Here is a 68543-nt window from a genome sequence, read left to right as displayed (position 1 = left end):
TGAATTGATTGGGTTAACATGTGAGACACATATAGGAATACAGATTATAAACTACCATACATATGCAATGCAATATACCATTTTTGGTAAATGGAAGAATGCTATCAGAGACCATGAGAACGTACATGTCACCATTAGACTGAAGGTGGATTTTTTTTATTTGAAACGGGATATAAACTATTCCCTTATTCTCTAAATGTTTGACGCTGTTGACTTTTTTATATACGTTTAACTATTCATATTATTTAAAAAATTTCATAATTATTAATTATTTTTATATCATTTTATTTATTGTTAAATATACTTTTATGTGTATAGATATATATATTTTTATATATTTAAAAACAAATGAATAAGACGAATAGTCGAACATTTATAAAAAAAGTTAACGGTATTGAATATTTACGGACGGAGGTAGTATGATTCATATGCAGAATATCCCTCCTCCTGTTTGGCCTTGGATCTCGTAGGGACGATCGATAGATGGTATATATACCTCCGGCAACTCCAGAGGGCGCAGCCTGCATCCTCTACCTCTGCCGCTTAATTCCTTCTCCTCCGCCGCATCTTCTATCGTATGTCTAAAAGAATCTTAAAATATCTGTATTTTGGAATAGATGGTGTACCGATGCATGAATCCTTGCAGTAGTTTTTTCTCTGTTGTGTCCCCTGGCCTGTGTGGATATCGTAAGCTTCGTCATGGCCTGAGATGGGCATGGCTGAGCATGAGGACTGAGGTGTACGCATGCAAAGCAACAACACTTTGGCCCAAGCTAAACTTAACGTACGTCATAAGTCCATTTATTAATAAAAACCCCAAGTGTTAAACATTAGTACGTTGGATTAATATATCCCACATGCATAGAGAGCTTACCAGGCCAAGGTTGAGAGCAATCTCAGTCTGTCAGTCGCTCTCAGTCTCTCAAAGTTTTCAGATCCTGTTGAGTTGAGAAAACAACTCCCTTAAGAACGACTCTGTCGCTGCCATGAACCGAAAAATTGAGAACGCGGAGCATTGTCTTCTCTTAATATATACTACGTAGCTCAGTCGTGTCGTCGTAGCTGATATATTCACTACTACTTGCTTGATATATTCAGATCTCCATGGAGATGCAGCTCACAGCATTTTGGCGGGGTCCCTCGCGTTTGCCGTTCTCATAGCGACGATGGTATACCTGAAGCAACTCGCCGGTGCAGCCTGCGTCCTCGTGCTCATCGTCTATTGTCATAACATTAGTGTATACTAATACAATTCTATAGATATTTCTTAAGATTTTTTAAACCTTTTATCTTTCATCTCATATATTATTTTTTAAAAACATTTATACCACATTGTTAGAAAAAGTGCTTTAAAAAGTAGATTCCCCATGAGTATGTTTCGATGTTGTTATCGTAAATTAACTGTTGTGCTGTTACTACACAATTGCTATGAGACGAGAGGTGGGCTTAAGTATACATGGGGGAAGCCAGTAATGGGGTTGACCTGTGGAAAAACCCTTTAACCAACGTTTGAATGAGGTGGGGGTGGTTTTTGGACCTTAGGAAGAAGGTGGGAGGTGAGATGGACCTTGGAAGGTCTTGGGATATACTCCATCCGTTTCACAATATAAGACTTTCTAGCATTAACTAGATTCATATGGATGCTAGTGAGTTTAGACACATATATAAATTATATACATTCATTAACGAGTGAATTTAGATAACTAAAAAGTCTTACAATATAAAACGGAGGTAGTAGAATAGTTATTCTAGGGGTTGTGTATAATAGTGTGTATGTATATATGTGTATCTATCGTACTACCAGGTGTAGCTACTCCCTTCATGTCTAAGGTGCAGAAACACCTCTATATATATTTCTGCTCTCTTCCAACAGAAAAATACAAACTCTATACATATAGTTGTATTATTCATATGAGATTTAACAATGTTAATACTTTCTGTTGGATGGGAGCAGAAACAGTTATAAAAGTGTTTCTCATTATAGAAAAATTAGATCCTACTACCAGATATAGCTACTCCCTTCATGTTCATGACGAAAAACACTTTCATAACTGTTTCTGCTCCCACCCAACAGAAAGTATTAACATTGTTAAATCTCATATGAATGATACAACTATATATATAGAGTTTGTACTCTCTGTTAGAAAAGAGCAGAAATATGTATAGAGGTATTTCTGCACCTTAGACATGAAGGGAGTAGCTACACCTGGTAGTATGATAGAGGTTTCCTCTCTATAAACACACACAAATGAGGTAGTAAGATAAATCCTATGGGTTAGGGCTGCGTTCGTTCCAGCCAGCTAGTTAACTAAGCCTATTGTTTTCCGTGCACGCTTCCCAAACTGCTAAACGGTGTATATTTTATATTTTTTAATAATTAATAATTAATTAATTATGTACTAATTTATTACTATGTTTTTCATGCCAGGGATAAGTTAACTTACCTTACCCATGCCGAACGCGGCCTAGATAACATTAGCTGTTTTAGTCACAACAATATGTATATGGATGTAAGGAAGAATAAGATGGAACCCACATAAAACAATGTTCATTTCTTAGCCAGCCATGTCCTATCCACGTAGTATAGTTTATTTTCTTGATGATAGCAATAAGCTTATGACCTAGGCTACATTGTTTTGCTTGATTTTTCTCCCATTTTCCTCGGCTTTTGCACACATGTTTATCAAGCTGTTAAATACTATGCTTTTTTATAATAAAATTTCTCATATAAAACTTCACTATCTTGTATTTTTAGAGTATATTTTTAACTTTTTAATAATTCATTTCACCATTTATACAATTAAATGTCTATAACAAAAATAAGATAATCTTTCATCTTTTAGGAACAAAAGAATGCAGCCCTAGTTGTTGTTGCTTACTACTCCCATATGTGTAGCAAGGGTGCATTCAATGTCTACTGTCTGGTTTTCATCACATCATGGCCCTGTTTAGTTCCTAAAATTTTTTCTCAAAAACATCACATCAAATCTTTAGACACCTAAATAAAACATTAAATATACATGAACATTAAAACCAAATTACACAGTTGTGGGAAAAATCATGAGACAAATCTTTTAAACCTAATTAGTACATAATTAGCCATAAGTGCTATAATAACCAATATGTGCTATGACGGATTAATTAGACTCAAAAGATTCGTTTCACGGCTTCCAGCCGAAAGCTAAAATTTATTTTATAATTAGACTACATTAATACTTTAAATATATATGACTGTATACGTCGATGTAACCTTTCTTCCAACATTTTTTGAGAACTGAACGGGCCCTGTAGACGCCCTTAGCCCGTAGGGCAACTTGCCAGCTACGGTCCAGTTGTCAGCCTTGAGCTCTTCGACCTCCACTGCACCTCTCTGTATGCCGTATCCAGCAAACAGTTTTGCTGGAGTTCAGATGTTGCCTTTCCTCGGAGAAATTGGAATTGCATAGGCAGTGAGTTCAAACCTAATCCATATGTAAGGATTGTCAAAATCATGAGATATATATGTGGTAAAAATCTTGATTTGTTTCGTATACATAGCAGCGGTGCATCAGCTTGATCACAATAAAGACCGGAAAAAACGACAGGTAGGCATATTTTCGAATGGATGGTGTATCGATGAATCCTTGCTGTACATAAAAATCCCTGCGTCCTAACAGTAGTAATCAACGTATAACAATAGTAGAATAAACAGATGATGTCCCAAAGATTAAATTGGATTAAACTGACGTCAGAATCGTCAAAGAAAATCAGCCCGCGTAGCGATGACAGCGATAGCAACATATGGTCGTAGCCACAAGCGACGACCTCAAGGGCAGCGATGTAAGTTAACTCATAAGAGTGGCGATGTAATTTAATAGATAGCGATGTAATTTAACTAGGTACCAGAACCCCATATATTTTTATATATTATTCTATTATCAGGTATATAGCTACTCCTTGCACGTTCTTAATATGAAAAACATTATATATATCCGGTTCGATGCCCGTCCCCCAGGACTCCCCCCACGAAGACGCAGCTGACACCATTTTGCGCCGGATCTCTCCTCCTGTCTGCTTCTCTCTTAGCGAGCATCATGCTATACCTGAAGCAACTCGCCGGCGCAGCCTGCGTCCTCGTGCTCACCATCTACCTCTGCCGCTTCCTCCTCCTCCGCCGCGTCTTCTCCGACGACCACAAGCTACGGTTCCGTCTCAAGGTAGGGATCGGATTCCTGTACATCTCCCTCTCAGCCGTACTCTTCTACCTCTCCGCCGCCGTCATGGCGTTGCCTCCATGGGGTGCCGTCGCCATGTGGGGTATGGTGGTCGTCGCCGTTGAGCTTGCCTACGCGTTCTTCTTCCCGTACAGCTGCATCTGCATCGGCGACGACGCCGACAAGACTCCCCCTCTTTCTGTTTGAGGTTACTCCATGAGGCCTCTACTCCATATATTTGTTCATGTTTTATAAAAGAAAAGTAGCGTCTCAAAGCATTTTTTTTTTGAATAACTGTTGTATTTTCATGGTTAAAGACAAATCCAGCAAGCGAGCGACGACCGGTTTGCTGAGTCGTTGTAATGTTGTATACAAAACACATGTTAATTCATCGCTTTTAATCGGATCCCGTGTGTTGATTGATTGATTGATTTACGCTTGGTGTCGGCTTAATTACATATTGTTCCAATTTGTTGGTGACCAGTAGTCCATCGTCAAATCTCTCTCAAATTAATTCTTGCCACATGACTTGTATTATTTTGTCAAAATGCTAGTTTCTACACCGGGCAGATGTTAATCTCGGGAAAACCGTGTGTTTTAACGTGCTTGCATTGCACCATGTAATTAAAACTGATGTCCCCGTTGTTAAACCCTTCCATCTTGTTTGCTTGACATTAGTTATTAGACCATGCGAACTTCAGATTTGAAGGTGAAGGCGCTCCCACCGTGCGGGCACGGCTTCCACCCGGAGTGCGTGGACGCGTGGCTCCTCTCGCGGCCGAGCTGCCCTCTGTGCAGGAGCTGGATTTTCCAGGCCGCCGCGCGCCGCCACCAAACTAGACGCCATCGGGAGCGATGCTATCTGGCAATTTGCGTGCGCGCGGCGGACGGCTCCGTCGTCGCATGTAAACTACGCCGTGCGCGTTCCGTTGCATTGCACCTGCGCCGGAGGATGATGATGCGGTGGGGAAGTGATTAATTGTTCTTATATAGTTACTGATCTGTACATCAGTTAGTTTTTTATTACATGGTTTTGTTTAGTTGCAACTTTTTCCTGATATTGGCAATTCCTGGCCCCAACGTTTAATACCTCCGCAGCACCTGACAAGTAGGTCCCATTATGCACCACGTAAGCAAAACAAGTGTCAACTTGAGTCCATACAGCCTTGGGACCTATAACAAACGGTTTTTGTAACATAAGGAGTATTCGACTCGAGGGATAAAATACAAACTCGGCATCATGTTAAGAGACATAATGTGGACTTATTCCCAAAGCGTGTCGGCCAACGAGGGCCTGCAAAGCGCGCGTACGCGCGAGCACCCGCGCAAACGACATACAGAATTCCTAGCACAATCGTTACTCTTTTTCATAAGTAGTAGTAGAGATAGAGACAGAGATATGTATACACACAAAAAAATATATTGATTTTTCCTATATATATAGCAGCAGCGCATCAACTCGATAACAAGGAACGAAATAACAACCAGCATATTGCACTACCTTAATATAAATATCTTTAGGTTATTTAGTAGGGATTGGCATAAAAAAATGCTACTACGTCGCGTAATAAAGAAGAAATTGATGGGGATGGAAAGACAATAAGGGTAAAATGTAAAGAACTTTGAATAGAAATTGATAAATGGAAGAATCGTATTAGACATGACGAGAAAATGTCACCATTAGACTGGCAATGGTTTTTCTTTTTTTAATTTGAAACGGCCTATATCATGCATATCACATACTGAAGATGAAGGGAACAAGAGAGACCAGCGTGTAATAAATTCTTGTATCTTTGACAAATCGTATCATTGAGGGAATATTAAAAGGAGCCATCATGTTTGCTTTATGGAGATAAAAACTACCATGTTAATCAGAGAGAACCAAATGTAAAAATCTTAAGTTGGCACAGGGCTCGAAATTATATCACCATTTTTAATATTTTTCTTTCACATAGTCTGAAAGTATATGAGAAAGTTTTGTAATGACACTAGCCATACAATCTAGGCGGGTAACCGCTCTAGTTTTTCTATAATGTAGCATGATTGTGTGGGCCGCCATGCTATTTTCTTAATGTACCTTGTTGCAGTTTTTTTTTAATTTTTTAGAGGGAAATATATAGTAAATTTCAGAAAAATGTAATTATTTGATCAAAACTATAACTTTACTACAATTTTAGCTGAGATTTCAACTTTATCGTATGGATAATATCGTGCACTAATGACAAGCTAAAATTTGCAGCAAACAGTTTGATAAAATAGTCGTCGCCTTTTGAAATTAAGTAAAAATGTACAACACCTATTTCAAAATATAAGTATTTATAGCATTTAAATTTTACTTTAAAATATAAACATTTCTATCACCATCCATCTATCACCATCCACACTAATACTTATACGTCAATATATTAAAAAATCTTCCTATCCTACTCCTAATTGTAGCCTCGCAAGTCCTGCCCCTCACCCTCTCTCATTTATCAAGCAGCACCAAAATGTTTTCTCCATAATCTTAACATTTGTTAAAAATTCTTAAAATGCTTGTATTTTGAAATAGATTGTGTATCCATGAATCCTTCTTGTAGTTTTTTCTCTGATGCATCACCCGGCTAGTGCAGATATCTGAAGCTTCGTCGTGGTCTGATATGGGAGGACCGAGATATATGTGAAGCGACAATATTTTGACCCAAGTTAAAAATATATTAGGCTTTTCTGGTCTGAGTTGAGCTCAACTCAAATGGGCCAGTTGACAATGGCATTACAGTCTTACAAAATAAACGTATGTAATAAGCCTATTTATTAATAGAAATCCAAGTGCATCACGGTGTAAATATTAGCGGGATTAATCCCACATAGAGAGCTTTCAAAGGTTGAGAGCAATATATAATAGAGAGCATAGAGAGCCAGTTGACAATGACATTACAGTCTTCTTGCAAAAAAAAACATATTTAATAGGCCCATTTATTAATAGAAACCCAAGCATAGAGAGCCTGCAGAGGTTGAGAGCAATATATAAATCCCTGCGTCCTAACCGCAGTGCTCACGTTTAGCAATAGTCGAATAAACAGATGATGTCCCAAAGTTTAAATTAAATTGGATTGGATTAAACTGATGTCCCAAAGTTTGAGAGCTAGGAATTTTGCAATTCCACATCCTTGTGTTTCGTTGCGTCGAAAGTCAATTCCCCTGAAAGATCTCAAATTAAATTTGAGCTTTCTTATATCCCGAACTGTTTCCCCTTGAAACCGAGGCCTTCTTATATATATCCCGAACTGTGGCCTTCTTGATCTTCAGAAAGCTTCTTGTATCCCAGTCGTGAAAAAAAGCTCAGTTTCATTTCGTCGCAGGTAGCGAGATGCAGCTGACAGCATTATCCGCGGGATCCCTCCTCCTGTTTGCTTCTCTCTTAGCGATGGCATACCTGAAGCTACTCGCCGGCGCAGCCTGCGTCCTCGTGCTCACCATCTACCTCTGCCGCTTCCTCCTCCGCCGCCGCATCTTCTCCGACGACCACCACAACCACCTACGGTTCCGTCTCAAGGTAGGGATCGGATTCATGTACATCTCCCTCTCGGCCATACTCTTCTACCTCTCTGCCTCTGTCATGGCCTTGCCGCCATGGGGTGCCGCCGCCATGTGGGGTATGGCGCTCGTCGCCGTTGAGCTTGTCTACGCGTTCTTCTTCCCCTATAGCTGCATCTGCATTGGTGACGATGCCGACGAGACTCCCCCTCTTTCTGTTTGAGGTTACTCCATATATTTGTTCATATTTTATTAAAAAAAGTAGCGTCTCAAAGCTATTTGTTTTGAATAACTGTTGTATTTTCATGGTTAAAGACAAACCCAGCAAGCGAGCGAGCGACGACAGGTTTGCTGAGTCGTTGTAATGTTGTATACAATACACATGTTAATTCATCGCTTTTATTCGGGTCCCTTGTGTTGATTGATCGATTGATTTACGCCTGATGTATGATTAATTACATAATGTTCCAATTTGTTGGGGGGCAGTCCATCGTCAAATCTCTCTCAAATTCTTGCCACATGACATGTATTATTTTATCAAAATGCTAGTTTCTACACCGGGCAGATGTTAATCTCAAAACCGTGTATTTTAACGTGCTTGCATTGCACCATGTAATTAAAACTGATGTCCCCGTTGTTAAACCCTTCCATCTTGTTTGCTTGATATTAGTTATTAGACCATGCGAACTTCAGATAGTGATTGCTTGGTGTTTGATCCACCTAGTAGTCCTTTCAAACACCTTCGGACTCAGATAGCACCATGCGAACTTCAGATTCAGATAGTGATTGCTTGGTGTTTGATCTAGTAGTCCTTTCAAAAACCATGCGAATTTCAGATAGTGAAGATAGTGATTGCTTGGTGTTTGATCCACCAGATAATTCCCTGGTAGTCCGTCCTTGTTCACTTCAGATAGTGATTGCTTGGTGTTTCATCCATGGCGCTGAATTTGTTCACTTCAGGTAGTGATTGCTTGATCCATGGCGCTGAATTTGTTCACATCATATAGTGATTGCTTGGTGTTTGATCCATGCGCTGAATTAGTATTGTTGGGCGCTGAATTAGTATTGTGTGGGCCACCATGCTATTTTCTTAATGTACCTTGTTGCAGTTTTTTTTTTACCTTTTAGAGGGAAATATATAGTTAATTTCAGAAAATTGTAATTATTTGATAAAAAACTATCACTTTGCTACAATTTTAGCTGACATTGCAACTTTATCCCCTGTATGACATGTGGGCCCATATTGAAAACAACATGAGTATTGCATATACGTGTTACAAGTTAATCATATGGATAAAGGTACAGCTTTCTGATAACATCGTGTACTAAAATGACAAGCTAAATTTGCAGCACACAGTTTGATAAAATAGTCGTTGCCTTTTGAAATTAAGTAAAAATATACAACACCCATTTCAAAACTTAAGTATTTATAGCATTTAAATTTTACTTTAAGATATAATTAAGCATTTCTATCACCATCCACACTAATACTTATACGTCAATATATTTAAAATTCTTCTCCTACTCCTAATTGTAGTCTCCCAAGTCCTGCCCTTCACCATCTCTCATTTATCATGGAGCACCAAAATATCTCCTCCATAATCGTAACATTTGCTAAAAATTCTTAAAATGCTTGTATTTTTGGAATCGACGGTGTATCAATGAATCCTTGCTGTAGTTTTTTCTCTGATGCGTCAGCCAGCCGGTGTGGATATCTGAAGCTTAATCATGGCCTGATATGGACATGGCCGAGGATCGAGATATACGCGAAGCGACAACATTTTGATTTGCTTCCCAAAAAAAGAACAACATTTTGACCAAGTTAAAAATATATTAGGCTTTTCTGGTCTGAGTCGAGCTCAACCCAAGCATAGAGAGCCAGTTGACAATGACATTACAGTCTTCTTGCAAAAAGAAACGTATTTAATAGGCCCATTTATTAATAGAAACCCAAGCATAGAGAGCCTGCAGAGGTTGAGAGCAATATATAATAGAGAGCATAGAGAGCCAGTTGACAATGACATTATAGTCTTCTTGCAAAAAGAAACGTATTTAATAGGCCCATTTATTAATAGAAACCCAAGCATAGAGAGCCTGCAGAGGTTGAGAGCAATATATAATAGAGAGCATAGAGAGCCAGTTGACAATGACATTATAGTCTTCTTGCAAAAAGAAACGTATTTAATAGGTCCATTTATTAATAGAAACCCAAGCATAGAGAGCCTGCAGAGGTTGAGAGCAATATATAAATCCCTGCGTCCTAACCGCAGTGCTCACGTTTAGCAATAGTCGAATAAACAGATGATGTCCCAAAGTTTAAATTAAATTGGATTGGATTATGTTAGATAATTCAATTCAATCATAAACAATAGATTACGAATTTAAACCCTAATCAGCACATGATCACCGATTAATTCAAATGCGGAAAACTAAATAAACCTGCAGATGAAGCCATCTGATTCCCTTCTTTTTTTTTTCTTCAATTCCGTCTTCTTTCCTTCGTCTCCGGCAAGATTAGGTCGCCGGTGATCTGATTTGAATCTCCGACCTTCGGGTCTCCAACGGCACTGTCCTGGAATCGCCGCACGAAACCCTTCCAGTGCTTCTCTCATCCATGAAGTCAGCTAATTTTGGCTCCACGGGTGGATCCTCTCTAAGTGCGAGATCATTTTCCAACAGCCCCAAATTCAGGAGCATGTTGTTTTTCCATTCAGCATAATTAGCCCCATCAAGTGGCTCAATCCTTTTGAGCTGTGACAAAGCTGCAGATAACAATTTATACTATAAAACATTTGATCAAAAATAAAATAATATGTGTATAATACTTCTCTAAATCTAATCACCGTTGGGCAGAAAAGACTTAGAAAAAATAAAATAAATCCTTAATTATATCACCGTTGGGCAGAAATAATTAAGGAAGAAATAATCAAATTTAAATTGACGTGAAATCATAAATAACGTTGGTCAATAAATAACTTCACATCATAAATTCTTTCTAGCAAACTTCCCGTTGGTTCCATTTGACTAGAAATAATTTTCTGAGCAATAAAATATATTTTATCAATTTTTTTTGGAATTTTAAACGCCCAAACAAGGTATAAATTGATTTCTGAAATTAAAAAATAATTTAAACAAAATTAAATTAAATTTTCGGCCCATCCAATTACCGGGCCGGCCTACAAGAGGTCGGCCCGTTAAGCAGCGCGCGCGCGGGGACATCGGCCCACGCGGCCCAGTCTGCCCAAATAGCGGCGGCGGCCCAGGATTGATCTCAGCCGTCCGATCGGATCGGACGGCTGAGATTCAGTAGAACATGGGCAAAAGAAGCCGGCGGTTCCAAACCCTAACCCTAGCTCGACTTTTCTCTTCGGACTCCTCTCTCTCTCCTCTTTCTCTGGTGGCGGACGACGAGCATCCACGGCGCAAGATGGTGGTGGCGCGGCGGTCCGGCGGGGAGGGCGTGCGCCAAAAGCGCGGACCATCACCCACCGGCTGGGGGGGCGAGCGCGCCCGAAGGCGGCGGTGCCCAAGCCGGCCGTTCCCGTCGGCGCGAAGACTCGGCGACGGTGACGGCGCACGCACGGCGGAACTGCCGTGGTCGGAGGAGGAGAGCGGAGGCGGCGGCGCCCTCGCGCCGGCGCGCGGCAACCACGCACGCACGCGTGCCACGCACGGGTCGAAGCCCGCTCGGCGGCGGCGGTGGTAGATGGCGGCCGATCCCCGGCGCAAATAGCGGCGGCACAGGCGCACGCACGGATGGGCGAAGCCCACCCGACGGCGACGGCGACAACCGGTATTGCTCCGGTGAGCTTTCTTCAATCCGAAGCCGGATCAAATAGTTTTGGTTGATTGCAATTCGATCTAGGGTTTGAGATTTTTTTTGATTTCTCGGTTTGGAATTCGAATCAATTATAGTGTATGTGACTAATTTGAATCCTTCACCGATTAGATCATCAACAGGCCAAAATAATTAATTAATTCATAATTAATCACTAATGGGATCAAATATGACTAGGATTGGCTCTGATACCACAATGTTAGATAATTCAATTCAATCATAAACAATAGATTACGAATTTAAACCCTAATCAGCACATGATCACCGATTAATTCAAATGCGGAAAACTAAATAAACCTGCAGATGAAGCCATCTGATTCCCTTCTTTTTTTTCTTCAATTCCGTCTTCTTTTCTTCGTCTCCGGCAAGATTAGGTCGCCGGTGATCTGATTTGAATCTCCGACCTTCGGGTCTCCAACGGCACTATCCTGGAATCGCCGCACGAAACCCTTCCAGCGCTTCTCTGATCGGGAGAGCTTGATTTTGAATTTCTGGTTTTGAGAATAAGCGACACAAGCGTCCCCGTGGGCTCCTCTTCTTTTATATAGCACTGGTGGGCCTCAGGGGCTTTTCCTAATCCGATTCTGACCCGTAACCACCGATCGCAGTTACGGCCCATAAGGGTTACGAATTTCAGAGTTAGAGATAGATTACGGATAGGATTACGGTGGTTATATCCTCCAATTCCACATCCTTGTTCTCCTTGCGTCGAAAGTCAATTCCCCTTGCTTCAGATTCCACTTTCGAAAGCTCAGTCGCTGGTCTGAACATTTCGAAAGCACAGTTCCGGAAGAAACTGAGCCTTCTTATATCCCGAACTGTGGTTTCTTGATCTTCAGAAAGCTTCTTGTATCCCAGTCGTGAAAAAAAACTCAGTTTCGTCGCAGGTACTTGCATTCTCGCCGGAGAAGCAGCTGACAGCATTTTGCGCGAGGTCCCTCCTGTTTGCCCTTCTCGTAGCGACGATGGTATACCTCCAGCAACTCGCCGGCGCAGCCTGCGTCCGTCCTCGTGCTCATCATCTACCTCCGCCGCCGCGTCTTCTCCGACGACCACAAGCTACGGTTCCGTCTCAAGGTAGGGAGCGGATTCTTGTACATCTCCCTCCCGGCCATACTCTTGTACATCTCTCATGTGTTGATTAATCTCAAACGGCAAAACCGTGTGTTCTAGCGTGCTTGTCTTGCGCCATGTAATGATAACTAAGTCAAACAATTAACTTACGCAGACGCCGCATCAGTCAAACCCAGAAAGTTTACCTCCTTGATGTCTCTTCCTCTTTCAGTTGTTTATTAAGCTTTCAGGGCCTATGATTAAGTTTGGGAAGCCCAAAATCACTAGCATCGACCTGTCATCGTAGATGGGCCGGGAAATTAAGGCCTCCCAAACGATCTCCTCAATAAGGGCTCGTCAGTTGTATATTCTGTAGTATATTTGTTTGTTTGGTTGGTATATTTTCTACATGTATTGGTGTCACATCGTGTGACAGTACTTAACTCCACCCCCCTGCCAAGAAAGGTGCCTTTTAAACCCTGTTACACCCCCTCCGGCCTTTGTGTCTTGGCAATGTTTGCACCAAAAACCATTTTTTCTCTCCAATTAACTCATCTCAAGTCATTCTTTTTACAAATTTATGCTTGATTCATTGATTTTTTTTGAAAATTTTCTTCATAACTAAGCTCAATAAATACATATATATGACCTTATTTTTTCTTATTTTTCTAACAATTATTATATTTTAAAAAAAATTAGGTGGTTTTTCCGAGAGAAAACCGACCAAAACCATAACCGTTCCTTAACGGTACGCCCAATCGTCACGATAATCGTGACGATTATCACAATAAGAGAAACCCTACCCCTGACCCTCTATCATTTATTAATGGACACTAAAATATTTTCTTTATCGCCCTAGCACATACTAAATAATCTTAAAATGCTTATTTTTTTAAAATGGACGGTATATAAATGAATCCTTGCTGTAGTTCCTTTTCTCTAATGTGTCACCCGTCCAGTGTGGATATCCGTAGCTTCGTCATGGGCTGATATGGGCATGGCTGAGGACTGGGGTATACGTGAAGCGACAGCACTGGCCCAAGCTAAAATTGTATTAGGCTTTTCTGGTCTAAGCCGAGCTCAACCCAAATAGGCCAGTTGACAATGGCATTATAATTTTCTTGCAAAATAAAGATGTGTAATATAGTACGTCCATTTTAAAATGCTAAAAAATCTTAAAATGCTTGTATTTTAGAATAGATGGTGTATCAATGAATCCTTGGTGTAGTTTTTTCTCTTACTAGTTGCATACTCGTGCTTTCCAATGGAATCATATTTGACAAGAATATATTTATCATTTTAAAGCACAAACTTTATTCATAGTATACTAAACTAACCAACAAAAAACAAGCTTTAGAAATAAGTCATGAATCAAGTCTATTAATATTCTTTTCTCTCGATGACAAACCAAGACATGCCACACACACATCATAGTCGAATTATATAGCATAGAGAAAAGGTTTTAAGGAAAAAATGGATGAAGAAAAGGGGAATCACGCAACACTACCACTGGCGGCTGCGAAAGGCCACGGTGGTGGCGAGCTGGGCCACTTCTTTTTTAATGTGTTTTAATGTGGAGTAATCACATCGATGTATTTTCATCTTATTACGCTACTCTCTTCAGTGAAAAGTATTTATAGTTTGAAATAGGATCCTGTTAAACTTGTAAAATTTTGACCACCTATAATTTCTTAAATGCTTAGTCTAAATATAAGATAAATGATATATAGATTCTCCTCAAAAGTTCCTATCATAATATCTTAGACTTACTTAGATTTTAGAACACATTACTTTTTATTGTAAATAAACACTACAAAGTTCTATTTGATATTCATGCCATCAAATTCGGGATGTCTAGACATTTGCCCAACAAATGAAGTTTTGGTATTCATAGTAATTGTTTACATAATTTCAACCTAAACGAACGCTTGTGAGGAGCTCACGAGCTGGCTCGTTAAAAAACGAACCATGGAAGATGCTAAACGATAGGCGAGCCAAACAAGCTAGATGAACGCTTGTGAGAAGCTCGCGAGCTAGCTCGTTAAGAAAACGAACCACGAAAGATGCTTAGCTCGACTTGTTTAAACAACAAACTTAGTAAAGTCAGTAGCTTCGAGCTTTTATGCTAGCCCTAATTTACACATTAGTCCCAGAGCATACTCGACGGCTCATCTAAATTTAGTTATCCATATCTTTATTTAGATGATTATCTAAAACAGTTTCATCCTTCATATCTCTTTGTACTCCAATAGATCATCCATATATGGCATCCTCCATATCTCATTAGAGGACGGAGAAAACATCTAAATATAGAGTTTCTCTCCTTATATAGATGGCATCTACAAATAAAGAATGTGATATATGTTTTATTGGAGCTCTACTTTTACCCTTTATTATGTATTTTTAGGATAGAGGATAGGATATAAGAGCATCTCCAACTAAATGCCTAAAAATTAGTCCCCAATAATCTTGGATTGGGGTCATCCCAAAATATTTTAGCCCCCAAAACATGTTCCAACTCCAACAATTGCCTTAAAATTGGTTCCTAAAATTTGTTAGTCGGCCACGTAGAAAATTACTGTTAGTTAGGCCAAAACATTGTATCCATGAAAATCTGATAACACATATATACAATATAGGACATATGAGCAACTAAATCAAATAAGTTAAGTTCATGATCCACTAAAATTATCAGAAGGTGATATCAATGCACCCATTGTAGCATATGTATCTTTAGATAAGTTCAGAATGACAGAAATATGATCTAATTTTAGTTCGGTGTCGAACGATGAATATCATGGATTTATAGATATTTACAAGATAAAAACTAATAATTATTTATATTTGCTCATATGTCATTCTCCTATAACAGAGAAACTATACCTCTTTTTTACCTTGTGATAGATAAATAACCATAGATAGGACATGACCATATAAAAAATGATGCTGGTGGTGCTGAGGTGGATAGAAAAATGGTGCCAGGTGAAAAGAATTAGCGTGAATCGTGAGATTGGGAGTCCCAGTAGGTGACCTAAATTTGGCTCAAAGAATACCGGTGCTTGGGGATGCTAAAATATTGGGAGCTTTTTTGATAACTGTTGGAGTACGTTTTTAGCTTTTAATACTAATATTTGATTTTTAGGGTTCATATTGGAGTGTTGTTGGAGACGCTCTAAGAGCTGTTCGGGACACTCTTCTACCCAAAGAAAAAAAACCTCCGAAGTTGCTCCGCTTCGAAGAAGGCCTCGGATGGATGTAGGCTCGAGGCCCAAATCCAGCAGGCCTACAGTTCTGCTGGAACAGCCCAAATCCCAAAGCACACACCCGGCCCGGCCCATGAACGGAACCAACGGTCTACGTTCACCCACGCCCGGAGCCTGCCACGTGTCAGCCCCACGTTCCCCTCGCCCCGCCTCCACGTCAGCACCCCCTCCCCGCCGCTGGGCCCCGCACCCCCCTCACGCTTTCCATCTCCTCCACACTCTTCTTCTTCTTCCACCTCACGACTCCCCCTCACTTCTCCTCTCCACTCGCCTCGACCTCGAAACCCGCAAAAATGGCGTCGTCTCCCGCCACCCCCCTCGCCCCTCCCCGCCACCTCCTCCTCGTCCTCCGCGGCTGCACCTCGCCCCGCGCCTGGGCCCGTGTCCGCGCCGTACGCGGGGATGGCGCCGGCAGTGGTGGGGGTGGTGGGGGAGGGTCGTACCTGGACATGTGGAAGAAGGCGGTGGAGAGGGAGCGGCGGTCGGCGGAGATCGCGCACCGGCTGCGGCAGGCGTCGACCGCGGTGGAGGAGGATGGGAGGAGGGGGGCTGCGGCGGGCGACGGCGACGGCGACGCGGAGGGGAGGAGGAGGACGGCGCGGTTCGAGGAGATGCTGCGGGTGCCGCGGGAGGAGCGGGACCGCGTGCAGCGCCGCCAGGTCATCGACCGCGCCGCGGCGGCGCTGGCGGCGGCTCGCGCCGTGCTCAAGGACCCGCCGCCCCCGCCGGCGCCGCTCCCCGCGCTGCAGCAGCAGCAGCCGGCGGAGGAGGCCACGGGCGAGGTCGGATCGGGGAATGGGCTGGGTTCGCGTACGGCTCCGGGGGAACCGGATCAGGCTTCCCGGCCGCCGGCGCCGGTGACAGAGGCGGCGCAGCCGGCGAAAGGTACGGGCTCCTGCGCGCACGTGAGGTTGCTTAAAAGATTACAAGTACTACCACTCTTTCTTGTGAGCACAGCATTATCTTTGTGATTCTTTTTACCTTTTTACCCTCCTTGATACGATCATTATTTTTTGTGGTAAAAAATGGAGTACCCCTTTTAGTTTGACAAAATATGAAACAACATCTACTATTCAAGCTATGTTTAGAGGCATTTGAAATAGCAAATAATAAATGGCAAAAGTTTTGGTGGCAAAAGTTTTGGCATTGTATTTTTGCAAGTTGGTGTTTAGATGCATGCACAAGTTGCCCTTTTTTTTTAATAAAAGTGAGAGGTGGTCCGCGTCCCTATGTACTTTTTGGTGAAATTTGCTACTCTAGACTGTCAAATACTAAATGCAAAGTTGTCATTTTCTTACCCTAGTGTTTAGATCCATTTTACCAAAAAATGCTTTAAAATAATAAAACTTTTGCTATTTTGAAGGATCTAAACATGGCCTCCGCTGATGAGTCCATAAGTAAGTTAAGTCTTAAAGGAATCCAGCCTTGATAAATTCTTTTCAGTGAGGAATAGTTGAAAAACAAAGAATCTTTATGCTAATATTTTTTAATATTTATAGATTTATCATTATGAAAACTGTTTGATTGGATTGATAGTCTGAATGGATGTACTGCACTAACTAGAATTTAGGAGACGTGTCAGATTTTGATAGTTATCGCATGTTTATGGAAAATTTTGATTGTGCACAATGTTGTATCAGCTCTCTCACAATTGGTAATAGCAATTAGAAATTGTAAGTCTGCAGCACACAGGTGCCTTGCATATTGCTATCTGGTTTTGTTGTTCATGCGTATTTCTTCAATCTATTTGGGTATTAAACATGAATTTATTTTGACATTATTGTTTAGTGCAATGCTTATTTTATAAAATGATTTGCTGCCTGCTGTTCAAATAAATGCAGCTAAAGTAGTGCATGCACCAAAATAAACGTCAGGTAAAATTAAGTATGTAGAAAAATATTATTGGTCTTTCCTACTTACAATGTTAGTTGCAAGTTTCAGCAGTGTTCTTTTATTTATTCAGGTATGCATTTAATGTTATGTATGATACGCATTTAACTCCAATACTTAACTTATTAAGCTATTGTAAAGTCATGCTGTTCTGAATTTCTAATCTGACATCAATAATCTGTTTCAGTGGCAGACACTGGGGATTCATCTCCTTTCAAGCAGTCAAGTTCCAAGCTTGGTACTCCAGGTCCAGATTTTTGGTCCTGGTTACCACCAGTGGAAAATAGCGCTAAACTAGGAGAAATTGATACTGGTTTAAAACCATCCAAGAAAATGGACTCCTTTTCAAGTCAGCCTGATCTGCTAATGGAAAAGGAGCAGTCAGCAGACATTTTATCACTTCCATTTGAGACCACTTTCTTCAAGAAGGAAGACCGATCTCTTCCTCCCTTCCAGTCATTTGCTGAGCCTGAAAATGTGGAATCTGAGCCCAATCTTACTGCTGATGCAGAGGAGACGTTTGAAGAACAATTTTCTAAAAATGCAGCTGAGGCAGCTAGAGCACTTAGTGCAAGCGATGAGAAGTCATCACATGGGGTACATCCAGATGGTTCACTGTGGTGGAAGGAGACAGGTGTAGAACAAAGGTCTGATGGTGTAACTTGCAAGTGGACTGTAATTAGGGGAGTTAGTGCTGATGGAGCTGTTGAATGGGAAGACAAATATTGGGAGGCTTCAGACCGGTTTGATCACAAAGAATTAGGTTCTGAGAAGTCTGGCCGTGATGCTACTGGCAATGTTTGGCGGGAATACTGGAAAGAATCTATGTGGCAGGTTAATTGCTACCTCATTTGGTACCACTGTCTGTTCATTTTTCATGAAACCTACAGTTTACATCGGAACCATTAAATTATGCGCACTGCTTTAGATATAAATTGTGTTTGCTCATACTAAAGCATTGACATTCAGTTAAATATGCTGCGTATATAAGATTATCTTGCTTAAGCGATGTAGACACGTATAGTGAGATTTTTCTCACCGCCATATGTTAATTTACTAAAGTTTTTCTGTTCTGGCAATACTTATTTAGACCTGTGTGTCTTAACAGAACACCTTGCTAGAATATAACTGAGTACTGCATTTTAAAATTTGCAGGATTTCACCTGTGGTGTTATGCATATGGAGAAAACTGCAGACAAGTGGGGAAAGAATGGTAAAGGAGAGCAATGGCAAGAGCAATGGTGGGAGCATTATGATTCAAGTGGCAAAGCTGAGAAGTGGGCTGATAAATGGTGCAGCTTGGATCCAAATACACCACTAGATGTTGGTCATGCTCATGTTTGGCATGAAAGGTAAGAGCTCCTCAATAGCTTCTTTCATAATGTGCTTTGCCCGTTCTCTTTTGTCTTGTTTTTATCTGCCCTCATATTACATTCAAGAATCAATGTTTCTTCTTAATTTTTTTTTGACAAGAACAAATATTTCAGCAATCAGATTGTTTGCCACACACACACCATTTATGCTTGTACTGTTGTAAAAATATGACAACTTAGACATATCAAGCAACTCAATACATCTCTGGCTCATCCTCTACAGGTGGGGCGAGAAGTATGATGGCTGCGGAGGTAGTGTAAAATACACTGACAAATGGGCTGAACGATCAGAAGGGGATGGGTGGTCGAAGTGGGGCGACAAGTGGGACGAACATTTTGACCCGAATGCCCATGGAGTGAAGCAAGGGGAGACCTGGTGGGAAGGCAAGTATGGGGACCGGTGGAACCGCACCTGGGGTGAGCATCACAACGGCACCGGTTGGGTGCACAAGTATGGCAGGAGCAGCAGTGGCGAGCACTGGGACACACACGCCCCGCAGGACACCTGGTATGAGCGATACCCGCACTTCGGGTTTGAACATTGCTTCAACAACTCGGTGCAGCTCCGGTCTGTGAAGAGGCAGTCCTCAAGAAACATTAAACCCGAAAAAGATTAGATATTTAGAAGCAACTCAGTTGCATTCATAACAGATAGCTGGCTACATGCCCATCTTTCATTTTTGATCTTGCTGAAGAGCCCATGCTTGTAAAATAAGATAGAATGGCCGATTTCAGCTCTTGTCCTGGTACAGTGCTATTCCTGAACCGAGCTATGTTTCCAAAGTCCATTAGCTACAGAGCAATAAAAATGATTCCTGCTCTTAGTATCTGCATACTATCTGGAATTGCTCCCCTTGGGCTTTGTTTTGATGAAATGAGATCAGACTCAATTCCTTTGGTTTTACAGGGGTTCTAATCCAAATTTTCTCAAATCAAAAGGGGCATTAGTCCAAACAGCCACAGTTGATGAATTAAAAAATGTTCCTGAAATGCAACTGATTAACTGTTGGCATGCATGCAACACAGAGGAAAGCGCGTAGGAAATCGTCAGTGCCGGTGACACAGCTGTGTTTCTTCATTAAAAAATATACTTCCTGAGTAGTGCTTCCATGTTCGAAAATAAAAAATGAAACGACCAGAATCAGCAAAGAAAAATGGGCAAAGCAAAGAGAAGTTTATGCCACTGTCAGATAGGTTATTGTTCTATGGCACTGCGATTAGCAGATAACCTATAAACCAGTCGACATCCAACACCCGTTGACATTCTGCTTTTCGTGGCAAAAAATGGCAAACATGACCATGCAATCTGGTGATCTGTCGCCAATGGGTATAAACAAAAATGCAGAAGTGATATATAATTAGTTGACTAATTAAGGTTGAAACATAATTAAAACCCGATTTAGTACAGACGAATGTGCACATATTCTCCTCCTCTGATGAGAATTCTTAAAGCCTCCTCCCCCTGCCTCACACTTCATGCCATGAAAAGCAAAACAACCAAGAAACATCTCCTGATACTTGTGCCCCATCTCCTACCTGCACATAGGGTTTGCCATAGATTTCAAGAAGTGATTTCTGGTTCATGGAGAACCATCTCAGTGTGCAGCAGATCTCCGATTTCCGCGAGGCCTTCTCGCTTTTTGACAAGAACAATGACGGTATGTGTCCATGCTTCCAGTGCAATTTACTTGCTAATATTCAGGTTTCACCATGATACAGTAGATTAGTTGCTGAATTCCATGGAATTCAGTAGTACTTGAATCCATGTTTCGGCTGAAAGATTGAGGTTCTAGCATGGATTTCACCGCAATATTTTCATTTCATTTTTGTACAGCATTGATTAGTCGACTCATTTTGGGTCTTATTTTATGTCTTCAGCATGATCTGCACTGCGAATCTGTAATCTGAAAATGTTGTGTACATGATGATTAGGCTGCATAAGTAGGGAGGAGCTTGCCACCGTGCTCACACGCCTGGGCATGGCGCCAAGCCAGGAGGATCTGCAAGACATGATCGTGGCCGTCGATGAGGACGGCAACGGCACGATCGAGTTCGACGAGTTCCTCGCCATAATGAAGAAGAAACTTTATGTAAGATTCAATTGGAACACGAAAAATAAACTAGACGTCATTTTGTGATCTTGCATATGATTTTTTTTTGGGGAAACAGAAATATATTAAACAGTTCCAACTTACTTCATCTTGCATATGATTTGTTCTTTCATTTTTCAAACACAGGAGAATGGCAAGGATGATGACGAGGAAGAACTGAGGAAGGCTTTCAGAATTTTTGACAAGGATGGCAATGGATTCATCTCGCGAAATGAGGCAAGTTTTTGAATGGCACGATTTTCGCATAATTTTATCGTTTTTTGGTATTTGAATTTGTAGCTATGAAATTGGTCGTTGATGTCCATAGCTGAGGATGGTGATGGCAAGTCTTGGAGAGGAGATGTCGGAAGATGAGATTGATGATATGATGAAGGCAGCTGATACCAACAACGATGGGCAAGTTGACTACGATGAGTTCAAGCGTGTCATGATGGGCACGTAAACGATTTTTGGTACTCCTCGGTAGCAATTGTATCCGGAAAGCATTTAAATGCCATTTGATTTCATGCGAATGTGAAAGACAAAGTTGTGGTTATTCCTTCATGTTGTTACTGCTCTCTCCGTTCCATATTATAAAACTTTCTAAATTTATATAGATTCATCATGTATCAATGCATATATAAAACATGTATCAATATATATGTTTTATATGTGTTTAAATTCATTAACACAAATAAATTTAATTAATGTCAGAAAGTTTTATAACATGGAACGGAGGGAATTTGTTTGGGGGAAAAAACGGTTACACGCATGCCATATTTCTTCAGTTTTGAATTTTTGATACAGCTATTATTTTGCATGACTGCTCTTATTTCATCATATCATAAGCAAATGGAGTATCTAAGAAATCCCATGTCACAGCTTGGTGTCATGAGTCATGACTGCAGCTTGTGCTGCATAATTATTTATTATATGTGATCTTCATTCTGACACAGATGGAAGTTCTTGACACATTTTTTTCCATTTCGGTTGAATATTATAATCTGTACGTCTGATTATGTTCCTTACAAACTTCACTAGCTTGCATCTACCTATATTGCAGCATACAACTATTTTCCATGTGGCATTTACAATAGCTAGAGAGACAATCGGGTTGACCTCTACAAATGATTCACAATTTCGTCAATCGAACTCACCAAACAAATGTACAGTCAGCGGTAAAATTTGGACAACTTGTTAAATGTCAAGAGTAAGTTAGATCTTTATCGCGTGTCGGTTACGGTGGCTCCTGAAAGTAAGGATGAGCTAATACTTCATCAACACTTAGGCGGTCCTCCTACAAGACAGGGGTAAGCATATGTGAAAAGATGGAACCACATCAAGAAGATGAATATAATGATAAAATAGAAGTGCAAGGGATAGGGTGGCTTGGCCGTATTGTGGCTTTAACATGATTATTATTTTCAAGTTTAGCAGGGTTCAGGTTAACAGAAAACAGTAGCTCGTGTATAGGTCTCTTCAGTGAATTCTGTGAAATGGTTGTCCTCTATTTCATTTTTCATCTTCATATTTCAAGGAGAAGCTTAATAAAGACGGTGTATTATGCCCACAGTTTTTCATTTTTAGGTAGAGTGTTTCCGGTCATAGTTTTATTAGAGATGCATAGGAAGAGTTAAACTTTCCCAACAGAGATGTTTCAGAACTAATGTAATTTCTACAATTGTATCTACTCTGTGTGCTTGTGATATAGTACACCATTTGTTCTTAATAGCTAACTCCATTAAAAAATATATGCAAGAACATCATTCTCTTATATAGACTGGGGTTCAAGGAACTTACAGGATACCATACTAGTAACTGCCGTGCTAGTCGCAATGCCCAAATATTAGAAAAGCTGGAATGCAAAAGAAACCATAACAATATTAGATACAAAGATGTAAATAATGTGGACGTCGAATATGTGCATAAGAAACGGCAATACCAACCCCATCTTAAGAGGGTCTCTGATCTTCACTTGATGAGCAAATGATTCTTCAGAGCATTTCCAAGAAGCCAACCGAAACTGACCCTAAAGCAAAGAGAAAGAAATCATTGTGGGCAATAACCTCCTGGAAGCATATTCTACATTATGAATTAACAACGATATATCCAATTAGTTTCTTTTTAAGCCTCAGAGCAAGGATGTATCTGAGTTATGTGCATTTCTTACATTTCCTTTTTTTTATCTGACAGGAAAATACAGGTTGTTTTAGTCCATGCCAAACAACAATGTTTAAATGAAACAACCATTTAACTCACATATTAGAAGAATAAAAACACATATGTTGTACACATCACAAGTTCATCAACATAAAGTGGAGTTGTTATACTGACATGTTCGGAGTCACCACTTCCCTGATGTTGGGAGGAAATTCCTGGGACTAAAATGCACAATTCCATGTAAGACCTCAACCTAAAATTACAACAGGAACAGAAGAAATAATTAGTCAAACACTACTCTGAGGACTATATATTCCAATAATGCAAAATTATTTTTGAAAATTTTAATTCAGAATTCCAATAAATAGAGCATCTTCAAAGGTTTGGCAGGACAACAAACCAGATAAATTGCATCGTGTGATTACCTATGACATCATATCAATAGAAAGGCCATTTTGGTAAACTTCCTATAGTTAGACAACCAATAATTCATATCTTTCAGTAGGGTGAATTGAATTTCCAGCAATAATGGATTCTCCTGTTAATCATGCACTTCATAAAAGTTCATTGGTTTCTTTGATTAGATAAAAATAATGTTTCAGTATTTCAGAACATTTTGGGATATCCCAATAACCATGTGAATGCCAATCTGAAAAGTAGTTCATAATCTTTTGTTAATACTGAAACACCTTTGATGTTCTTAAGCTTGGCAAAAGTATCAAAATGCAACCCCAACAGTCCAGAAATAGAAAACAGCCTTCACAGTTCACACAGAAAATCGAAATAATGTCTCACTTGTATGCAAGTTCCTTTGTTTGCTCACTCCACCCTTCAAGGCGATGATCCATTAGAGCGCGTGTCCGGTCACTTATCTGGAAAACGTGTGGAGAACCTACTATCAACTCCAGCATGACAACACCAACGCTCCAGATATCATACCTGTAAAATTGTAAATACTGAAATGAGAGCTTCAATGCAGTTGTTTCTTAGTGAAAGTAAAGCAACTAGAACATGAACATACTTAAGTCTGGCACTTTTTGATCCCTGAAACCAACTTGAGTTAAGAAGTCCCTCTGGAGGAGTGTACTCAAAAGTTTGCTCAGACCTGGAGTTATTGATCGGAGTTTCAATCAGAACAAAATTAAATTAGAGCCATGCATCAAATATCCTGTTTTGTAACACCATGTTGAACAATGTAGTGTAGACTTTTACATGCAGCCATAGATTGTCAGGCAGTAAATTAGCAGCCCAACATTGTATCAACTGCTTGAGCTGGGTTTAAATCCTTTATTAATTGAGAAGGTTAACCCCTCTTAAAAGAAAGTTTTCTTTCCGCCATCAAACATGTTCACCGGGAGGGAAACCCTTCAAGTTGGTTAAGAAAGAACCTAATTCCACAATGAACAGGGACAGAACAAAGGGAAGAAATTGCTTGTGGAAATTTTAAAATACTGAACCAAAAAAGTGTGTTAAGTTTAAATTGTCATATTCTACAATTCACATGCTTCAATAATGAACTGGCATTGCTGCATTAGCCAAGTATCCAGCTCAGAGTACTACTAAATCTTAAAGATTAGGTAAATATCTAGAGACACAACAAATTCAAAATCCAGGAGATGAACCAGATTCTATATTCAATAATCAAGCACAAAACCTCTGAAACGTGTGATCAACCAAATGATAAAAGGAAAAAAAGGAAGGAAGGAATATGGTTACACACCGAGTAGGGCCTGAATCATAAAGATGCTTCACTGTGAAATCATCAATGGCACTGCCAAAGTCAATAAGACGCCTACATGCACAAAAAACATTTCAGTAGTGCAATGCAAGATCCTTCTAACACTATTAGGTGGATAAACATGACAGTTCATTATGCTGCAGATTGGAAAAAGTAGTATTTCCAAAGATCCTTCTGTAGGTCACTAATTCACTTAACATGAGCATGCCACTCCAGTGTAACAAGTTATGTATTGATGTGTATTCCAATTTCCTTTTTATGTATTACCTGTAACCATAATGTGTAGTTAATAAATGATAATGACGAAAAAAGTAAAGAATTTGTAGGGAATGTTCTTCACTAAATACATTGAGAAATGGAGATCCAAAGAAATAGAATTATATGCTGAGACTGATAAATTTTTAGCCAGATGCATGAGTGTGAAGTTTCCTAAATAGTTGGTCAGAGAGCCATTCAGCCAGCAGCAGGCCTAGATCACAGAACATGTGATGTCAATTTCCTAAATTTACTGTACTACTGATAGCATGCCAAACGGGTAGACTGTATGTGATTTTTGATACACCTTCATGTGTGCCTCTGGTACTGAGGCCAACTTTATAGTCATAATAAAATGTTGCCATCCAACCATTCAGAATCATGAAATTTCCATGTAAAGTAATGGCAAATAAATACTAAAGTCCATGCAACATTTTTGTGACGGAAAATATAATTCCTTACATGTTCAGCTTGTTATGTTTTGCTTCAGATGGAACATCTCTCAAACATTTTCCTGTCTCTGGATCCTCAAAGCAGATGATCATATTCTCTTCCATGGTATACAATAAATTATGTCAGCATGCCTCGCTGATATAGGTTGTCTATGGAATGAATGGAGACAAGGATGGTTCAACTAGTATGAACATAACTAGAGAAATAGAAGTTTATGGCATTTGTACCAGGTTTAATATCCCTGTGAGTGATATTACGATCGTGACAAGCTTTCAGCCCCATCAGCTAAAATAAGAAGCAAGAAGAAAACAAATGTTAATATGGTAAACCATGTAAAGTAATTAACAAGTTAGCATCTATTATGGTCTATGGAGGCATAGTATTTAATTTACAGGACCACAAAGAATGGCATAAACATACCAGCTGCCATAAGAGATTTTGCATTTGCTTTTGCCCAACTTTCGTTGTCCTTAACCAATACCACCACTTTGATGGTTGAAGAACTTGAATATGCCTGACCCTCTCATTATTTCTACCAGTAACTAACTTTGTTTCTTCAGCTGTATATATCAGTTTCGATAATGAGCGGCCTTCATTACGGTACACAAGCCATAGTTCCTTTGATTCTGATTCAAAGGATTCTATATACCTAGCGACATGCTTTAGAGGTTCTTCAGTAAATGACATGTTACTTTCTGTAAATATATGAGGATTAGGTTGCGTGTCCACTGAAAAAGCTGTGGATGACTCTGCCCTTGACAAAGCTTCAACTTCAAGAGTTCTTGAAGCATTTGAAAATAGTTCACCAAAATATTTTTCCCGCAATCCACTCAAGTAAGCAGCGCGTCCTCTCTCCACCTGCAGTTTCCAAGCTTAAAAAGATCAAGACTAAGATAGGGCAATAATACTTCTGTGTTGCTTAGGAAACTCTAAGTTACTTTTATATGTTTGCATGGTCAATAGTTCGCAGAAAAATTCCTAGTACCACAAACATATAAAGATATTTGTGCTGCACGTGTTGACTTGAATTAGAACAGCATCATGCAAACAAAAAGAACGACACATCTACACTTAAGAAGTTTCATGTTTTCTTTAGCAGTTTTCAAGCTCGAGCAGAAAATAGATAAAACTAGCCAACAGGCCCAACACCTCACATGTTACCACGGTGACTATTCAGAATGTTTAAAATATAGGAGCTTAATATGAAAAATATATTTTTGTCGGGTCATATAGAGACAGTTACAATGCCTTGTTTTCCAATCTCGTATTTTGAAGAGGCTTTATGGCCCTCTTAACATTTGATATTGTAGAAATTTGGAAATACAATGTTTTTGTTCTTTTGCACCTTTTCTCCTAAAATATGGGAAGATTAGCAAGTTATTTTGAGTTATATCATTAAAATATATAGATTATTATCATGTTATATATAAGATTGCTTTGTACCATTATTATAGATCATCGAAACATGCTTAATATTAGGTTTGTTTTGTTACTTTTGTCTGTAAAATCTTTTGAAATAGATAGAATGAAACAATGTGGATTTGACCTATGGGACGAAATCATTCCAAAATGTTAGCTTATAAAGTTGAGAGATCATTATTCAATTAGAAAGGATAAAAAGGATTCATATGTAATCTTGGGGTTCACGGATGGCACTTTAGCCCTCACTGACTGATCAGTTGACCCACAGAAGTTTTTCCCAAGACATGTCATGGTCATGAGCCAGAAGATGGATGGGGTAGGATGGTGAAAGCAACGATTGAACAGGTATAGTTTGTCACTGTAGTTTCTACAGTGAAATGAGAGGAAAGGAGTACTACATGGTGACTCAAGGTGTGACTATCCATACTTCACCAAGATTATCAGTCTTATAGGACATAAACTAAAATGCTGCAGGTTTACTAGCCCAAGCTGATCCAAAAATTTTAATCCACAGATAAAATAACATGCATAAAAGTTACTGTGTTACGTTAGACCATCTAAATAGAGCATGCTATATTTGTTTTCATAATTATTGTAGTAGATAATGACGGAAAAACTGACAACATCAATTATGTCTGCAATCAAGCATTTAGGTAATATAAGATGCACAATCAGGTTAGTGACCCCTTACCACCTGCAGAAGTTTGAACCTACAACCCACAGCAGTTCATATTAAAATAAATTCATCTGGTAGAACAGAACACTTTTACCTCTAATATTAGTTACTCGATTCCAGGACAAAAATATAAGGCTTGCTACATGACATTATGGCAGATAGTTCATCAGTACAAGACATTGGCTTACCATTATACGCTTTAATATGAATAAATCACCATCTATTGTGTCTGACTTATGGTTTTCATCGGGTGAAGTTGTGTTTGAGTTTGTGCAATTATATGAGTCTGGTTTAAGTATAGTGCTAAAGTGTGAATGATCTTCGTGCACATCGACATCCCAAGAGCAGTTCCAATGATATGCCAACCAGACTTCACCATATGAACCACGATCAAATCTTTTCTTCAGCTTGTACCTGAATATTGTAAACAATACCAAAAACAACTCAAATATGTGCATACTGAAAAACAATCTGAAAATGAATATTCCTTTGGCCAATGCAATATATAGTTATATAATACTTGAGTTTTGATGTAGAGAATACTTGCGCATATTAAAAGAAATTGATTTCAGAGGACCAAATGAATCAAATCATGGTTCACCTCAATTTTCAACAGTACTGATACCTAACCAGACCAATAAAAGTTTATCATATGAAGTTGTCTTCGCAAATGACCTTTTTAATTTAAGTTGTGTTAATTCGTCATTTTATGGGATGATAGATCTTTAATGAGAAGAAACCTAAACAACAAAGATAAGTTTTGAGCTTTGCTCCTTCACCTGAATAAGGAGCTACCTTTTAAATTGTTTCTAAGGAATCATTATCCTAGAATTATTTTAACATTTAAGGTAAAATGAGACAGCAATGACACGTACAGATAATTTCCTGGGGACAAAATTTTGATTGGAATATTACCAATAAGGTAGGTCAATCAGTGTGAAGTTTCTTGGCATATTTTTCAATTTAAGTTAGTTCACAGTCTGAAAATTAGAATGAATTGAGCCAAAGAATCAATAATCCAGGCAAATCTACAAGCAGATCTCCAGATGATCTGAGGGTACAAAGCTACTTGAGATATGATTAATACCTAAAATCTGCTATCTTGTAGCCAAATGAACTTGAACTGTTCGGTTTGCTTCCATTATGTGAAACAGAGTCAAGCAATCCAAAAAAATTTGCAAAAGCTTCAGGACTATGACACCGTCCCATTTCACCATCCTGATGACCAAGGTACCAGCAAAAATTTCTGTCCTTGTATTTATCGAGATTTCCTGTATCCATATGTAAAAAGAAGACAAAATTGATGAAATGAGCATGACAGGGTACATTAAAAGCCACTAAGCATTAAATCCAAAATCGACAAATCTCTTAAGTACTAATATGACAATAGAACTCCAAATTACGGGCAAATGATCTAATGTATAAAATACATGGATAGAAATGTGAATGATCCTTTTCTCCTCCATTTCAATCAGAGGTTAATATATATATCGAGTCTTGAAAGAGAATTTAAGACAGGACGGTAAGCCACTGAAACATGATGACACATTGACACCTACCAACAAACTAATCCCTGCACCAAGGAAATAATAGCACTTATTACTGAAAAGGCCCCACCCATGAGGATGCCAACAGAAAACTTACCATCAGATGACAAGACAGTTTCAGCTGGCATGTGATCAAAATCATTGACTCTTTCACGCTGATAGGCCTCTGGTATCCTAAATATATAGTCCATATCTTCATCAAGACTCTCAGATAGGTAGAAACAGCCCAGTCTCTTCTTTTTTGCTTCAACCTAATTCCAGATGAAGCAAAGGAACTTTTACAAAATTGATTTATTGTTAACTCTAACATGTAATGAATAAGTTAGCATAGAAAATAGGAATGTTACTAGGAATTTCTTCTCACTGACTTCAGTTCACACACAACATTTTATATGCCAACTGAAACAAATTACCAATTTTACACAAAGTGCGGATTATAAAATCCATCTGTTTCAGTTGGTACATCTTTCAGGACAGGCAATGGAATAGCAAGTTTCTTACTTACCAAGAACCTATGGAACTTTGCTGATGAACGCTTGTAATACTCCATGTCTATAAGAGCTGAACTAGCTCCATCATCTGCTAGCCACATGAATATACATATCAACAAAACTAAGGGCTGGCCAATTAAGTACATTGCAGGAGAACTGGAGAACTTGAAGTAAATGCTGAGTGTACCAAGTCTAGCAAAAAAGTTGAATGGGTAGCTAAAGGTTAACATATATGAGCTACATTAGCATGCAGTTTAACAGGCCAAATTCAGTTCTCTAATACTCACATAACATAGCATCTCTTGACTGTAAGAAAATTTGGCAGCAGATTGGTAAATAAGAGGATAACATCATCAAACAAAGTGTGGTGTTTGCTCTTCTGTGAAGATTTGGTATGTCGACAGAGTTGCAATATTAACAATAGGGAGTGGACTACCATGCAAACGTCAGTAAGCTTCAAATTAACAATGTACTTGAAACAAACATATAATATAATACAATAATAATAAATTATTGGGGTAATTTGCTTCCATTTAATACTATTAAAAGTATATTAGTATTAGTACTTAAATGCTTTAAACAGTAAATAGCTAGTGTAGAATTTATATAGAACACTCGTATCAATAAAATGGTTTGAACTATTTACTAGAACGGGCACCCTGCCCTTCTTTATCCAATGCCAAATTGATGACCTAATGTATAGGAAGTCTTTGGATTTGTGAAAAAAGGAAATTCTACCCATTTTCATTTTCCATTTTTCTATTTAGTTTTGTTCATGAAATTGAAAATTTTAATTAAAGGGAAAATACAAATAAAAACAATTTTGCTACCCATGATAGAATTTTATCTAGACGTAAGAGTCCTCTTAATGTTTATCTAGTTTTATATGTGTTTTGTTATATTGAAATATAAGAAGAAAACAGAGTGTAGAAGCGCAATTTTCTCTTAAAAAAAGCAAAATGTACAAATTTCCCAAGTGCCGTGATTACAAATTCCCCAAGTGACTTGATGAAAAAAGAAGTTACTGTACGTTGAACCTACCAGACTTCTGCTGGTATGGAATGGTCTGTAATGACAAAATAGATGTCCTTGAATTTTGTTCGAGCCTGAACAAATCTTCTAATGTAACTTTAGAGCTATAATGAGATCCCAATGGAACAACCACAGCTGCTACATTGTCAGTTGTCCCTTTCTCCAAAGCAAGATCAACTACATAATCTGCCAAATTCTGTTGTGTTATTGCAAAGGATCCTAATTCCTGGTTAGCACCGAGTTTCACATGCAACATCAGATCACAAACATCCTGCATAGTCATTTTCTCAAATACGCCATCAGATGAGGCAATAAGAAAGGTATCATTTGCTGACAGAGATTCCCACCCTGTCAGTTCAGGTGTCGATATTACACCATACCTACAGAAAAGCAATGGGACCAGTCAATTCAACCTATCCAAGTGATTTGAATATTAATTCACATAAGAATAATTCATATATTGCAATATTATAGGCCAAAAGTTACAAACACAAATAATGTTGACATTGCTACTGGGTGTAATCTATATGTATTGAGAATCTGGTGAGTTAGGCAGTTTTTAGTGAGAGGGTACTTATTTGTTTCCTGTTTTCAGTACAATGTTGTGAAGTATCGAATGGTTGGCCATCATCTGGCTTTTTGACGACTCCTACCACGGTTTTCATATTCATCCCAGTGAGGGCAATGCTAAGTGGATTTGCAAGGGCTGGAGACTCATCAGCACGGCTTCCATATTCATCCCAGTAGCATGCAATTCTACTCATGCAGTACATCTTCAGATTTTTTTTAACAGTCTAGGCCCAAAATTCACTTAAAGAACAGCCTCTTAGGATAGGACTGAACACTTATAGTAACATGCTTGGGTCTTCGTCTTCACTTCCCCAAAAGAAACTAGAAATGTATTACAACATACCCCAAATCTCCAATGTGAAACCACCACCACTTGGGCAGGCGTTCCAGTTTTGTTTTAATTTCTTCAAACAACACTTTTCACAGTTACTGAAGAATTAGGTCCACAAGTCCTATTGCAAGTCACTGAATAGTCCATTAGAGGATCATAAATAATGTATAACTATTAGCTAGCAAGTCATAACCTCCGCCAGGACCAATGTTTAAAAGGCAAAGAGGTTTATTTGTCCAAATATCACAATGAAAACTCTAATTCTTAGGTTTCATTTGTTTCATCGGATTATCTCCAGATTTTTCCTCAGTTTTTGAGGGCACGCTTTCCGGACGGTTAAATGGTGTGTTTTTGTAAAAAGTTTTTATATAAAAGCACATTATCTCATTTTCTAAAGTAGATTTTCGACTTCGTAGTAGTTAATTCCATCATTTATACTATTAAATAGCTATCAAAAATCAGATAATCTTTCATCCGCAAAAGAGTGCAGCCTTAGTTCCTGAACGCATTCTAGCAACCGGATTTTCTCCCAAGTCCCAATTACATGCCATTCTATGACATAGAAATGACGTTTTACCCATTTTTTTCCTTACTAGCTTAACACCCATGCTTTGCTACGGATAAAAGAAAATATATTATAATATTGTCTAAAATAAATAAAAGTATGATTTCCATGAAATGTGTTACCCATCTTTTTTCTTTAGGGAATATTTAACCTAACTTGATTGTATATGTAGCTATCCTGTTGGATTTGATTGTTTCTTAATATTAAGAGGTTCAAGAGGTAATCTGCAAAATTCACAATGAGAGTAGATGGGGTGATAGATTCACTGTCACCACTATCTACTTTTAAGGGAGTATAGATATACTTAGATAGTCAGAAGTCAAAATAGTCTCAAGTAGTCAACATGATAAGAACGACGGTTTTTTGAATTAGGCTAGCATGATCCATTCAGGTATGCATTGGTTATCATGAAGAAATAAAAGAATTTATGAAATTAGCAAATGAAAGAGAGGTAGAAATTACAGAATGTGTACTAACCGTTTGTAAGGCACATCACCAATAGCTCTTGATAGTGCTAGCTCACCATTAACACGATGCACACCAGCCCACTCAAGAACATAACCACCAGCAGCCTCCACACGGCTTCTCTCGTCTTCTCTATCAGGATGATGGTCCTTGGTCAACTCCTTTACTATATAGAACGGTCCATCATAATTTGCCAATGCAAAGTCATCACGATTGTTGGAGTTTCTCCTTCTCCTTTTTCCTGATATAACAAAAATTTTATTATCATTATTTCTCCATGGTGCAAGAGACACCAGTAAATATGGATGCAGAACACATATAAAAGCAGAAGGCTTGATTTGTATTAATGGTAAAACTCTTGTGGACAAGGCCACAAGGGTGAGCAGTAGCAGCATGGGAGCAGCAGAGATGAATATGCATAGCAAGAATGGCATAGATCCTGTGCCACTGTCCATGTAAATAGCTGCATTAACATGGACGGGGCAGAGGCTAAGAGTCTGTCCATGAATATTTCAGACAGAGTACAGGAAGGAGTATAGTTAGTAAGCTTACGCCGGAGTAAATTAGAGATAAGACACAAAGTTATCTGAGTCAGAAGGAATCCCATATACCATATGTAAAGCTGTATTGTACTACTATATTGTACTACTATGTACTATCTCAGTCTCTATCAAGCAAGAAATAAAAAATATATATCTCAGTTATTTTCTATAATCACCCCTCAATCTCTCTGATCACAACCTATATATGTTCCCTTGGCTGTGGAAAACTAATCTCCTTCAAGATATGATGCCAACCCTTCATCTCCAAAGAGGTTATCCCATTGCAAAAAAGGTTTCACACAAAGAAATATGATTTCGGGAGTACTCCCTGTTGAAATGATGGAATATTTTGAGCATAGTACTACCAGGGTCTCCAATTCATACATGAATTCATATTTGTCTTGGTGATTGACTGATTGTAGTCTACCCAAATTGTTACTCGGTGACTTGGCAGAGATAGTTCCACAAAGATATATCTAACCATGAATAAAGCAGTGATTGAAAAGGAGCAGCTAGTCAAAGAATTACCGCTGATGTGCATCCAGGTAAGATAATCACATAAAGGATACTATCTTAATGCATCATAGCACAAACAGATGCAGTTCTGATAGGAGACAAGGAAATGTATGTATTATTGTATTACAAACTCACAGCATAGACAAAATATCTAATTGTGCTAATTCATTTAACTAATAGAAGAAAGAAGACCAACTCTTTCGATGGTACAAGTCATGACTTTCTGAGCACAAAAAGGCCTTTGAGTCTCCCACATTAGCAGCTATGATTTGGCCATCGACTATCAAGATCACAGCCGCTGTTGAACCAGACTCAATATTATTCCGTAAAGCTTCCTGAATAACAGAAGGTTCCTTGTTAGTTATTACAAAAATGTGTGATGCAATTAATTTGTAGGTCAAAACAACACCTTCCTTGGAGAATGTCAAATCAACATCATGAACTGCCCTCAACAATGATTCCTTCAGAACTTCCATGTCGAATGATCGATCTAGAATAACCGGTGAAGTCCAACATGACCTGCATATTTTTCAGTAGAACAACTTAAATCGCCCTGAAAACAAGGTTTACATCCCTCTAAATGACATTCAAACATTTAGTAGTTTAAGATCATAATGATTTAAGACTGCCTGCTCCAACATGTTAACATGATGTAAAACCTTGTCATATAAACAAAGACTGAATTAGAAATGGAACATATCATATTATAGTAAGTAAGCAACATGTTAATCTCATTGTTTCATAAAGAACAATCTAGAGAACCAATCAGGACTGGGTACAAAATCTTGGTCAGTTACCACTGAAACTGAAATTCCCTTGGTAACCCTGAAGTAAGTGAACCAGCTGAAAAAGGCTTGCAAAAGTTGATAAAAGGGATTACACACCATCAAGGCATCAACATTAGACTCCATCAAATGTCACACTTGGAGGAGGGTATGCTATACATGAAAATTGCATGTGTGGCAATACTGAATAGCATTATTAGAGGTTTTACATAGGTCAACAAACATGGAAAAGAAAAAAAAAACAGTTTAGATGTTATCATCCTAAACATGTACAAATGTATAGGGTACAACATAGATGTGCAAATAATGTGAAAGTAAAAGCAGATATTATTTTACATGGAGGTCTCATAAATAAAAGAAACAATGCTGAAGTGCCTGTTCAAAGTATCATGCTTGTTATCCGACATAAACAAAATTTAGATATAAGAGTGACATACCCCTTGCCATGATTGGAATGGTCCTCCTTGTACAGGTTAATGACATTATTAAGAATAGTAACCTCCTTATACGTCAGCTTTCCAGTAGATTTTCTGAACATGATGGAGTATATACCATCAAGAAGAAAATAAACATGGAGCAAGAAGTACTCCAGCAAAAGCTTTGAAGCCATCTCACTAGCCTCAGCTCCATTGTGACCATCAAATACTGCAACTACTCCAACATCCACCTCTTTAATCCTCATATGCTCTGCATTTTTATTTTTTTTTGGCAAGATAGCTCGGATCAACTTACAAATGAAGAGAGTGAATATTAAAGCATTAGACACAAACTGAGAAGAAACAAACACTTTGAAATGGCTCAATATGCAAGATATTTGATGTTTGATTGACCCAATAATAGTAGCCTGTGATCGACTGATCTCTATCCATGGTACAAACATCTTCAAAATTGACCAATCTGCAGCAAGTAGCCTTCAGGGAAGGCAAAAGATATTTTCCGTTGATAGCTTCGGTTTGATCATTAACAGTTCATGATCTCTCTAGTCTCTAGTCTAACATAATCTCGAAGTTCTGGTTTGATCATTAACACATTAACAAAAGTATTTCACAGGACAGAGCATATATCATAGAGGAGCTTACTTGAAGAAATATAATGTGTACTAGGCTCCTTGCATAATCTCGAAGTGTTGATTTGATCATTCAATTGCATAGAACATCTCAAAATCCTATGCTGATTCTCATACCCAGTTTGCCATCAGCTTATAACTCTACGTGAAGCAAAATGCAAATTTCAAATTTTTTTAAGCTTGTACAAACCTATGAAGGGGATGCGGATACCGAGCGCGCAGACGGCGCGGTCCTCCTGGGAGCGCCGCCTGCCTCTGTCAACCGCCACGTGGCACCCCCTCGGGCGCGGTGGCGGCGGAGGGGAGGAGGAGGACGACGACGACGACCTCTGTTCCCCATCCCCCTCCCCACCTCCGCCACCGCCGGGTGGGACGAGCGTCCAGCGCGGGCAGTGCGCGGACTGGAACACCGCGGGCGCCCCGCCCTCGCGGTACACGGCGAGGCAGGTCGCCGACTCTCCCGCGCACCCCCGCGGCGCGACGAAGACGAGGAGGAGCAGTAGCGCGGCGACTACAACGAAGACGAGCGCAGCTCGGAGGCGGCCGGAGTGAACCAGGCGCATCGGGGAGTCGCCGGAGTTGGGGGTGGAGGAATGGGGGAAGGCGAGGTTGCGTGTCGCGACCTCGCGGTGGGGCCCAGTCTCCAGCCTCTATGAGACGGCCCGTCTGGGCCCAAGCTGAGCACCTGTCCCGTCGTTTTAGTTGGGCCGAGAAGTGATTTCGGCCTACCTTACCTGCGGCCCACATGTATGACGGACCGGATATGGGCGGCCCATATATGATTGGGCCGGGCCGGGATTGAGGGTTACGTGCGGCCCATATTGTTGGGCCGAAATTGGATTGGGGCTGTATTTGTGGCCCATATTGGTTGGGCCAGAATGGGAATAGTGTTTAGCTTATTTGCTGCGGCGGAACTACCTATATATATCTCTCGTGTGATTTTTTACTAAAATCATGCAAATGTATGTATAGTATAATTATAGTACGATTAATATATAACTGACATGTAAATCATGTTAATCTCATGCAACTTTAAAAAAAGAATAGTTATAGCCCAGTGCTAGTTACATTATAATTATACGCTAGTTACTCCTTCCGTATTTTTTTATATGACACCGTTGACTTTTAAATTTACGTTTGACCGCTCGTCTTATTCAAAATTTATATCTAAATATGCAAAATTATAAAGCATACTTAAAGTTTCTATAATAAAAAATCATATTATAACAAAATAATTAATAATTATATAATTTTTTTTGAATAACACGAAAGGTCAAACGTGAATCTAAAAGTCAACGGCGTTGTATAAAAAAAATATGGAGGGATTACATGGTAGTTTCGTTATAACTATAATTGTATTATAGCTGTATTTGTGTGATCGTGGTGAAAGAATCACACTTGATCAGGAAGGATTGATCACTGATGCAAGAAATTCAAACGTTTTCCAATCGAATTCAAGTTGGTTTGCATCAGTTTATTCCTGTGTAAGATATAATTAACTCACTTTATCGATAGTTGCATACATATAGCTCTATTTTACGGTTTAAACCACAAATCATTAGTTGCTTTCAGGCCTTCTTAACCAAACTGTTCAGCAATCAACCAATTTATCCACTTGTTTCTGAACCCTAAAGTAGTCAACAAGGCAAAACTCTGACATCAAACACACAACTGAAACCATAATGATGAATCGATGAACATGTAAACAAGGGTCTCCAAATGGATAACTTCCATTAACTAGTAGTGTTTGAGACGCATAAAAGAGCTTATCATCACAAGCTCTTATCCTCTTGCATGCTCATCTGATAGCAACAGCAACAGGGCCTTTATAACGATTCAACGAGTTCAGATTCATTTTCTCAGAGCATGTGGCTCTGACGACAGAAGAACAAGAAGCTTGCAGCTGAAAAAGAAAATCCATCAGAAAAAAGTTTTGATGCAGACAGCCACTACTACCCATGAGGGTTAGCAGCATCCTTTGACGTTTTCTTTGAAATTTGCAGATGGAGGCCAAGCTTAGGCCGCAGAAACAAATAAAATGATGTGGCAAAAGGCCAAACTTTGTCATGTCTACCTGGATGGTTATACCTATCATTTACCTAAACCCAACTTTAGATATGATGTCATGGAGATCTTTTTGTATAACATGATCTTTTTTATAGGTGATAAATCCAGCTCTGTTGTCGGAATTGTTAGGCAAACCAAGAAAAAAGACTTGCATGAAGCCAAGAGGAGTCTGATATGAAAATCTTGCATCACACCATCCTGTCATTTTTTTTTACCTTACATGGTAGTACTATCCGAGATGCATTACTTCGTCTAATTTCACATCATTTCGCTTGTGCTTATGCTTATAAGCTAAAACTTACATTTTCAAACTTAAATTTGAAGTGGATTTTAGGGTTTTTTTCATTGTGTATTATTTTCTAGTATTGGCTTTTAGATCACTAAAAACATATATATATAAAAAATTCACAAATTATTTTTTATTGCAAATATGTAGTTTGGTTTTTTTATGAATAAGCCAAGCAGTCACCACCTAGAGCTCATGTAAATTGTAATATCTAGTGAAGTTTTCCTCTCACAAAATTTTGAATTTTTCTCTTTGCCCTTTTGATTAAAAAACAAAAAAAATGAGATGTTAAAAAAGCTCTGTGCATTCACAAATCCAAATCATGGACCAGTCAGTTACAGATTTTGGCACTCGTCAGTTCGTCCAAAGACTCAACAGAGTCGCAGAGATCCATCCGGACCGTCCATTTTTGTCTAGTAGCCTACATGTACTCTACACTCCAGTGGAGCAGCAGCAGCAGCAGCAGCAGCAGCAGACTGTAGGAATCCTAGGTCAGCGTGATACTGAATCTCTCTTACAGCAACAGACACTGGACCAGCAATGCGTACGCCATTGATCACCCATGACGCACCAGAATTCAGAAGATAATCATCTAGTCAATTCAAACTGATGCTGCTCATGATGGCTTGTATGGTGAAAAAGATGGAATCCCATGAATGATTCTCTCCCAGTTAACATTTGTGGTTTCACCGTTCAATGGACCATCCATCCATCCACTGTCAAGAAAAGTGCACCAATCATGGAAGCACTGACCTGACAGAAATGGATGGATGGATGGATGCCAATTCTTCAGGCTGATGATGACTGCTGTTAAACAAATTAAACAAAGAACAGTTCCAAGTTCTAATCCACATGGCATTGTGCTGATAGTCTGAATCTGTTCATTGTTTATAACCAGAAGACAAACAAAGCACAGGTGCAATCAGTGATTAGAAACTTTGACAGTTTTGCGCATAAGTCGACACAAACCTTCTCCATTCTTTTTCTTCTTCCATTTTTCATTTACACATGAGATAGTCAAAACTTGTTGGGAGCATGGGTTGGGTGGCACATGGATGGTACAATTAGGAGGGGGCTTAATCACAAAAATATAATAATTTACTAAAAAAGGACATATGATGAGCAACATATTCTAATTAAGGACACAAGGAATTGGGATTGGTTCTGAGGTGGGGGGCCTAAATTGGCTACTATCCTTACATTGATCTGCTGTGTATGGTACAAAACATACACTGGTATAGTTGGCTATGTAGAGTTCCTGTATGTACAACAATGGGCTCAGGGTTCTTGGCTGTTCACCCGGTGATGAAGCTCGAGCATCTCCTGGTGGTTAGGGTCCACGGAGAGGGCTGCGCGGCAGTCCCGGAGTGCACTCGAGATTTCGCCGACGTGCTCATGGAAGGCGGCTCGCAGATGGAGCAAGTTCAGGTCTGCCTTGAAGGCGATTGCCTTTGTCAGCTCCGCGATGGCCTCCTTCTCCTTGTGGTTGTCCATCAGCACTGAGGATTCCAGGTCAGCAAAAAAGATGCATGAGAATATCAAACAGATGAGCTAATTTTGAACTGAGTGAAATATGTGGTTGTTACACCAACTGATCAAGTTGAGCATAGAATATTGGCAAACAACATTGACTTCTGACCAGCTTATGTTAGGAAAAGGGGTAGTTGGTTAGTTAAATTAGCACTAACCTCTGGGAGTTGGACACGGATGAGCTACATCTACTAAGAAATTAAACTACTGCAACCAAAGTTTTATATCCAGGTTTCAATCTGCTTTGAAAATTGAAACTGGTGGTTTGCAATCATGTCACATCTTAATATCTTATCTCAGTCATACCAAAATCATAACAAACGAGATATGCTAGACAAGAAGCAACACTTACCAGCAGCACGGTATCTGTAGGGGTAGACTCGCAGTGGATCTAGTTTGGTCACCATCTGTAGGTCTGCTTTTGTTAGCTCACGATCGCAGTATTCGGACCTCTTCTCGTAAGCCGACGCGTTGCTCCTGGCCTTCTCTATTAGCTTGGTCATTTCCTCATATGCACCAGTTCTGTTGTTTCTAAGGAAATGGACCCTAGCAAGGCCTTGATGAGCTCTGGTATGGCCAATCTTTAGGGCATTAATGTAGCATTCAGCTGCCAGATCTAGCTTCCCGCAATCCACATAAACACTCCCAAGGTTGTTCAGAGCCTACAAGATGTCACACGTCATTATGAATAAGATATACCATTCCTGAATATCTCAAATGCAATGATACAAATTGGATCAAGCCATGTTACAGAAATAAAAATATAAACTGTCAGCTTAAGCTGATAGAAAAGGTACTGACTGTGGCAGGTCAGTAATTTTTAGCTAAACTGATAAAAAAAATGGAAATTTCCATTTAAGACAGTCCACTCATCCATATGGTTGGCAATTATCAGTAGCATCAGTGGTATCAGATGTCATAACTTAGAAACATGTTAGACACTTGATATGAAATCAGATCATTCTTGTGGTGCGTCTATGACTCTATGAGAAGAATTGATGGTTCGCAATTTGGCATGCTAGGAGCACCAGGACAACCATTTTTAATAGTGAGAGCGCCATTCCCATCAATAATACAATAATGACTAGGACATCTTAACTTCCTAACATAGGTATAACAACAACACCTCATCTATGCCATAGATAACTAATAGCAGATTTGGTAAATGAATAGATGCATATGCCATTATGCCTCAAGTACAGATGTATTAGATAAGTCAAAAAGGCAAAAATTACACGTCATGTATCAAGAGCCCAAGATGAAACCCTTGTTTGAATACTTCAGAATGTGCTAATTATTCCTATTTTTGTTATGAGAAATATTATATCGGAATTTGTATTTATGTCACAGCAGAAACAAGACAGCAACTCCATATGATGCATGGTAGAATTGATGAAAGGACGTGGAAGAAAATGAAGTAATAAAACCATACCTGACCCTTCCTTAGTCTATCTGAGGGGCAACGTAATGCATCTTCAAGAAGTGACACAACTGTTGCTGAGGTTGAAGGGTCAAGACTCGAATCAGCCAAAGCATAAGCTTTCAGAAAGAATGCTTCAAATGATCTTTGTATTGCGATGGATGCTTCTGCTTTCTGCAGTCCCTCCTCACAGTGGCCGGTATCATACAATATCCATCCCTCATAAACAAGCTGTTCGTGTTGGCTTGCAGCATGTTCACGAGCAAGCTGCAAACTGCGCATTGCAGCCTCAGGACAATTCAATCTGGAAAAAAATGGTTAAAATAATATTAATCACAACATCCCTGAGATTCTAGCGAAGAACAAGATCATGATGTAAGTTGGTCAGGAGGCATGTGCAACTAGCTGATCAACTATCTGTTAGTTTGGCATTCCAAATATATCCACACACTAGACGGTGCAAGACATGCCAGGCAAGCAAACCATGTGCTCTACATCTACAGTGCCAATCATTGATGTACTGTATCATTTCTTAATCATGCTAACTCTTATTCTGTGCAATAAAATAAATTAACTAATTTACCTGAGAAGAAGCAAAGATTGCCTGAAGTAGAGAACTCCTTTAGCAGCATCTGACTCCAGCATTTGATATATGACTGAGAGGGATCCTATATCATCAACAGATGACCATCGATCATAAAGCTGCATCCAGCAGTCAGCAGTTGTCCACTGCTCTACATTCTCCATCACAAGCATACGCAACTGCTTCGCAGACACCCGACCACCAATCATACGATAATCTGGAGCAAGTGTGAGGATCGCCTGGACATCACATAAAGCAGCTCTATAATCCTCGAGTGCCAGATAGCAACAGAACCTTAGCTCTAAGCATTCCAGAACAAGCTTGAATCCCAGGATCCGGTTGATCTCCATAAGGGCAGCTTCAACACTTTGTCTTTTCATCAAAGATGCAGCCCTAAACATGTAGGGGTATGTAAGGGTAGGATCCAACTCAGTGGCCTTGTTAAGATTTTCCAATTTGTTATCACCCTCTAAATATAGTGCTCTTTCTTGGTACATCCATCCAAGTGGCCAGCGAGATGACATAACAGAATCAAGCAACTTGAGAGAAAAATGTTTATTACCCCTCATAGAGGCAAGTCTTGCCAAACCCACTACAGAATAGAGATGACCAGTGGTAAATGCGGCATTGAACAGACGCTCAGCTTCAGTGTAATCTTTCCTTAGCAGCCTTGTGCATGCCGATTGATGCAAGGCCAACTGCTGCTGTCTAGAATCTGATGCTGACTCCACCAATTTTTCCAAGAAGGTCATTGTAACATCCGATGTCGCGTTGATGCTCATGGACACTTCACTAAGAAGGCAATATAGGGAAAAAGATGCATTGCCAACCATCGTGGACCTCTGCTGCTTACTTGCACAGGAGAATATCCTAACCACTTGTTCATCATTCAAGCACTCCGGAAGTTCATTCAAGAGCACCTGCAAGCAAGCGGCAGCCAGGATGGAACAGCCCAGCTCAAGAGCACACTCCATGAAGTCTATAGCATCTTGCCTTGAACAAACAAAAGAAGCAAGCTTTCGCTCACAAGCATCCTTGAGGCCATTGCAGCAGAATTTATTGGCAAAATCAAGCATTTCCAAAATAACTTCTGCTGATAAATATGGCAGTCTTCCTGACAAGCTGAATTTACTGATTGCTCGCATACCAATAGGGGAGATGCCATTTCGAGACATATCAATGACCTCAAGATGTGATTCCCGAAAACCACCATTAAGCATAGCATACAGCGGGGTTGACAAAGCTGCAAGCTTTCGCCGATCACATGCAATCATATCATCTCTTATCCGGAAATGCACCACTGGAGAGCCCCAAAATACATCCGACTTGTCGTCGTAGCTTATCTCATGTGACTCGGTGGAGATCTGCGACACGAAATCCAGCAGCTTGAACTCCTGAGAGCACTTGCCGCACGAGCTAAGAAGGTCAGAAATTGGCTCCTCCCCTTTCTTCTCATACTTTAGCCAGGCCCCAAATATCAGCTTCTCATGTATCGTGCTCGCCTTCTCCCACGCAGACTGGAGGCTCCGCCGCGACAGCTTGGCCTCCCCGAGGCCACGGAAAACCTGGAATTGGAGCAGGTACAGACAGGACTTCTCATCCGGAGGGCAAGACTCCAGCTCCTCATGAATCTGAGCCAATATGTCGACATAATCCGCCGGCTTGAAATGGGGAAGAACCGCCGGTTCTGGCATTTTCATCAACGATTCTCTGCATCACAAATACCATGAAAAAAAAGGATGACCGTCAGTCACAAGTCACAAGCAGCTCTTCAGAACCAAACAGCAACAATTACAAGAGGGAACCCCCAAAATAAATAAAAAAACTTCTGAATTTTATGATTCTCTCTCTACACAAAGACCAGGAAACTAAGCAGCAGGATTCAGAGGAAGCTAAACGCAAGAGAGTGAAAGGGGGAGCTTACATGGAGGAGCTGGAGTGGCCGGCGAACTTGGAGAGCTTCCCTTTCTCGAGGGGCAGCCATGAGTGCGGCGCCGAGTGGAGCTTGGTCTCCTTGCAGGAGGTCAACTCGGAGAAGAAGAGCTTCCTCATGGCCACCACATACCACGCCCGAATCAATCAGCACCGCATCCCCCCAAAATCCCCCGCCAAGAAAAAAAAATCCCCTCCACTCCGAACCAAGAACCACCAAGAATTCAACCCGCCGCCGCCGTGCTCCTCCAAGATTCAGAGCCCAGAACCTCCGCCGGCGAAGCGCGCAGCCGCGAAATTCCACCCCACCTCCTCACCAACGAAAGGGGCCGCCTGCCCTAGCCCAACCCAACCACCGCGGTAGGCGGTAGGCACCAATCCACGCTCGCAGCGAGAGCGAGAGCGAGTGAAAGGGGTAGAGAAGGAAGAAGACGAAGAAGAAAGAGGTGGAGGCGGTAGAAAGAGGGGGAGACCCAAAGGCGAGGCCTTTAATGGCGCACGAGCTGAGTAGCTGCAGCTGCTTAGCAACAAGCCAAGAACTAACCACTCCCCCACCCCCCAACCTCCTCCACTCCACCACCACCAAATCCAATCTCTCCAACCCTTCCTCCTCCTCCCTCCCGCACCACCACCTCGAACCGAGAAGAGAAGATGAGAAAGCACCCCCCAAGATTTGCCTTCTCTCTTTCTCTCTCCCCTCTTGCAGCTGCAGCTGCTCTGCTCCCAAGATTCAAGGATGCTGCCGCTGTTCGCTGCTGCTGCTGCTGCTTTGGAATGGAATTGTTGGGGAATCCTAAGCCTTGGTGATCTCTTCTTTTGGCGGAGAGAGAGAGAGAGAGAGAGATGAGAGAGAGAGTTGCACAAAGCGGTTGCTCTTTGTGCGCTTTTTATCCTCCTACTCCTTTCTCCATGAAGAGAGAGAAGGTCTTGGAGAGAGACAGGACAATGTCACGATGCAATTGCCATCGCAAAGCGTAGAGGGGGGGGGGGGGGGGAGCGTGAGGAGGAAAGAGAGGGAGGAAGTGTCAAGGAAAGATTACTCCGCGTTAATTACGGGTTAAGCCGTCCGTCCACCTGGCCACTGTGCCGTGCGTGTCAGCTCAGCTCGCCGTGCCCGTGTGGTCCGGCGGTGGCGATGGCGAACTTTCACGTTCCGGTGGCGTTTTCTTGCGTGCGCGAGTGTGCGCGTCGGTATGACCGGGTGAGAAAGTTCGTCGTCGCGGCGGCGGCGGCGAGATGCGCTGGGTGCACCACGGCTAATTTTCATGTTTTTCTGCACGACTTTCAAATATTAAATGATGTATTTTTTATAAAAGGAATATGTAAAATATATTTTTTAAATTCGTAATTACTGATCATATACTCATGATTTTTTTTTGCGTGTGCTCATTAGCCAAACTGCCACAGTTAATTACGAACGAGCCCGTTGTAAGTATCAGAGTTTGCAAAACCGGCGATACAACCACCGTGAAAATCATAATTAGCATGATAACTATAATTATTATTAAAAATTCATTAAAACCATAACAACATGCTTCGTTAAATGACGGTTTCAAAAACCTCCACGATAACATAAACCCTGCCACATGCTGTATGCGTTGCCGCCGCTGCGCTAGTACAACCACCATGAAAACCGTAACTATCATGATAACCATAATTATTATTACAAAGATCATAAAACTATGATAATCATACGATAATTGTGTTACGTAAACGACGGTTTCGAAGACCTCGAAGATAACATGTACCCTCCTACTGGGCGTGTATGCGTGAGCCACGGCGACGGCGGCGGCGGGAGGAGACGACGCGGTTTAGGGGTGAATGGGATCACTGCATTTATGGTCAAACGTACGTATTTGTGGTCGCGGTGAGTGAGAATTGATGAGTTAATGCTGTGGTGATCTGATCTGCAGATGCGATGCGAACGCGACGAGAGTCAGCTCAGCTACTCGATCGGATCGATCATCCCGGGGTGTATCAATGCACCCAACGGCTTGATTTGCTTCAATTTACAGGCTTGTTTCATGCTCGATCTCATCATATCCCTCCAACGAGTGAGAAAAATAAAGAAAGGGAAATTATGGTGTCGAGTGCCAATTCATGAATTTTACATGATTTTTTTAATAGAAAAACCATTCAATTTCTCATTTTTCACTTTAAAAGTCCTCCAGTTCGGATCTTCTGAACTTTAAAGACTTCAAATGGATGAAAGGAATTTGGCATTTGTTTCAACAGGAGAGACAAATTGTGCTATGTGATTAGCACGGTGAATTGTGCAAATTATGACGGTGGAGTTTCTATCCGTCGAGATAAAAATTATGCAAATTATCCGTCGAGACAAATTGAACGGCTTGATTTGCTTCAATTTACAGGCTTGTTTCATGCTCGATCTCATCATATCCCTCCAACAAGTGAGAGAAAAAAAAATTATGGTGTCGAGTGCCCATAAACATTCGGTTCTCTTCGAAACACATGAATTTTTGAATGAAAAGCCGTTCAATTTCTCATTTTTCACTTTCAAATTCGTCCGGATCGGATCTTCTGAACTTTAAAGCCTTAAACTGGATGAAAAGGATTCGGTATTTGTTTCAACAGGAGCTGCAGATTGTGGTCATTTGATTAGCACGGTGAATTCTGCAAATTATGACGGTGGAGTTTCTGCCCGTCGAGATAAAAATTAAGTCAACTCATGTCAAATTTTAGAAAATATGTCACAGATATGATATAATATTGTTATACATATTGATAATATACATCAAGCGTGATGTCATAAAAGCATACGAAAACATGTAAATACAATATTTGGCATCCAAGCAAGATTTAATCTACATAATTTGTTGCCATGTTTTTATCCACCGCAAATTATTTGCTGTGTATATAAAGGTTTCAACCTCAAGGGTTCCATAGGTAAGTCTCATATTTTCGATTATACTTATGCTCGGAAGTTAAATTTTGAATTTATAGTTAATTTAATATTTTTATCATAGTTTATTTTTTTCATTTTTTCTTAAATCGTTAAGAACACTTACCCCAAAAGTTTTATCCATAATTAATCATTAATAAGTCGTTTCGCTTAATACAAGTCAAAAGACAAGTCTTTGCGCGTGTTCTCTAAATCAAAAGTTCACACCGTCATGATTTTTCTAATATTCATGGCTCAGCTAAGGCAAAAACCCAAGAATATAGCTACCCAGATGATTTAAAGTAATGCCCATGACAATTAAAGTACATATATGTCCCTTGCTCCCCTGGTCTAAACCTGTCTTATGTCTTGGCCTGTGCAGTATATTAATTTTTCTAGGTGTTGTATAAACATCATGCATGCATGTGCACTAATCCCTGTTTCCCCCACAAGCAATAAACTAGGGTTGCCTGTACGTTGCATGGTTGCCAACATGCAACAGGTCACACTCGCTGTCCCATTTCATCCCATTTGTATATTTGTAAGATTCTTTCATGTCCACGAAATTAATTTTTTGGTGTGTCAAATTATGCTGAAACTAATCCTAGCATAGCATGATGAGAAAAAAAATCAAGAATGTAATGTTATGTTAAAGCTAATACTAGTAATTAAGTATTAAAGTGGTAATGACTAACAAATTTGTTATTAAAAAAAGAGCTTCTCTTATTAGAGGTAACAGCTTTATTAAGTGAATGGTTGAGTCAAAGTTCATACTGGTAAATTAAGTACAAGTGGTAATAATTAACAACTTTGCTAAAGTTTCTCTTAGGGATAACAGCTTATTAACTGAAGCACATTCACCTTGGCTTTTTTTTACCTTTACTCTTTGGTCTTTTGTTGAAGTCAAACTTGGTCCCACCAACCTGCCTCACAAAGGTCAGAATTATAGGACCCAAATGCTGCAGGGACCAACCGCATACGTCACTATCCATCTGTCTACTTTTAGTACACGTCTAGGTAGTAAAAAAATATTTTAAAAAAAAGACAAAAAGGAAAATTGCAATTCGATGTTCCTGGATTATATGCAATGAGTCACTGATACGTTGCCATCGAAATATCAGCCATTAATAAAATCTCTCTTTACCCTAAAAAAAAGAAATATCGGGTGTTACAGCGATTTTTTTGGGCACATTTGGTGTTTTTTTTGTTGCGATTTTTCTTTGAAACTGCACTTTATCTTGGATGAAATTTGTTTGCGTGTTGCCAATGTGTCGGTGTCAAGTACTACAAAAATGAAACATGTTTCTTTTTTCTTTTTCGTCAAGGAAAAAATCACCCTTTTTTTCCTAAGCCCATGTTATCACTTTTTGTTGAAAAAGGACATCAAGACTACTTCTTTCAAAGAAAGCCCATGCTGCCCTGTAAAACATAAATTTGTTAGTGCAGCCATATATTGAGATAGACACCCAATATTTACGCTTTAGCTTACAAGCTAAACCAACATATAAATTTCAAAAGTTAATTTTAAAGTTGATCCGTGTGTGTTTTATCGTGTCTTATTTTTAAGTACTTTGTTTTAAGTAACTAGGAAGACAAATAAAAATTCTATCTACAAACTATTCTTGTCGTTAATACATTCTTTCGTATTATCACATAAGAGTAATGATGATATAAATATTTTTTTAATTATAAGACATAACACTAACCATAGTTGTTTATAACCTCCTTAACACATAATGCTAACAATACTTTATCACCTCTTATAGTACTCAATCAACACAAAGATAAGACACATTAAACTTATTAACTCTCTAAATATCTTGCTACTTAAAAGACAAGAGTCCTATTTCTTCCGCTCCTTCTCACGTCGCCACTCCAGAAAAAAAATCAAATAACCATGCCAGTGCAATATACAAACATTTTCTTCGACTTAAAAATAAATTAGTGATATCACCCCTTTCCATTTCTATAAAATAAAAAGAAGAAAAACCAAATCAAATTATTTTAGATTTTTTGCAGGGATTATTATTTTATATCATAGTGACATTTAGCAGAGTAAGGCATTGTTTAGTTTTCAAAAACTTATTCTAAAAATATCACATCGAATCTTTGAACACCTAAATAAAAAATTAAATATACATGAACATTAAAACTAATTACCCAGTTATGGGGAAAATCGTGAGACGAATCTTTTGAGCCTAATTAGTATATGATTAGTCATAAGTGCTACAGTAACAAATATGTGTTAATGACGAATTAATTAGACTTAAAAGATTGGTCTTGCAGTTTTCAGGTGAAATCTAAAATTTATTTTGTAATTATACTACATTTAATACTTTAAACATATAACCGTACGCGTTGATGCGACCTCAGCCGAAAACAAGTTTTGTCATCTAAACAGACGAAAAAAAAGCAGGAGTGGTGGGACCGGAAGAGGGAAACTGGGCGAAGATAACGGCTAGTGTCTGCGTCGCTGGTCGGCCAAGCCGCGTGCGCGTGGGCTCACCGTGGGCTTGGCCCATCTGGCGAGCGGGTTAGGTGGGAGTGGCGCTGGACCAACCGAACCAACAGCGGCCCCTGCGCCGTGGGCCCATGTGGGCCCGCTCGGCAGCCGGTTGCTCCCTGGACCTGGTCTACGAGTGGACTGGTGGTCAAATGTTGGTTCTTTGATGTATCAAGAGGGAGGGAAAAAAAAGGGTAGTACTGGCTTTCAGCTTGGACTTTTTTGGTGGATTGACCAGACCAACTGGTCATATGGATCATGTGATGCTAATTGAATTTTTGGTGTTTTGAGTGTAGGTTTGTTACCGGGTGATCAAACGTGGATGTAAATCATTATAAGTTTAGATTGTAGCAGATTAAAATGATATCACTATTTCGCAACGCCGTCTAATGTGTTTGTGTATAAGAGGACATTGATCCCAAAATTTTAGAGAATTCTGCCAAAATAACGGTAGATATTATAAAAGGTCGGATGCATTGCCAATCACCATTCTAGCCATGTGGCGATTTATTGGATGATTATTCTAGTATAACAGTTAACCCCTTCACCTAATTATTTTTATGGTAGGTTTTCTTCTGAGCAACCTAGATCTATGAACATGCATGTCATCTTTTGGGTTTTTAATAGAAAAAACAAACAATATACGTGTAAACGGAAAATAATTTATGAATAAAATTTTTATATATGTATTTATAGTGATCTAAAAGCCAAAACTAGAAAATAAACTAAAACGTAAAACCTTAAAATCAACTTCAAATTTACGACTAAAAATTTAAATTTTAGTTTATGAACATAAGCAAAAGCCAAAGATATGGGGATGAAGAAGTCAAAATTACCAGCGTATCATCTCGATGTATGACCAAGTTCAATAAAATCTACCATTATATATCTTAAGGAAAAAAAAAAAGCTTACTCTTGTACCTAGTCTCCACCAGCACCTGGCCTGCAAATGTGGCCCCTTAAAAGATGAAAAAAAAAGGCGTAAACCCTTCATCCGTTAAATAAAGACTATCAACCTCATGATTCGAATCCAAGTGAGTGGAGATGTTGAGCAACCATGTCCCTAAGCACTATCCAGCATGTCTCTAATTCACACTAAGAAAATCAACAATGTTTGAGATCAATATATTGACAAATAGAAAAAAAAAGGGACACCTAATGCAAAATGTTGCACACTAGCTAGAGCTAGCTTAGCTTGTGCAGCATCACCTGCCCAAAAGCAAAGGGGATTTACACTGTTTAGTGCTAGTGTACATGCATGGCACGGGTGTGATGTGCTCCCTACTTACTCCCTAATTAAGCACGCACAAGAAAAAAGGCTTCACCTTTTTCGTACAAAAAAACCTCTCTTTCTCTTAGTTTTGTGCCTTGTGAGTACACGAAGGATGTTCTTGGTTCCCCAAAGCAAGCACGCTCGTACATTGACCAAACCTAACCTCACAAAAGGCATGTGCTCGCTCACCTTAGCTAGCACGATTGTGTTTTAGTTAGGTTTAATCTCGTCATTAAGCATTACAATGTTTCATATTAACAGTAGGGAAAGGGAAAAGAATGTGAGCGATCGCCACCACAACAAGAGGATCGATGGACAATCTGGCACCGATCTGATTCGAGAGCCAATAAGATGGTTAAAAAGAGAATCTAATCGATTTAAAATTTAAAAATTGATTATTGAATTGATTAGAAGAGAATTTTTTGACAACTCTTTATTCTTTACTAAACAAGATAAAAATACTTATATTTTAGAGCATGGGCGGTACTGTACAGTTTGGCACCAATGAGGTACGATGGACAGAGCATGTAGAGTATATTGCACTTGCTAACCTGCTTTCAATTCAATTAATCCCCCTGGATCACGTACACGCATGGCGTGATTAAGCAAGCTCAAGACATGATTAGGGAGGGGATTCTTGCGTTGCGTACCTCTGATGGGAAAGGTTACCGTACAAAGCTATATATTCTTAGGATGCGTTCAGCTGGGAAAAATTTTTTGAGAAAGATGTCACATCGACGTGTATGATTATATACTTAAAGTATTAAACGTATTCTAATTATAAAATAAATTTTAGATTCCGCCTAGAAACCGCGAGACAAATCTTTTGAGTCTAATTAATCAGTCATTAACACAGGATGGGTACTGTACCATTTATGTAGCATTTATGGATAATCATGTACTAATTAGGCTCAAAAGATTCGTCTCACGATTTCTCCTATAACTGGGTAATTAGTTTAATGTTCATGTATATTTAATACTTTATTTATCTGTCTAAAAATTCGATACGATTGTTTTGGGAAATTTGTTTGGAAACTAAACAGGGCCAGCTCGCTCACTCCTGCTGTCATGTCCATGCTGGAGTGGAGCAGCCTCAACAGCCAAACATTTGTGACCAAATTAATTGGAGCAAGTACAACCAAACCATGGAGTTTAATTGTTTTCATTGATATCTTACACCCATGAGGCCATGACCCATCTAATACGGATTTGTCAATGCAGGATTTAAACCAACTGTGTGTTGTGCCGCTGGCAAAGATTCGAAAGGTCATCTGTGTGGGTAACCTTATCTGGAGACAATTTGTGACTTGTAAGTGAGACAAGAATAAGAATAAGGGTGATAGTTTGACCTTACGGTCGTATTTATAAATAAAAAATTTATATACATGTTTTTAGCAATTTAAAAGTTAAGAGTGAAAAATAAACTAAGCTAAAAAAACCCTAAAATCAATTCTAGATTTAACATGAAAAATTTAAATTTTAACTTATAAGCATAAATATAAGCGAAAAGATAGGTAATAGTCTAAACTTTTATGAACTCTGATGTGTTACATTATATGAACAAGAATAAAACAAATGGGAATATGAACTTAGGAAATGGCACACTTAACAGGGAATATGAACTTACGAAATGGCACACTAACGCCAAGGTTTTATCTGCTACCTACGACAGATACATAAGAGAGGTCAATAGAAGAGCTAACTATTAGCTTCAAAATCTTTCCATATCACTAAGAGTTAACATAGAGCCAACCTATACAATAGTTACACATAAGCATGTGTTACACCATCAATGCATGGTCTACCTCTCATACACACGTAGTTTTTTAGAGCTTGTGTTGCATCTGACTATAAATCTGTAGTCCGCTTTTCTTCTCTCTTATTTCCTCTCTTCTCCGCATAAGCATAAATATGATGTGGTATTTTTTGAAGCACGCTTGCGTAACTTATTGTACTCGCTCTAAACAACAGAACTGCTTGACCATGACTCCATGAGTATAATTACAGAAAGTATCTTGCTTTTGAGAATTTAGAATACATGTGAGAATTAAAGTCTTTATTTGGTTGATTTTGAGAAACAACATCCTTTCAAAGGATAATCTGTACAGGAGAGGATGGAGGGAAAAAAAAAAACAAGCAATGCCAATTTTGTGCTAAGGAGGAAACTACGGATCTTCTTTTTTTTTTTTTCCAAGTGTACTCTTAGCCCCTTTTATCTGAAGTGTATTTAGATGTGTGTTCGACATTAAGATAGTGGAAAATAAAACGAGTTGTTTAGCAGTTGGATGAATGGTTTTTAAAAAGGCTACAAGGAATCTGATAGCTGTTAGTATTTCAACTATTTTGTGATCAATCCGGAAAATTCAAAATACTGCTTGTTTGTAAGATAAATTTCCAAATGATCCTGTAGAGGTTATTTTTCAGATTGCTCATTACATTTCATTATGGTCTCTATTGCAGAGCAAGGTGGACGAGGCAGGAAAGCTTGAAGCTGGAGCAAGATTGGTCAAGAAAGTAGCTGAGGAAGTGTATGGCACGAGGCATGGCTGGAATCTACAGATGAAGCGGTTACTGGGATGAAACAATGGCTGTGTTATTCGAACTGATTGTGCTCTGCTTTGTTTTCTTCTCTGACTAGACACCTGTAATTCTCTGCTAGTTTTCTTTTCGAGAAAAATCTGAAAAAAGTCATCGACAAAACGTCTAAATCTAAGAAATGCTATTGACAATCGTGAGTTATACGAAATGCCATTGTATAAATGATTTTGTCTAAGAAATGTTATCGCCGTTAGAATTCCGTCCATTTCTGTCGTTAAATATATTGTTTACATTATAGCACTTAACAGAGAAATGCTAACGGAACCCTAGCGACAATGATATTTCTTAGACAAATTTATTTATACAATGACATTTTGTGCAACTCTCACTCGTTGATGACAATTTTTTAGAATTAGACGTTTCTCAATAATATTTTTTAGATTTTTTTTTGTTTTTTTCTTGGTTGATCACTCCAGGTAGAAGTGGCGAATTAAGGTTTAGTCAAGTTTGTTAGGTTGTGGAGCTCTCAGATCGTGTGTTAGGACTTAGGAAGCGACTAATTTTCACATACTGTCGTCGTCTCGATTCATTTCTATTAATGGAAATGAGAGGGGATTTTTTTCCCCTTCTTTCTCAAAAAAAAAAAAAGAAAGTATCTTGCTTGCGTATATTGATTTTTAAGTTCTATCCATGAATTCAAAGTGTGCTCCATAATCAAATGTGCAACTGCATACTTGCCGAACAAAAAGAAAAGAAACTTGTACAAAATGATGATTGACAAACAAATTTGCAACGAACTGAAAATCCTAGGAATAACATAATCAGAAACTGTATTTATTAGAAATCCTGGAGTCATGAATGCTGATTACCCCTTCGTTTCCTACTTCGATATAATCAATTAGATCACACATAACCTTAGGTTACTGAAACTACTAGCTCAAGCAACCAGATAATTTCGGAAGGGAAAAGCAAAATGGTGTTGCAGCTATTGCTTTCCACCAGCAAAGTGAAAACTGTGATGCATGTAGCTTTAGGGGGTCGAAGTACAACTGCTACAAAACAATGGTGTTGGCATCGAATCTCAACATCCTAGCGGCTGATGGGGGTGTGCATCCGCTCAACAATTCTATTGATAGCATCTCGAGTCATTACAAGAGTATCGTGCTGAAGGATGCTGTAAACATTTAAGCCCTGCATTTTAAGGTAATTAAACATCAGTAACATAATCTCCCTGTAAAATTATGACATCTTCATTACTCCAGATTCAAGTGACAAGATTCAGAGTCGAGAGACACTCACGATGGATGGAAGAACATTCACATAGTGAAGATTTTGGGTAGCCAGTTTTAGTTTCGTATCAATGTCACCTCCATCAACCAACAAGACCTTCTTCGTGTCTTCCATCTGCCTAATATACTGCACAATGTTTTTCGTCTTGTGGCTAGGAACTTCAAGGTCCTCGAATACCAATAGCTATCAAATAACGACAGGAGCAAACTTTAATGGTGAACTCAAAAGTCTATTCATTTGTCATATAGGCATTTGTATGCAGACCAGAAAATATTAAGATAGGTTATATGCAGGAGAGTTTACAGGAGCGAATGACTCCATAAATCCAGTTATTTTCAGTAAGGCATGCAGATAATATTGGTTGGTTGTCAAATCTAGAAGGCATCATGCAACTGGGGATTGATAGATATGTAGGTAAGCAATTAGGCCATCTTCCTAAACTTCAGCAAACAAAAAAGAAGCCTTTCAGGTGACAAATTGTCATGCCAACATTGTTTACGAACTAAGGGCATGCACAATGGGATGCTATTGCAGAAGCTTAGGCGGTGTTCAGAAACACCTTCTGCAAACTTATACTCCCTTGTTTTCCGTACAGATGATCCCCAAACTACTAAACAATGCGTTTTTGCTCAAAGAAAATCTATAGGAAAGTTGTTTTTAAAAAATAATAATCCATTTTTCAAGTTTTTATAGTTAATACTTAACCAATCATGCCCTATTGAGTTGCCTCGTTCTCCATGCCAGGGAGAAAGGTTCTGAACCCTCTCTCCTGAACAAATCCTAGACCATTAACCCTCTTTCAATGCCACAGTGGTATTTCTCTGTGCTTCGCTGCCAAATGAAGTGTTTGATGCTACCCGCGCATTGCACGTGAAAATGAAAAAATCATCCAAGGATAACAACACCCAATGAACACCAGAGCCACATAACTAGCTGGTAATTAACTAAATTAAAAGATTTTGTTAGAGACATTTTTGGAGAACAAGACTCCTAAACAGATGCCTTTCTAAGCATCCATCTAAGAACCTATTTAAACAGATGCCCTAAAGCAGCCAGTTTAGCATACTATTATCAAACTGATCCTGGAATATAATACTGAACAAAGACTTAATACAAACAATTCAACTAGAGCCCAATTGTTTTGTAGGCAAGCTAACTACAATTGAGACGATCCAAGAAGGAAATGCAGTAATTTTCGTAAAGTTGCATTACCTTTCCCTCGGCAGTTCGAGCAGATAAGGCTATCTTAAGTCCCAGACGCCGTACTTTCTTCTGCAACTTAATCGCATGGCTTCGTGGTTTAGGCCCATGCATGGTTGCACCACCCCGAAACTGTTTCAGTTTTTGTCTTACTTTAGTTAAAATTAAGCCCAAACCAGATGTGGATACCTCTACAGGCTATAAACCACTTTTATGCCAGACACAGTAGCAATAGTAACATAACCTGAGGGCCACGCAGTGTACCATGTCGTGCTCTGCCAGTTCCTTTTTGGTTGTAAGGTTTTCTTCCTGTGCCGCTCACTTCACTGATAGTTTTAGTTGAGTGTGTCCCCTGTGAAGGATAAAGGCCTATATTAGTTCAGAAAATCACACAAAATAGATCGCAGTACGCAGGAGTCGAAAGTTAGAACCAAGCAAAAGAAAATGAGATATTAGGTTGCACCTGCTGCCTTTTAGCAAGTTGCCACCTTACTACTCTGTGAACAATATCCTTCCTGATGGGGACATCAAAAACATCACCATCTAAAACCATGAAGCCCTTGTCCTCGTTATGGAAGTTTGTCACTCGAGATACTAGGTCTTCATACTGCCCTGCAATACGAAAATTTCAGATTACTTAAAATTCAGCTAAATTCTGGTAACATATATCTTCCAGGCAGGCACCAGCCAATTGCGAGACAATTGTAATACCAACAGTGAAGTTAGGTTTCTATTATGTACAATCTTGTCCATGTTAGACAATAGAGTTGTCACTTTAATAAAGCATGCAGTATCATGTAATGGATTCAAACAAATTAAACAGAAACATGAGCAGGTTAATCTTGAGAGCATAGCATTTTAAGGTGAAGCTTGCAAACGGTTAACAGAAGAAAATGACATATCAGTAGAAAGGTACCCAGCTCTCGATCTGGAGTCCAAACAGTCTTGCTGGATAGAAGTTCTTGTGGAATGAGCACTTCATTTGCTGGAGCCAAGAGAGTGGAATACCCATTGAAACAGACCGCTGGCAAATTCTGAAAATGAAATAAGTAGCTGAATTAGAGTGCCTGATCAAATTTGCATTGTATGATACATATCCAAGGAGCACTAATAGAGCAAAGAGAACACAGAAAATAAAATTTTCAACCCAAATAGCATCCAAAACCGCTATCTGAATCATTAAAAATTGATCATTCCATTGTTCATGAACCAAACTACGGAAAATGAATGCTCCATACGACCAGAGTATAACATCAGCAGCACAAAGCATAACACAAGTTTGCATGATTAGACAAGCCAACAACGTAGGTGGAAAGCAATCCAAATAAAGCCCAAGTGAATCAAAATTCAAACCTGACAGAATACAAACACAGATGTAAATTCTCTCTATCCAGATGTGAAAGCGACCAATATCCACTCCCAACCCATGATCTATTTGGATTATGCTCAACCATTGGAACAGTCTTAAAATAATCTTGTACTGTGACTTAAACCCTTTTGTGCAATGGAGCATCTTTCGTAGCAATACACGTGTGTCAGGAACGCTATGGAAAGATAGAATGCAACCGTTCTTGAACATGTTAGCTAGCCCTAGAGCCCGCAATCCTAGCGCATGATATGTCTCCTGACCGGATAAAATTACCCAGCTCAAACTGCACATAACTTGGATCTAAGTGGTCGGGCAAACCTGCACCAAAATCCCACCGCGATCATAGGGCCTCATTTCTAACATTCCCAAGCATTCCGCAGTACACAGCATCAACACGCCACAAATTCTCATCATGACAAAAAAAATTCAAGTAATTGACCCCGCGCTCACGAGGGCGTAACAACTAAATCTCTCCTAGTCTCTAAAACCCTACTCCGCACAGTGACCGACCACCGACCAGAGAGCAGCAGCCGGAGATGCCGCACTCGAACCGGGCGGAGCGCATGGACGCGCGAGGAGAGTAAGACGGAAGGAAGGCGGCGGGGGAAGGAGGAGACGGGGGGCCGAGCAGAACCTTGCTGGGAAGCAACGCGCCCCGTCTGCCGCCTGAGCTGGCTCCCAGGGCCGGTGCCGCCGCGCGGCGGAGCACCGACGCGGCGCGCAGGAGTGCCCGCATCGGACGGCGGCGGTCGTGGCTCGGAGAGGCGGCGGCGGCGGCGGCGGAGAAGCGGAGGCGAGGCAGCGATCTGGTGAATACTTTTTTCTCCTCTCCCTTACGCTGCCGGCCGTGGTAGTGGCGGTGGGCTGTATGGGCCACTTCGAGTGGGCCAGAAGCGGCAGACCACGCGCGTGGGCCGTGTCTCTGGGCTGTATGGGCCACTTCAGTTATATGGGCCTCTCGGAGAGGGGATTCGCCTAGGCCCTGTGGATTTTAATCAGGTCCCGCGTGGATGGGCCTCTCAAACTGGCCCATCAACATGGATGGCCGATATTTAGGCCTATCCAAATAATGTCCCGTGTAGGATGGGCTCGGGATTATGGGCCCTTCAGCCAGGCGAACGTGAATGCGTGTTTGGGTGGGATTCACATCCTCTGCAATTATAGCAGTGATACTATAGGCACTGACATATGAGTCTCATTCTCACGGGCTCACATGTTAGTGATGGTAATGACAATACCATAATGATAGATAATCTAAGTCCGTTTGGGTGCTGGAACCAAAATGGCTTGTGGTTGCAGTAATCCAGAAACGATTTTGCTTCAATCAAGAGTGATTTTTTTCAATTATATTAAAGTACCTATAGATAATTATAGTATAGTTATAACATACTCCTTTCGTCATAGAATATAATGGATTCTACCACTTTATCCGCTTAATCCCTTATATTTAAATAGATGTACTATATAAATATAATGTAACTAGCATGTAATTCCAGTGTAGAACTAAGCTATGATCAGGGGCGAATCCAGCGGGGTGGAGGGGGGCTAATTTTTTTCTTCCTCCTTTAGCCCCCTGCTATTCTTCTTTTCTCTCTTTTTCTTCCTTATGTCTCTTATTTTTCATGGTGATCTAATGGGTAGGGTGGCTCGAGCCCCCAGCACATAAGTTGGATCTGTCCTTGGCTAAATTTTTATTTTTGCATGAGACTTAGTTAGATACTACTTATATTTGCAACTACATGCAGTTAAATTATATATATATAGTGTATATGTTATTTTAAAAACAGTTTTATTATCATACTTAAGAAAGTACCTTGAATTACCGTACTTTTTAATGTCATATGATTATTGCATATAGTTTTAAGCCTCCTTATTTCGCTTATGCTTATTCTTATAAGTCAAAATTAAAATTTTAACCTTAAATTTAGAGATAACTTAGGTTTATTTCTCATAGTTTGTTTTTCAGTATTTACTTTAGATCGCTACGAATGCACGTATAAAGTTATGATTTATAAATTATCTTTTCATAAAATCCCAAACATGTATGTTACACGTGTACTGAGGCTCTGAACCTCTGATCTCTTTTCAGGCGTGCGTCGAGGAGACGCACACATGTTTGTGTGCGTGAGTATGGTGTGTGTGGGTTGTATATACCCTCTCGAATTATAAGAAAATGCATGCAGAGGAGAGGACATGCATATACTGATATTACTCCATGTATACCAAACACATCGGCCAGAGCCCATTTGGCCATTTGCATATAAACTCCACTATTTATTGCGTGCAACTGGTGAGTTCACAGAGGATCCCGAATGGAGGGGCCATCTGTGGCCACCCTGACCCAGGTACGTACACCTGGCCGGCTGCCTTTCGGAGCTTTGGGCTAGCTATAGTACTGCTCTCTCTGCTATCACTTGCTGGATGGATCGATCAGTCGGGGAGATCCAAGAGCCAGTGTTGCAGCATTTACGTTGCAGTGCAAGTGCAGCACACGAGAAGAGATGCAGATGCAGATGCAGATGCAGATGCTGAGAGAGAGAGAGAGTGTGTGTAGGGCCGGCCATGGCTGCACGCACGCACGAGTGGGTAGCAGGGGCAGCCCCGGGCCTAGCTGTTGCTGCAGTGCGCACTCATTGCGACGACTGGCTGCTCCGCTACTGTCGCCCGCCGCGCCCGGCACCATCACCACCGTCGTCGTCGTCGTCGACGACGGAGCCAGTTGGTCCATGGTGTCTATACCTACGACTCAACCATTTGACTTATCGATAAGTTAACCATTCAATAACTGTATTTTCATTCACCTGATCTTCTCTGTCTAATCAATGATTAGAGTGCTTCAATCATATACACAGATAGTACAGTTGGATCGGACATATAGCGGGATTATTACCAGTGCCGCTCAATCTACCGCCGTCCGTGCAGAGCTCGATCGTCGTCACACGGCCGGAACAACACCCGGCGGCCCCCGCCGCCCGGCCGGCGCCGTGCCATGCATTTCTCTCGTGGACTGGCCATGCATCGATCGATCGACCAGCCAGTGTGCCATTCCTTGCATGCAGCAGGCAGGCGCGTGTGCAGGGGCCGGCCGTGGTGCTCACCTGCAATCTTTGGAGTTCTGTTTTTAAATCACTACTGAAAAAAAAACCAGGCCCTGTCTTCTACTCCTGTCGTTTCGTAGTGTAAGATATCTAACTTTTTTCTTATAATATTTGACCATTTGTTTTATTTAAAAAATTATGAAAATATTATTTATTTTGCGTCTGACTTACTTTATTATCAAAAGAATTTTAAGCATGACTTGTTATTTTTTATAATTATATAAATTTTTGAATAAGATGAATGATTAAATATTGTAAAAAAAGTCAAACATATTATATTATGAAACGGAGGTAGTAATATTTTTTTTAAAGGTGCAGTAGGATCCACATAAAAAAGTTTAGAAGATGTTTGACTCTTATCTAGATCTGACTCCCGGTATTCATTCCTCTTCCTTATAATTTCTTATAACCGTACTCGTGTCATTTGGTGAATAAAGAATGATTACTTATTGAAATTTTGGGCATGGGAAGGGTATAATCCATTTTACCTATATTATCCATATTCATTTAGTATTATAAACTCGGACCTAAAATTTTTAAACTAGTGTTCACACTATTGAAATTTATTAAATTTGACTGAAATTTGGTAGGATGATTTATCATGTTTAGAGTCACTTGGCATAAATTTTGATCAATTTTTACATATGGGACCCACATATATCTACTTTCTTACCCGTAGTTACCCATACTCATTGGGTAATACCCAGGTCACGTTCGCCGGGGGCAACAAGTTAACTTACCCACACATTTTCCGTGTGCACGCTTACCGAACTGTTAAACGATGTATTTTTTATAAAAAAGTTCTATAGGAAAGTTGTTTTAAAAGAATCATATTAATCTATTATATATTTTTTAAAAAATAATAATTACTTAATCATGTACTAATTTATTACTACGTTTTCCGTGTCAGGTAAGTTATGCCCGTACCGAACGTGGCCCTATTTAGGGCCTCTTCGTTTCACAGAAATTTTATAGAAATTTCAGAGGAAACAGTTCAATTCCTGCCCTTTCCTATAAAAATTCTTTGAAACGAAAAGTCCCTTAGTTTCGTTATGTGGATTTTTCTTAAAAATGGTTATGGGTTACCGAGTGCCCTCCCCAATGATAGGTCTAGTATTAACCCACAACCTATGCTTTTGGAATGATTGTAGTAATCCCAGGGACGGGCATGGGATAAAATTGACTGTGACATGCATATATAACTCATAGAACTGTTAGAAAGAGAAGTAAAACTCAACGGATTGCATCTTAAATAACTCCTTTTTTATGTTGAAATGGGGACCCATAGGTCATACTACTATGGATATACCTAAAGAGCGTAAATTTTGACTGGGGTCCTAGACCCTCATTGGTTATATGCTGAATCCTCCCTTGGGTAACGAGGTGTGCTAGAATGGAGTAATCATGCTCTCGTGTCTTTTCACTTCTAATTTTTTTACTTATAAACTAAAATTTAATTTTTCAACCTATTTGATTTTTTGGGGCTTTTTACCAAAGTTTATTTTCTAACCTTGACTTATAGATTATTCCTAAATTATTTTTTTATAAATATGCCAAATAATCACCCGTGAATTTATTTTGTTAAGGGTAAACATGAAATAGGAACCCTAATTAATCATTCATTAGTTTCGAAATCCCGTCCAAAACATCTAGAAATAGAGAACCGGAGGGAGTATGATTTATCCTTTCTGACGTTATAATGAAGACGTCGTTTCTCTTGCACTGTCTTTAATTTGATCTTATAAATAAGGCCGGGCATACAACTGCATCTCCTACTTAGCGGGTCTGTTTGGTGCGCTTTAGATTCTGAGAAACAGCTGTTTAGTAGCCAGCTTTCGAGAATCTAGAAAAGCTCCTAAACCTAGCTTCTGGATTCGTAATTCATTTTTCAAAATCTGTAACTACAGATTCTCAGCACCTATGGATCGTTTAGGCCAGCTTCTGACAGAAGCAGCTTTTGAAAAAGCTGTAGCTGAAAGAAACCCCGAAACAGACCCAAAGAATAGACTAATTAAGCCCCGTTCTCGACAGAGAGATTACGGGTCATCGTTGATAACTTTTTGAGCTCTTAAACATTTTTATAAAGAGAAACTTTGTTTTCAGAATTAATTTCAAACTTTTTTTGGGAAAACCAACCTATTATCTTTCTAATATTTGACTAATTTATTACGCAGTAGTTTATACCATTGAGGCCTTGTTTAGTTCTCAAAAATATTTTCAAAAACATCACATCGAATTTTTAGACACTTAAATAAAGCATTAAACATAGATGAACCAAAAATCTAATTCCACAGTTATGGAAGAAATGTTGAGACGAATCTTTTGAGCCTAATTAGTCCTTGATTAGCCATAAGTGCTACAGTAACCAACATATGCTAATGATGGATTAATTAAGCTCAAAAGATTTGTCTCGCGGTTTCTAGGCTAGACGTGAAATTCGTTTTTTCATTCGTGTCCGACAACCCTTTCCGACATTCGGTCAAATATTTAACGCGACACTTCTTCCAAAAATTTTCTCAATCTAAACATCTCCTGAATAATGATTGTTAACTCGGTTCCATCCCTCCTCCGTAATTTGTCGAGAACACACACCCTGTCGACGGATCTACGAATTTTGTAGAGCTTATACGGTAAAACACACTAGCGTCATCGAAATAATGCATGATTTCTCTGAATTATTTTGTAGAGCTAGCATAAAACGTACCAACTTTATAATTTGCTAGTACATATTCTCCTCTAAAATTTCTCTGAATTTACTATGTATTTCATCTTGCTTGCATATATGCCCAGGGCCAGATAAAGAAGAAAGTATTAGTGGGGACTGAATCTTTCTTCAACTTTTAAAAAAAATTTTAGCCACTCTTTCTATAAATCTATGGTAAAAAATTTAGGGGGTCTTCACGGTATTAGAACTGGCAGTGGAGGTTAGAGACCCCTAGCCTCCATGGTAGATCTGTCGATGCCAATTGCCAGCCTGCACATATAATATGAGAGCATTTTCCCCATCTTACCATAAGATATCATTGTTTTCTACGTAAAATTGCTACCTCCTGATATACCAAATTTTATATAAAAAACAGCGGTACCTCTCGTATTTTTTAAGGATGATAAAATTGCTTGAACATGCACGTAACAAAGGTGCTATAACACCTATCTCCCCATCTAATCAGTCTGTTTCCCGTAGTTGCTTTCACTAGCTAGTTTAATTATCTAGCAGCAATGCTTGATGGTAGCATAACATAATTAATGCATATATGTATGTGTCGATGTGTGGCTAAGGCATAAGCATATTACATAGATTCTTATGCTAGCTATAGGTAGTTTGGCACACACATATCTGCACAACATGCCGAGTAGATGACATGTACTATATTCTACATACATCCTGTCGTGTTTGCTACTATATATATAGAAGACGAATTTATTTATACTCTTCTTTTTTTTTGCAATTTTGCACAGAAGGATATATACATGCAGCTTGCTTATGATTTATATTGATGCAGTGTTCCTTTTCCAAGTTGAAGATGAAGATTTTTTCTGATTTTTATAATAGCTATTTAATAATATAAATGATGAAATGAACTAATGTAATATTAAAATTCTATTTTAGAAAGATAAGATGAGGCTTCAGTATAGAAACTTTTTATACAATTCAGAGAGCACCGGTACAAAAGCAGAAGGAAACCGGTAAAAATCTCACCAAGTGAACTTCGGTCTGAATGGTTTTCAGAAATATGTGTGTCTCCTACATATAATGTTTGCATACAGGTTACGCATGGCCCACCTACAGATTCACACACATGAGCAAAATCTCACACTAATTATTATACCGGTCAAAGCCTCATCAATTGCTGCATAGTAAAGCCTGCTGTTTAATTAGTAGTACCCAAATCAAATCAAATAAGCCCAATAATCCAAAACTGATGCAGCCTGAATAGTACTGGCATTGACTAATCTAATGCATGCACATATGCTAGCTGTTCATTGATTCAATTGATCCAGCTTCTATCAAATGTGAATGCTCATCTTATTACATGGACACTTGAGCTAACAAGCTACTAAACACCCTAAACACATAAAGCTGCAGCTATAGAATGGCAATGAGCAAAGGATAGGTGAATTGGCTTTCTGCCATGCACTGCATGCACAGTGAAGCTACATACTGCTACTAGCAATGGCCAGTATTCCTAACCCTAGCTAGGGCAATGTGTTGGCCAACTACCATGACCATATAGTGTGTGCATGGGCCCTAGCTACCCCTGAACTTCACTGTGGACACAGGTTAACAAAACTCAGGAGGACTACACCCATGTGGTAGGGTCCTCCAGTAAAGGGAGGTGCAGTGTGTGTAGCTGATTTTGATGACCAAGAATTTTTTCATTTGCAAGATTCCTTTCTTCCTCCTACCCCTTAAAAGGTTTTCGTGACCAGCATTTGATATATTAAAAAAATTTAAAAAATTAGTCACACGTAAAGTATTATTTATGTTTTAATAAAAATAAAAATATTTTTTATTTAAGATGAAGAGTCAAACATTATATCTAAAAATTAAAAAATTGTCTTATCCTAGGACGCTAGGACGAAGGGAGTAGGTTCCTTCCTCTCTGTGATGATCTTCTCTCACCTTAGACCATGGGCACAATCAGTGAGATGCATGGCCCATGTTGTCTGGAGGAAGAGAGGCAGGAGAAATGGCATTGTAGAGGAGGGGAGGAGCAGGTGTGAGAGAAGAAAATGATAATCTTTTCAATTGAGCAAGTAGAGGTGATTGGACGTGTACTCGTACAAGTGTAATGTACAGGGAAAAACAATGCATTCGTGCATGGTGTAGCTAGGTTGCAGTCTGCTAATTAGAAATTTCATGCTCCATGCTGCGTAGTTTATGTGTAACACACATATCAAGATCATAATAGTTTAAAAGTTGTTATGCTAGTACGGCCAGAAGTATGTACCATCCAATAAGGATAAGAATGCATGGTCTAATTACTTGAACATTACCACCTCTTATGGCTCACTTGTTAGCTTACAAGCCATAACTAAAATTCAAAATTTAAACCTTAATGTTAGAGTTAACTTTAGGTTTTTCAGAAATTAATATTGTAAGAAATTTTGCTCCAAAACGGTATAATGCTAGATTAGTACCACACATGTATCATGACCTGGTATATGTGAAGTATCTAAGTATAATACCTGTGGAATCAAGCACAAGACTCGCGGTAACGTGCCTCGTAACTATCTTGGGGGGGCGGAGGGGGGGCGTTGGATGTACAATTGTGTTTATATTAAGGATGTGCATGGATCGACCTGTAGATAAAGTAGGGTTAGCTCTAGTTTAACAAAATGATCTAAGTTCCGCTATAAAATAAAATTTAGTTTATTTAGTTAAACTAGAGTCTACATTAAAATGTCCGCGGGTCGATCCACGGACATCCCTGTTTTATATCAACCCCTCACCCCATGGACGACGACAGTGAATTCCCCAAGCAAGCTGACCTAATAATGCTCAGGGAGATTCTGCTTGAACTCATGTAAACTCCTAACCGAAAGAAGGGTCACCAATTCGACATGATGCTTGGGCCATGGATGAGGTGTTGCACATGGCCACGTTAGGCTGATAACATGTTGATGCTAGAGACGAGATCCCATCTCCTCTAGTACTCATGTCTATAGAAATTTTATCCATAAATTAGATTTAGTTGTTTCACTTAGTTAGTTCACTTATAGAACTCTTGTGCGCCAGACTAATCAAGCTTGATCACAACTTTCTCTGTGTTATTAGTCTTTCATACAGAGGTTGATCAATTTCTTACAAGGATGGTTCAATGGATGATTTAATTTCCAAAAAGGAAACTAGTACTAGTGCTTAACTTGTGGTTGTTGTGAGTTACATGCTTCTGATATGATATTGTAAAAGCATGAATTTACAGTCATCGTAATACGTTTTATCCACCTGTATGTTCGCACTACTTAATTTGGATTCAATCAAATTAATTGACCAAACACTAAAGACTCTAAATGAAGCTACAGTGCTAAAAAGATTAATTAATTGTCGATCATATAGTATCTGATTAAATCGTATATGCGCAAATTTATTGGAAGAACCTAAGCTAGCTTAGTTAATGTAAATAAAGCCGTGCAAAATGCTCAGAGGGATGAACAAAAGATTGAAAGAAACGATGTATATGTTAATTAATTAGTAATAAGCAAAACAGTACATACTGCAGCCAGCAAAAAATCCAGTACTATAGGTACGTTCTTTTTCAAAAATAAAGGATGAAATATTATATGATTTTTTGATAATATTATAATAGTATAAATGATGAAATTAACTAATACAAAATTAAAATACACAAAAATAGCATGTGGGCAAAATCTAAGGAATAATATGGCTAAAAGAAAATATCCTCTAGACCACAAAACTATATTAGATACCACACTCCACACATGCACGGATGGTTGCAAATGCGTATGCTTTTCATGGAATTGTCTCTGCACGCGTCATCATTGATCGCGGTTGCAACGACGACTAACCTTTGCTTTGTCTATGCATCATATCCATGCATGTTCCCGGCGAAAATATATGTTAATTTTTTCCCCAAACTTCCAGTCGTAATAGTGCAAGCAATGTACTAATGCGTTCATGCTTGCGTACATGGTAAAGAGATGGATTTTAATCAATGGAAGAATGCATGTCCCATCATTTTACATGCATGTCATCTAAACCATACCTAGAGTTTAATTTATTCTTTTTACATGTGAGTTTAAATCTGGATATATGGCTCCCATCATTTTGCTTTCCGGAGAAATAAGCGAAAACGTGTTTTTGCAAACGAAAAATAATTTATAGGTAAAACTTTTATATACGTGTCCATAACGACTCAAAAGCGAAATGTGTAAAATAAACTATGATGAAAAAAACCACAAAATCAAGTTCAAAATTAAGTTATAAAATTCAAATTTTGACTTATAAGCAGTTGCAATTGCGAAACGATGGAGCATTATATTTGTTCTTTTGTTTTTCATCTTTGTCTGCATCTACTTTAACCTACCTTTTTAACGTGAAGTAGTTAGATGGTGGGAAAAATTATAAGAGGATACTCTCGAGAGTTTAAAATGATTTCATCGGGACTAAGAAGTTGAAAAATGAATTGTTTGCATGAAAGCTAATTAACATAAACTTGGATGAGAAAATTTGACTTTTTTTTAGAAAGTAAGTATATAACTCTTACTCTCCGCGTGTAAACTAGAATGCACACAACCATATTTATGAAACTAACAGTATATAGTCCTTAAGTAAGACACACTAGTCATGATATCTATATCCTCCACGTCATAAAGAAACTAATATTAGACACTACTATTATAATGCAAACACTATTAATTCACATGTGAATTTAATGTTACATATCTTTCATCATGCCTTGAGTGTTGTATACTCCGTAGAAATTATGTCTCATACAAGACATAGTTTCCTTCTCTTCATTAACTCACTTGCTACGTCATCTTTTTATTCTATATAACACCTCATTTAATTTTATGAAAATCACCCTAATAATTACACTGTGAATGGATAAAGTCATAAATTCATCCACGCCACCACCACTAATAATTAATGCTAGCCGTTCGATCCAGCTTCGAGATTCGTGTGCATCCCCCTACCTCCCGTAGCATCGTCCTCTTCTCCGGTGAGCTCATCGTCGTCCTCAGATGCCATCACCGCCGTCGCTAAAGCTGTACTGTCTTGGCCGGCTACGAAGCAATGCTCAAAAAGCGACCTCTCAGCTACTCGACATCTGCATGAGCAACCATAAAACCCTAGCAAATTAAGCTAGATGCCTAGCTAGCTACTCGAGCTCAATCGATCGACTGGTCGTCTCCATAATTCAACTAGTGATGATATGATCACTGGTGCAGTTAGGGTTTGTTCAGTTAACAAATACGGGCAATTAGTTACCTGGAAACCATGGCAACAGTGAGGGATGTGATCGATCGATCGATCTATCGTTGATTAGTTTCCAGAGGTTTGATTGATCGATGGATCGATCTAAGCTGTTAGCTCGATCGGTAGGAATAGTCTCGATCGCAAAAAAAAGTTAATTTGGTTGATGAAACGTACATCAATGTATTATGGATTTATGGTGGCTCACTTTTGGACATGCCTAGCTAGAGCTAGCTTCCAACGCTAGATTTTAGGGCAGGGATGCCTAGCATTCACCGGCCGTTTCGAAGTAAAGTTTGGTGAAGAGTCAACTCCCACGAAAAATCAACTTTTTGATTTTTTGTCAAATATTTATCTATCCGTCTTATTTGAAAATTTTTTAATTTTTTTTAAAAAATTAGTCACACATAAAGTATACCATTTATGTTTTATCATCTAATAAAAATAAATTATTAACCATAAATTTTTTTAATAAGACGATGAGTTAAACATTATATCTAAAAACTAAAAAGTTGATTTGTTTTGAGACGGAGGGAGTACCTGTTTATGAATAACAATTAATATACTAGAAAATGTTTAGATAATGAACACTACAGAGAATTTGGGGAATGTATAATTAGTTTTACCAAGCATTTGTCAAACATTGTTTAGACAAGGTTGATTTAAAAAAAAACTCTTTTAAATCCTCGACGGACATATGTCTTCTAAATGGTTATGGAGTTTTTTCTTTGACAAGATAGATAAATATATGGTATTACTGCATAAATATTGAAGATCATATTA

At 39.2% G+C, this 68543-nt stretch overlaps 5 protein-coding genes across 6 annotated transcripts; 2 read left to right on the top strand and 3 right to left on the bottom strand.

The window, feature by feature from the left end:
- Positions 1 to 16141: 16141 nt before the first annotated feature.
- On the top strand, positions 16142 to 19959 carry LOC102705580. The gene is made up of 4 exons (XM_006663493.3): positions 16142 to 16748; positions 17941 to 18587; positions 18909 to 19105; positions 19350 to 19959. The coding sequence occupies exons 1-4, from the start codon at positions 16157 to 16159 to the stop codon at positions 19741 to 19743; spliced, it is 1830 nt and encodes a 609-aa protein (XP_006663556.2). The 5' UTR covers positions 16142 to 16156; the 3' UTR covers positions 19744 to 19959.
- A 749-nt stretch (positions 19960 to 20708) lies between these two features.
- LOC102712206 (putative calmodulin-like protein 6) lies at positions 20709 to 21751 on the top strand. Its single transcript, XM_006662942.1, has 4 exons — positions 20709 to 20784; positions 21059 to 21216; positions 21364 to 21453; positions 21545 to 21751. The coding sequence occupies exons 1-4, from the start codon at positions 20709 to 20711 to the stop codon at positions 21677 to 21679; spliced, it is 459 nt and encodes a 152-aa protein (XP_006663005.1). The 3' UTR covers positions 21680 to 21751.
- A 428-nt stretch (positions 21752 to 22179) lies between these two features.
- Positions 22180 to 36439, bottom strand: LOC102711922 (putative protein phosphatase 2C 76). 2 transcript variants are annotated; one of them, XM_040528712.1, is made up of 20 exons: positions 36021 to 36439; positions 35202 to 35451; positions 34389 to 34498; positions 34176 to 34310; positions 32934 to 33162; positions 31000 to 31370; positions 29973 to 30046; positions 29565 to 29718; positions 29008 to 29191; positions 28109 to 28334; positions 26243 to 26680; positions 26050 to 26107; positions 25832 to 25919; positions 25097 to 25168; positions 24398 to 24481; positions 24172 to 24315; positions 23551 to 23629; positions 23163 to 23245; positions 23017 to 23071; positions 22180 to 22513 (listed from the first exon to the last, which is right to left on the bottom strand). In XM_040528712.1, exons 1-20 carry the CDS (start codon positions 36391 to 36393, stop codon positions 22454 to 22456), a joined length of 3267 nt encoding a protein of 1088 aa, XP_040384646.1. In that variant the 5' UTR covers positions 36394 to 36439; the 3' UTR covers positions 22180 to 22453. The 2 variants fall into 2 exon arrangements, with proteins under 2 accessions (XP_040384646.1, XP_040384648.1); XM_040528714.1 differs by lacking the exons at positions 22180 to 22513; positions 23017 to 23071; positions 23163 to 23245; ... (2 more) ...; positions 24398 to 24481; positions 25097 to 25168 and adding an exon at positions 25175 to 25381.
- Positions 36440 to 39140: 2701 nt separating this feature from the next.
- Positions 39141 to 44619, bottom strand: LOC102711650 (ETO1-like protein 1). Its single transcript, XM_006662940.3, has 5 exons — positions 43641 to 44619; positions 41717 to 43426; positions 41146 to 41437; positions 40066 to 40375; positions 39141 to 39682 (listed from the first exon to the last, which is right to left on the bottom strand). The coding sequence occupies exons 1-5, from the start codon at positions 43766 to 43768 to the stop codon at positions 39462 to 39464; spliced, it is 2661 nt and encodes an 886-aa protein (XP_006663003.1). The 5' UTR covers positions 43769 to 44619; the 3' UTR covers positions 39141 to 39461.
- Positions 44620 to 53650: 9031 nt separating this feature from the next.
- Positions 53651 to 57509, bottom strand: LOC102705299 (50S ribosomal protein L4). The gene is made up of 7 exons (XM_015842220.2): positions 57358 to 57509; positions 56271 to 56388; positions 55818 to 55966; positions 55599 to 55706; positions 55367 to 55486; positions 54164 to 54337; positions 53651 to 54055 (listed from the first exon to the last, which is right to left on the bottom strand). Exons 1-7 carry the CDS (start codon positions 57457 to 57459, stop codon positions 53954 to 53956), a joined length of 873 nt encoding a protein of 290 aa, XP_015697706.2. The 5' UTR covers positions 57460 to 57509; the 3' UTR covers positions 53651 to 53953.
- Positions 57510 to 68543: the final 11034 nt, after the last annotated feature.

This window comes from Oryza brachyantha, chromosome 11 (assembly GCF_000231095.2).
Source record: "Oryza brachyantha chromosome 11, ObraRS2, whole genome shotgun sequence".
Classification (NCBI taxonomy): Eukaryota; Viridiplantae; Streptophyta; class Magnoliopsida; order Poales; family Poaceae; genus Oryza; species Oryza brachyantha.
Note: the sequence above shows the minus strand (reverse complement) of the source record. Positions and strands in the feature narration are given on the sequence as shown.

Bases quoted from the DNA above. Each gene is read 5' to 3' on its own strand.
- LOC102705580 (XM_006663493.3), top strand. From the start codon at position 16,157: ATGGCGTCGTCTCCCGCCACCCCCCTCGCCCCTCCCCGCCACCTCCTC. The intron at 16,749-17,940 runs GTACGGGCTCCT...AATCTGTTTCAG, and splicing joins GGCGGCGCAGCCGGCGAAAG to TGGCAGACACTGGGGATTCA. The intron at 18,588-18,908 runs GTTAATTGCTAC...TAAAATTTGCAG, and splicing joins GGAAAGAATCTATGTGGCAG to GATTTCACCTGTGGTGTTAT.
- LOC102712206 (XM_006662942.1), top strand. From the start codon at position 20,709: ATGGAGAACCATCTCAGTGTGCAGCAGATCTCCGATTTCCGCGAGGCC. The intron at 20,785-21,058 runs GTATGTGTCCAT...CATGATGATTAG, and splicing joins TTTTGACAAGAACAATGACG to GCTGCATAAGTAGGGAGGAG. The intron at 21,217-21,363 runs GTAAGATTCAAT...TTTCAAACACAG, and splicing joins TAATGAAGAAGAAACTTTAT to GAGAATGGCAAGGATGATGA.
- LOC102711922 (XM_040528712.1), bottom strand. From the start codon at position 36,393: ATGCGCCTGGTTCACTCCGGCCGCCTCCGAGCTGCGCTCGTCTTCGTT. The intron at 29,192-29,564 runs GTAAGTTTTCTG...ATATGGATACAG, and splicing joins AACTGTCTTGTCATCTGATG to GAAATCTCGATAAATACAAG. The intron at 25,920-26,049 runs GTACAAATGCCA...ATACCATGGAAG, and splicing joins TCACAGGGATATTAAACCTG to AGAATATGATCATCTGCTTT.
- LOC102711650 (XM_006662940.3), bottom strand. From the start codon at position 43,768: ATGAGGAAGCTCTTCTTCTCCGAGTTGACCTCCTGCAAGGAGACCAAG. The intron at 43,427-43,640 runs GTAAGCTCCCCC...TTTGTGATGCAG, and splicing joins GGCCACTCCAGCTCCTCCAT to AGAATCGTTGATGAAAATGC. The intron at 41,438-41,716 runs GTAAATTAGTTA...ATTTTTTTCCAG, and splicing joins CAATCTTTGCTTCTTCTCAG to ATTGAATTGTCCTGAGGCTG.
- LOC102705299 (XM_015842220.2), bottom strand. From the start codon at position 57,459: ATGCGGGCACTCCTGCGCGCCGCGTCGGTGCTCCGCCGCGCGGCGGCA. The intron at 55,487-55,598 runs GTTATGTTACTA...AAACTGAAACAG, and splicing joins GTACACTGCGTGGCCCTCAG to TTTCGGGGTGGTGCAACCAT. The intron at 54,338-55,366 runs GTAATGCAACTT...GTTATTTGATAG, and splicing joins CTCGAACTGCCGAGGGAAAG to CTATTGGTATTCGAGGACCT.